The sequence below is a fragment of the Gossypium hirsutum genome, chromosome D05 (genome assembly GCF_007990345.1).
Source record: "Gossypium hirsutum isolate 1008001.06 chromosome D05, Gossypium_hirsutum_v2.1, whole genome shotgun sequence".
NCBI classification, from domain to species: Eukaryota; Viridiplantae; Streptophyta; class Magnoliopsida; order Malvales; family Malvaceae; genus Gossypium; species Gossypium hirsutum.
In genome coordinates, this window is record NC_053441.1 from 19,052,957 (window position 1) to 19,122,044 (window position 69,088).

Sequence of the window (69,088 nt, forward strand, 5' to 3'; positions counted from 1 at the left end):
TTCTAAGTGAAAATGGTAGATTTTTGGTAAAAGGACCAAATTATAAAGAAAAAAATTTCTTTCTTTCTTCTTCTTCTCACATTGAGAACATGGAAAGATGGAGAGAATTCTCCATCTTTCTTTCCTTATATACTAAATAAAATAATAATAAAAATATAATTAAAAGTCAAATCAAAATAATAATAAACTAATATTTATTTATTTAATTAATCTAAAATATCACCAATATCATCATTACTCTTCAAAATTATCTTCCTTGCTAAATGACCATTTTGGCCCTTATGATTCTTCAAAATTCCTCCATTGACTCATCACTTCTTTTAGTAAAATTGTGATTTAGCCACTCAGACTTTTTCCTCTTATTCAATTTGGCCCTAATTCATCCATTTTCCTTAGTTTCTAGATCATTCCACCCTTAAAATATTTATACTATTGGTCCTTCAACTTTTTCATTTTTACACTTTAACCTCTTAAATTTTGAGTATTTACTTTTGGGCCACAAATTTTTTTTCACTTTTTCGATTTAGTCCTTTCTTGAATTAATATATCATAATATACTTCCCAAACAAATTTTGTTGACATAACTCAAAATTTCCCTTTTTGTCACTTTATTTCCTTATTTTATTATATCAATGACAATATTTCACTTTTTTACTGTAGTAACTTTCGGGGGTATTACACGTGTGCCATACATGGGCATATGACACAACTGTATGATCTGTTTGATTTAGGTGATATTTGGGATACACAACCAAAATTAGTTACACGACCTGACAATATGATCGTGTGACTTAAGATTACATGGCATTAGCTTATCGCACAGCTTAACGATACGGTCGTGTGACTCTTATTTACTAAAATTTGTGTACTTTTTGTATAGTCTACAATTAAGTCCTTGCATGTTCTCAGGTTGGTTTGAAGGCATTCGCAAGTCTGTTTGAGACCCGAGTTAAGTATGAATGATATGAAACTTGGTTGTGATCTTCCATAATTCGTTGTGGAAAATTAAGTTTTTTTCAACACATAATGAACTTATATTTGAGTAATTTTGTAACACTCCTTACCCGTATCCAACACCGGAATAGGGTACGAGGCATTACCAAAACACATACACTTGTAAACGTATTTAACCGAGTTATAAAATTTCATCAAAATTAAAACTTTCAAAAATAATTAACATGTTTCTATAACTTTTCACAATATATCCTCAAAATATTATAATCATAATAATTAGGGCCTGCGAGACCCGATACATACTCATGCAATTTAATGCTTCATTTCCATTTCATTCAATTCGCAATTTCTCATGCTCATAATTTAAATCATATCACTAGAAATTTCCATTTAATTCACGTACAATTCAATGACATCAAATTCAAAACTAATACGTATTTACCATTTAACTCAATGTTTATTGATTATACCATTCAATAACACATTTATGAAATTCTCAATTTAGCAATGAAAATATCACTTTAGTTTGAATAACAACATCGTCCTGATATAAATACACTACCACTTATCCATTTACTTTAATTCTTTTGGGCCCATTTGTCACTTACCATCCTTAATCAAATTAGGGAACGGTCACGGAAAATTGAGTACTTCACTTTCACTTTGCCATAGTATAACTATGGTCTTACGTATGATCACTTATCACTTGTCCCTTGATCAGATAAGTGTAGCCACTTATCACTTTGTTTCTTGATCAGATAAGTGTAGCCACTTATCACTTTGTCTCTTGATCAGATAAGTGTAGCTAAAGCTATCACTTATCACTTTGTCTCTTGATCAGATAAGTATAGCCGAAGCTATCACTTATCACTTTTCACTTGTCACTTGATCAGATAAGTGTAGCCGAAGCTATCACTTATCACTTTCCACTTGTCACTTGATCAGATAAGTGTAGCTGAAGCTATCACTTATCACTTTGTCACTTGATCAGATAAGTATAGCCGAAGCTATAACTTATCACTTTATCACTTGATCAGATAAGTATAGCCGAAGCTATTACTTATCACTTTCCACTTGTCACTTGATCAGATAAGTGTAGCTAAAGCTACCACTTATCACTTTATCACTTGATCAGAAGTACTCAAATCCGGCGTTCCGCTCAATTTGATCATTTATTCATATATCATGCTTACCAACATGTGTTAATTCATAAACCATTCATGGTATTATTTCATGCCAAATCATATACTGAATATACCATACACACATACTATGAAACTTTATTTTCACACATGAGCTTAAACCATGACCAATAATGCACAAAAATAAGCATCATTCATATTTCATCGTTTATGAGTTATAATCAAACATATGACCATTTATACACGAATCATTCATATATTTCCCAATTTTCCTCCTCCTCCTCTCCATTCCACATCCTTAATGTGTATAACACACTTAAACAACATTAACCATAATTTCAATATTCACTAACATGTATATTCAAAGCTGTTTATCCGAGTCAGAGTCACTAAATTATTTTTATCCGGAGCTACAGAGCTCCAAATTAAGATCCGTTAATTTTCCCTGAAACTAGACTCACATATCTTCATACCATAAAATTTTCATAATTTTTGGTTCAGCCAAATAGTACAGTTTATTCTTTAAAGTTTCCCCTGTTTCGCTGTCTGACAGTTCCGACCACTCTTCACTAAAAATTAATTATCTCATTGTACAGAATTCGGATGATGTTTTAGCTTGTTTCTTCTAAAAATAGACTCATTAAGGATTCTAACCATATAAACTATAACTCATAATCATTTCTGTACAATTTTTAATGATTTTCCAAAGTCAGAACAGGGGAACCCGAATTCATTCTGACCTTTTCTCACAAAATCTATTATATCTCATGATTTACAATTCCATTGCTCACATCATTTCTTTTATAAGAAACTAGACTCAATAAGATTTAATTTCATATTTTATTCATCCTCTAATTCAATCTCTACAATTTTTGGTGATTTTTCAAAGTTACACTACTGCTGCTGTCCAAAACTGCTTTAGTGCAAAATGTTGATTTCCATTTTGCCCCAAATTTCACAGTTTATACAATTCGGTCCTTTCTCAATTAACCCCTCAATTAATCTAATTTTCTCAATTAGTACTTTACTAGACATTATAAGTTGTTACACAACTATTGAAATTCAGAATTGCCACATATAACTCTATCTTCAAACTCTTTTACTATTAGGTCCCAAACATTCACTTTCTATTCAATTCTTTCAATAAAATCAGCATATGAACAATTTAAAGCTCTAATTTCATGCTAAATCATCATATACTTCCAGCACATATTCATATCAACTTTCAACTTCTTTCATAAAATCAAAAACTAATGAATTTAACAAGTGGGCCTAGTTGTAAAAGTCATAAAAATACAAAAATTTCAAGGAATAGTCAAGAATTGAACTTACTTGTAATAAAAATATGAAGAACCAGCTTGAAGAAGCCCTTCCATGGTGTTTTAGCTGATGAGAATTCAGAAAAATGAAGAGAAATCTAGATAATTCCACTTGGGTCCTAACTTTATTAAGCAAATTTTGCAATTTTCCAATTTTGCCCTTAATTCTCCTTACTTTCTTGCTGATTTCATGCCTCTGCCGTCCAGCCCAAATAGACCTTGGGTCTATTTGCTTTTAAGCCCTCTTCCTTTTATCATTTAAGCTATTTAATCATTTCCTAAAATTTTGCATTTGTTACAATTTAGTCCTTTTTGTTCAATTAATTATCGGAACTTTAAAATTTCTTAACGAAACTTTAATACTAACTTTTTAACACTCCATAAATATTTATAAAAATATTTATGGCTCAGTATAAAATCCCCGAGGTCTTGATACCTCCTTTCGATTCTAATTATTTTAATATTTATTTCTAGTGCACTATTCACTATTTCAAAAATTTTCCTAACTTCATATTTAACTTATACTTGCTAAATTAATAATATTTTCTACCCATTTGTCGAATTTAGTGATCTCGAATCACCGTTCCGACACCTCTGAAAATTCAAGCCATTACATTTTTTTTTTCGTCGGATTTGTGGTCCCGAAACCACTGTTCCGACTAAGCCTAAAATCGGGCTATTACAAATTTTATATCTCTTTATTCACTTTGAAGATTTAATTAGTTTTGCATTTAAATTCAATAAAACGAGCTTTTAATGTGGTTTTATGACTTGTTAAACTAATTTGGGCCTAAGAAAGAAATAACGTGTTAGTTAAGTGTATAGGACAACATTTTAGGCCGATAAGTCAGTTGACTAGTCCAGATGTCGCAGCAACGAAGTTAACCTCAACACGTAGTAGAATTTCAAGCACAAATCCAAGAGGTGAGCTATGGTAATCGATGTTGCGACAACCATCAGGCAATGTCGTGACGTCCAACTTCGAACCAAGATGGGGAGCACATAGCTATCGATGTCACGACATCTACAAGCCAAAGTCGCGATATCCAACTTCGAGCCAATGGGGGGAGCTTACGATCATCAATGTCACAACATCCAGAAGCCCTTGTCGTGACATTCAACTTCGGACCTAAAAAGGGAATATATGGCCTTTAATTTCAGAAACCGGTCTGACGAGGCCCAATTGACAGCCAAGGGTATTTTTCATCCGCGTAGTCATAATTAACATGTTTAGTAGCTTGTAATTGACATGTTTTGGTCATTTAACAAGGACACTATAAATGTTAGCTCTCAGGACTTAACTAGGGGAGTTAGATCTTAGTTTATGATTTAAAATTTATTTTTTTGTTCTTAAATGGGGTTTAGTGTTAGATTTCAATTTCTCTTTTAGTTGTAAACATCATTTCAAGTTCAATATTAGTTTTAGTTTATTTTTGTTTCTAGTTCATTTTTGTTAATTGTTCTTTGTTGAAATCACAATCAACATATTCATTCAAGGGTTTCAAGATTCAAGCGCACATCATGATTTTCGGATTCTAAGCAGTTCTTCTCTACTCTCTTTATTTTACATCTTCTACATGTTTAATACATTGATAGGAAATCTTGCATTTAAAATGAGCCATAACTAAAACATTAGGAAAGGTTGATGAAATGAAGTGGGATTGATTAACTTGGGGATTAAGGTTTTGCATCTAGTTAGTTGGAGTAGACTAAATGAAATAAACCTTAAAATTGATGACTTTAGGAAGTTACTTAGGTAGATGAGGCCAAAAGGATAGTCTATTATGAATCAACCTAATCTAACCCAATTTAGTTTATCAGGTTGAAAGATAAGTAGACTAAATCGATCAGTTAATCTAGTTATAGGCCGAAAGGTATTAATTAGGTTAATTGTTAGCTAATTATTAAAATCGTAGACTCGGGTTGATCATGAACATAGAGGTGTTTCACCCTTCTGCTTGTTTAGTTGATTCTTGATTTTGGTATTTCTTTTCTGTTATTTTATTATTCAATCCAATTATTTTGATTTTTTCGTACTATGATTTTGATGTGAGTAATATTTAGACTTGTTTAGCGTGTAATTTGAGTTAGCAATTTAGTTTAAATAAACCTTTATTGGGTACGATCCTCAGAATACTTTCAAAGTATTTTGTAGTAAATAACAAACTATATTACAATTTGACTTGTATACTTGCAGACAACGTGCATACTTTACACATCTAATTGCAATTTTCTAATTCCCGAAGCGCGCATGCTGGGGCGCCATCATTATGTTATTTTTAAAATTTAATATGACAAATATATTATTATATGTGTAATGACATATGAGCTTGTTATTTTCATTTATTACTCACTAAAAATATAGTTAATGGATTAACAATTGTCATTTGCATCAAGATTGAAATTTCAAAATTTGAAAAGTATAAAGACTTAAAATGATACGGTTGGAGAATATAGACTAAATCTATAATTATATACATTATATACGACTAGTAATTGAATTTAACCAAACGTATTTAACTGCTACCATTTCGGTCAAGAGTAAAATTTTAAAATTCAAAAAGTACAGGGACTAAAATTAATCAAATTAAAGTAAAGAACTAAATTCATAACTTATGGACTAATAGTAGAATTTAACCTTTTTAAATGCTTAAGTTGCGTATAGAGCAGAGTAGCAGACATAAATACGCTAATTATGTTGCATAATGTTTGGATCTTACGGTTATGGCTTGATTCTTCTTGAGCACCGTGCAAGTGTGACCATCTGCAATTACATGCGCAAAAAAGTAGGTAGTTTGGATTACAAAAATGTCTTGAGGAAGGATTAAATCAGCCCATAAAGCTTGTCTTAAACGAATAATGATGATACCATGATGTAGCTAATTATTCTATGATTAATTTAAAACATGTCAAAGCCATTGGTAAACATAAAGTAATTGGAATTAAAACGAAGAAGAAAAAGGATTGGTGAAATCAGGTGAATACCTAATCCTAAGCAATGTTCAATTACACAATGAACATCTGTATTGTCTCCTTTTGTGAAATATGTTGCTTTAAATCCACATAAACTTTTTCTTTTCAGCAAATTAATTGTAAAAGACCGTATTGGAAATTTTTTAAATGGGAAATGCCAGTTGGAATCGCAGGTTGAGAGAAGGCTGCCATGTTCACAGTTCCCTACTGCCATTGTCAAACTTTGCTGTTCATTTATTTGAATTCAAAGTTGGTTATGCTTTTCCAACACCTGCCTCTGGGCCCCTAATTTAAAATCCCCAACTTAAATCTTACCCTTTCATTGTTTTTATTTTTTTCCTTTTTAGGTTCAACTTACTTTTATTTTATTTTTGGAATTAATAGTTTTCCTTTTTATCCATCTGAAGAAATAAAATTATAAAATTTTATATTTAAGAAGGTTTAAACTAAGTGGGGAATGTTGCATTTAATAAGGGGCCGAGCAGTACGAATCCAATCGACTAATTTTGGCAGCAATTATAAAGAGAAAGTATTGATATAAAATTAAGAAGAAATAATTTATAAAATCAGATGAAAAAAATGAAACCGAAAGAATCTGTGTGTTAAGCTCCCTAGCCATTTGGCTTGCATCCACTTCACACATGCAGAAAGAACTTTTATTTTTATTTTACAACAAATAGCATTTCTAAATCAGATCTATAAAACCAGTTCATTATTTCTTTTTGAAGTATTTGGTTTCAGTTGTCACCCACTTACCATATTTCTTCTTTTGAAGAAGAAGAGAAGTAGCTTTCACGGTGTAAGCGGCCTCTGCTGGTTTTTGGCAAGTCCAAAGCTCTGTCAACTTTTTTCCTTCTCTTTGAATACGCATTTCTGCTTTCTATAACTTACTCTTTGCTCCCCAGAGATTTTACCTCTTCTCTTCCTTTTTAATCAGTTTGTGGAATTCCATTTCTCTTTTATTAGATTGTAACTGTTCAGTAACTGATTTCCATTACGGTTTAAATGCTATTCCATCAGTTTGTTTGATCCAATTCATTTTCTCCAGGTGTTGGACATCCAAATTGTAGGCTGTTGTTTCGTTGGAGAAGATGTTGTGTGCTTGTTCAGGTGAACAGTTCAAGTTTGAAGATGCTCCACAGTCTCCGGAGTCTTTAGCAACCAGAGATTTCTCAGCCAGTGGGCTGTCGTCTCGGACCGGAGATTGGGAATCCAAGCTCGAGGATGTTCAAGTGGATGAAGTTGAATCCACTCTCAAAGAAGCTCTCTCCTTAAACTACGAGGTGGATAAAGGGCTTATTTCGGCCAAATCAAAATTGTTCTTCGTTCTATCCAATCATTTGCAAGCTCATTTGTTTTCTTTTTGGAATGAGTTTGCAGGAAGCAAGGGCACTGTTGGGGAGGCTAGAGTATCAAAGAGGGAATTTCGATGCTGCGCTTCAGGTTTTTCAGGGTATTGACATCAAAGGTTTGACACCAAGGATGACTACGGCTATTGTTGAGAGGACCCGGCTACGCAAATCACGGTCCAAAGCTGACATTATCCCTCATACTGTGATGTCGATGCACTCAGTGAGCTTACTTCTGGAAGCCATTTTCTTGAAAGCAAAATCGTTGGAGGAACTTGGGCATATTAAAGGTATTTCCGAATTCTCCTTGCTGGGAACTTACATAATTGGTTTGCTTCACAGTTGACAAGAAATGGTTTCATGGTTTTGCTTAGTTCTTAGAGGTACTGGCCTTATAATCTTATGATTCCCTGCGCATATGTCTGGACCGAGACGAACAATCCCTGTTTTGGATGGTTCAATTTGATCATCGAAGAAGATCAAGGATTTTATAAATTGCACTGCACTTGTTGAATAGTTTAGATGTATGCTATGAAATTGGTGTTAAGAACTTAGGAGTGTAAGGTTTAAATGGTTTTAATGCTTTGTTTCTTTCATTTATCAGAGGCTGCAAAGGAGTGCAACCTAATTTTAGATGTAGTTGAGGCGGCACTGCCTAATGGAATGCATGAGGGAATTGCTGAAGATTGCAAGTTACAAGAAATGTTTCACAGAGCATTAGAACTGCTCCCTAATCTATGGATTAAGATAGGCTATCTCAAGGAAGCTATAACTGCGTATCGTCGGGCTTTAGTCAAGCCATGGCATTTGGATTCCCAGAGGTTAGCAAGTGTACAAAAAAACTTAGCTGCCATACTACTTTATGGCGGTGTTGAAACCAGCCTCCCACCTCCTTTACGTGTATGGGGCTTAACTACCCCTAATTGTATTGAGGAAGCAATTCTTCTCCTTCTAGCACTAATGCAAAAAGTGGCATTTGGAGAAATAAAGTGGGATGCAGAAATTATGGATCATCTCACCTTTGCTCTCTCAGTTTCTGGGCACTTCGAGTTACTTGCAGCTCATGTGGAGCAGGTCTCTCCGGGCATATATGAAAGAGCTGAGAGGTGGTACTTTCTTGCTCTTTGTTATGCTGCTGCTGGTCAGAATGAAGTGGCATTGAACTTATTAAAGAAGGTTTCCAGTCAGTCTGAAGCAAAGCGCGAGCCTGATATCCTTGCTTTACAGCTTGGTGCTTATATATCTTCGCAAGATCCGAAGCATGCTCATGATGGAATAACATTTGCTCGTTATGTGATTGACTTGGAAGATGAAATGAATGGACATTTCAAGGCTCAAGCCCATAAGTTCCTTGGCATTTGCTATGGGAATGCTGCTAGAATTTCCATATCAGATTCTGAAAGAGCTCCTTTCCAGAAAGAATCTTTGACCTCTCTTAACTATGCTGCTTTCAACATGAAGGAAGATCCTGAAGTGATGTTTAACCTCAGTTTGGAAAATGCAGTTCAGAGGAATTTAGATTTGGCCTTTGACAATGCAATGAAGTACTCTAGCCTGGTGGCTGAAAACTCAGGAAGAGGTTGGAAGCTATTAGCATTAATACTTTCTGCAGACAGGCGGTTCAAAGATGCTGAAACCATACTTGAGTTCGCTTTAGATGAAGCCAGTGGATCAGATCAATTAGAACTTCTAAGACTGAAAGCTGTGCTTCAGATTGCTCAGGAACGGCCCAAGCAAGCAATTGAAACTTACAGCATCTTGCTATCTCTGATTCAAGCACAAAGAGAAGCTCAGTCTAATAACTCTGGTCATGCAAAGAGTTCCCATACAGAGGTAGTTTGACCTGAAACAGCTGCATGAAATACATTTCATGCATTTGCAAATTATGCTTGTAATTAACTTGAGTACTTGCTATGTGTTTTCACCTATGTTTTATCTTTTGCAGAATATAGCTGAAAGAAATATGGAAATGGCGGCCTGGCAGGATCTAGCTACTGTTTACACCAAGTTTGGTTCGTGGCCCGATGCAGAAATTTGTTTAAACAAAGCCAAGTCAATTGATTTTTATTCACCCAAAAGTTGGCATACAACAGGTAAAAATCCCATCCAATCACTGCATATTAGTTACTGATGTTCCCTTTTAATTTCCAAGTATTTTATTTTGCAGGTTTGTTATTTGAAGCCCAATCACTTTATAAAGAGGCCCTGGTATCATTCTCAGTCTCACTGTCTATAGAACCAGATTACGTGCCCAGCATTGTTTCAACTGCGGCGGTACTCATAAAACTGGATGGTCAATCACTCCCAGTTGCAAGAAGCTTTCTAATGAATGCTCTTCGGTTAGATCCTACAAATCATGATGCCTGGATGAACCTTGGATTGATTGCCAAAATGGAAGGCTCATTACAACTAGCAGCAGACTATTTTCAAGCAGCCTATGAGTTGAAGCTATCAGCACCTGTTGAAGCCTTCACATGACACTGGAATTTAATTAGTTAACACTTAGCGGGCAATTTCTATAACAAAGTTTGCTGGTTCTATACACTGCTATTCTGCAACGATGTCCTATTGAAATGTATAGCAACCTCCTAATTTTTAGCTTCGATTTTTTGCTGTTAATACCAACATTCTTATTCAGAAAACTAGAAGTTCTTATTCCTTGTTAATACCAAAACTCTTGAACTCAGAAAACTAGTTGTTCTTCCCTCCGGTACAAGGTTCTTTTAAATTATTTTAGTTGAATCCAGGCCGCACAAACCAGAAAACAAGGCATATAAAAAACTACATTGACAAAATATAAGAGAGGAGTTAAGTCTTTACAGGAAACCAAGAAATTTGATAAGTTCAGGTTGAGATTGTACAGAAAAAGCTCAACTTCATCTTGGATTTATCATACACATTACAACTGAAAATGGAGAAAAAAATTGACTGCTGGTGCACTTGTACCGTATCACTTGCTTAATGGCGAGGAATTCACAACTTGGAAACTATGTACATCAAAATTTATTTCTGCATGACAGAAAACAATTAAGTTTACAAAGTGGAAATTTAAGCGAAATTGTAATGGCCTCTAGCTAGAACTGGTATCTGATCCACCAGATACCTCCGATAGGCGTGAAAAAGATACCAGCGAAATTGTAAGATGGAAATGATCACAGAATAGAAAATTGTTCTGATAAGCTAAACTTCTTGTTGAGGATGTCTATAATTTTACCATTTACCAATGTGGAAATCATGATGCTCATGAGGGGAAAAAAAAGGAAAAAAATGCAGAAATACTTGATGGCAAATCTCTCGACCAATTAAATAACCACATAGAAAGTTTACCCATATCTACATTAGCAGTTTTGGCTGAAGAGAGACTAGGCAAATCTTCAACCCAGCTGCCACTGCAAATCACCAATCAACAAAAGGGTCAAATTTATATATTGTTGCTGAATGTAAGGAGTATAGAAACTGATCCTCAAAAGAAATTATTTATCAGAGCCAAAGGCAGCATGGCATGAGGTTGGAGGACAAGGGCATCATCATAGGAAAGACCATGCCACAATAAGATGAAGTGAAACTCCCAATATTCCCCTCCACCCACCACATTCCCCCTTTAACAAGCAGATTTTAATTCATAAAAACCATAAACCATTGTCATTCAAGCTGCATTAGGTAATAAAAACCTTCAAAACAGGTTCGCCTTTATTAGAATTTGCTGACTGCTTCGCAGCCGCTTGCACCTGGGCACGAGCAGCTCTTCCCGCGGCTGACTGTTCAAACTGCTCTTGCCTGCGATTTTGATCAATCATTTATAAGTTAAAAAACTAATATGCCATAAATAAACTGTTGCAAAGCATCACAATACTCTCTTATCATTCTTTACCCTTGTTGACATCAAACCAGAGGAATGTTCATCTTTCACAACTCCAAATAGCAAGAGTCTGAATATAATTACCTCACTGCTAGCAATTCATATAACAATATCAATGAGGAAATCAAATTGAATTATTTTCAAAAATTTCAATCTCCCATAACACAGTTGCAAGCCCTAATATTCAGCAGTGAATTTCCTCTCTCTTTTTTTCTCTGATCAAAACTCAATAACCCAAACAATTTTCGAAATCAAAAGAATCAGTCTTATAAATCGTGCAGCCCGGAACACAAAAATTTTGAGAATTAAACAAAAAACATATGAATGCAAATATTTGTCATATGCCAATAGTATGGCAGAAGCAACAGAATATGAGAGAAAAGACAGCGAATCGTAGAAGGGGAGACTAAGTGACCTTTTCTGAGCAGCCTCGGCGGCTTTGGCACGAGCTTCGGCAGAGGCCAATCTGTCTTGCTCCTTTCGCTGTTCTTTGTTTCCTCCGTCGAAGCAAGAGAAGAAACACCCCATTTTCTGTCCTTTTTTCTTTCCCTAGCCTTTGATCTTTGACTTACGTTGCCGTTGTTTTATAGATTGCGGTTACGTTTAATTATTTACCTCCTATTTGAACCAATAGAAAAGCGCCACGTCATAAATAAAAGGACATTTTTGTCTTTTCGGAGAGCTTAGCCGTCTGCTGGCGGAATTTCGTTGGTATCTTCTTAGACTTAACATCATATATGTTTCCTGTGTGAGTCGTAACAAAGCCATTTTCAACGGCTCGAAGATCTAAACGGCGGCGTTTCCTGGTTTTCCTTTGCCCCTTAAACTCTAACAACAAGCGTCTAAGGAGTCATAGGATACGATTTGAAATGCGACCCTTAGAGACACTGCCGCCAACGGAAACCCTAGAAATCGAGAACGGTTTGTTTCTCTTTCCGCGCGTGAAACTCAATCTCACAATCCACCCTTCTCTCCCCTCGGTTTCGAAACCCATCGACGAATGGCAGCTCAAGCGAGCCCTGATAGATTTCCTCAAGACCTCGCTCTCCGTCTCCGTTACCGTCCCCGAAGAAGACCTCCAGATCAAACGACTCAAAGACCTCAAGAAACGGAAGCGAGACGAGCCGGTCGCCCACGGTGCTCTATTCATTCGTGACATTAGGTTTTTGAGCAGTAAGAAGAAAATTGAAGAGGTTGATAACGAAGAAGAGGATGTGAAGGAATTGGAAAAGAAATTTTTGGAATGGAGAAGCTATGTAGCGGAGAAAATGGATGGGATTGAGCTCAATCTTGAAGGAGTTAAGTATAATCTTAGTGTTGAGATTCCAGCTTCGGATGATTTTGAAAGAATGAGGAAAGATTGGGGGGAGTCGTATGCATTTCGAAACCGAGGTCTGTATCCATTTTCGTTTTGAATTTGAACTTGAAGTTGCGTTTTATATTTTAAATGGATTTTTATTTGCAGGTTATTCGAGGGGAGGAAGACAGGAGCCTGATACAATTGTGTTGAGAGGGGTTCCATCGAGGTGGTTCGCGGAGCCAAGAGTTTCATCCAAGCCTTCGATGCTGGTTACGCATACCATTTTTTCTACATTTGGGAAGATAAGGTAATTCCTTTCTTTAATTTATTTCACCGTTACTGAATTTTAGTAAATTATGTCAAACCCTTGTTGTTGAATGTGTGGAAACTCTGTCATGATTTGTGCCTGTCAAAAGTGCGGTTTTATATTATCTATTGCGTATGAGAATATTAGGGATTTTTTGGTTAACCTTGTGTTCTTTTACTTTCTTTCACTGACCTGAGGCCTACTAGCACCTTAGTTAAGCACTAAGCTATATGACTCTAGGTTAGCAAGAATTGAATAGAAATGAGAACTCTAGCATGTGTAGCTTCTAGCTACACGAGTTTTAGGATTTAATTGCATTCTTTTCTTATGGTTATAATTTGTTTTCTTACATACTCTTAATATTTACAAATCATTGACTTTAGATGCTCATAGAACTTATCTTACCCATGGAGACTAATTACTACATATGAATTGGTGATTGATTGATTGATATCTTATATCTTCTCTAATACTCTTCATGTGGTTGCAGTATCATTCCTTGCACTTATTGCTACATGTCTAAAATAATGTGTCTTATTTTTAATGCTATGAAATGAAAATTATGCGATTGTACTCTTATTTTATTTTGCTCTTTCAACTTACATTTATCTTCATATTCTTTTTTTATCATTTAAGAGTAATTGGCATTAGATGCTCAAAGATTTTCTCTTACCTACAAAATTTATGAAAACATATGAATTTGTGATGGACCGGTATCATATATCTGTAGTCCTAATACTTCATATATTTTAGATTGCTTTCTTATGGTTAATGCTACTATATGAATTTTACACGATTGTATAATGTTCTTGTTGTTACTCCTTTTAACTTCTCTAAATAGGAATCTTAATGTTTCCGAGGACGAGGATCTTGCTAAGGGGATGGATGAGTATGAATTGGACATAGGCATTGTTTCAGGTCTTCATTGTAAGATCATTGTTCAATTTGAGAAATACCGGGATTTTTATAATGCACTCAAGGTTTTATGTGGTCGCTCGTTGCAAAAGGTATGGATATTTTTCTTTTTTTTCCTTTCTCTTCTAATTATAGCTGAGGAGCATTTTGCTTGAGCCTTGCACCATAGTTTGATTTTTTTTTTCCTGCCATGAAGTCAATGGCACATCACTAGGTTTTTTTCCCCTTAATTTGTCCATTCGGCAATTAAAAAAGCAAAGTTAACTATTTTGTCAACAAAAGGGGCAGAGTTTAATCTGATTTGCAGAAAATCATTATACACCAAAACTACCAAAAACTAAAGACAACATTTTAAGTCAAAAGAAAGGTTTGGCTTAGAGATCAAAAATCAAAATAAATATAACTGCCAAAAAAAGAAAACATTTTAAGTCAAAAAAAGCTTTGACTTAGAGATAAAAATCAAAATAAATATAACACTGAAGATAATAGTTACAGAGAGACAGATAGGGAGAGAGTTCTACGCACGTAGCCAAGCACTGCTGATGCAACCAAGAACATAAATCCTATAAGTGATATCTCATGAAACAAAAGCATAACCAAATAATACAGGTAATATATGCAAGAGGAGCTTTCTCTTGCTTTAGGCAAGTGTCTTAAGGGAGATGGTGGCCTTTTCTGGTGGTTAAAAATTGAAAGTGCAAGATAGTCTTCCTTGCTTTCTGCACTATGGCTTACTTGCGAGCCATTATCAATGCCAAAGTTTTAAGACTCCTTTTCAATGGGACACTTCGAAAGGAATGGGTAAAATCTATTGCATGGTTGATTGTGTTGAACATTATGGTGTTGTCAGATGTGATAAAAAAGATAACACTTCTGTTCAGTTATTTTGCGAGCATGGCTAATCTAAATGCTTGTTGGTCGGGACTATGTTTAAATTACATTTATAACATCATCCATCAACAGCTATAGTGTGAGTAGTTCTGCTGATATCCAATCTCATTTACTATTAATTAGCAAGGATCTCGATTGAGTGCTGATTATGAGGTTACATGGGACAAGGATGGGTTTTTCCGAAACTCAAGAAGTCAAAATCAAGACAAGAGCAGCAAGATGCAGGAACCTGCAGCAGTACGATACAGATCGGAAGCTCCCAGACGTGAACCTCATGTATCTGAGTTCACTTCGAATGATACCCGCAGAAAGAGATTCAAGGTCAGAATTCAGCTCAATGATGATGATGAATTAGGCTTCCTGTTATTTTTTCAATTGTTTTCTCTCATTAATATTGGTTGATATGTTGGTCGGATCTTTTATTGCGGGTTATAGTCTATGTTTTCAGCTAAATTGTGATCCTTTTTTCCTCTCTGAATGCAGGAATGAAAATATAGGTGCACATTTAGAAGATTTATGTAAGAGTAGACTGAATGAGGTTAGGCTTTCGGTTAAATGATGAATGAATATTTCCATTTCCATCTGATTGGTTTATTATTTCGGAAATGATGCTAAAGTTCTAACTTCACCCGTTTTCAGTTTTCATATGCTAAATGCTTTCTGGACAACATGCTATTAATTAATCAATTTTACCGAGTTTTCTTTTATTTGATAGAATAAACATATAATATTGAAATTACTATTTACTAGTAGTAATTTACTAATTGAAAACATTTAAAAGGTTATCTTTAAATATTATCTTTTAAGGTTAAATTATTAAAATATATATTTTATTATACAAAATGTTCGTCATTTAATCTTCAAAAATTCAATCTTAAGTTTTAATTAACTAATAAAATTGTTTTATGAGATAATGGAAGACTTAAAATAATTTAGCTTAAAACTCAATCATTAATTACATGTTTAATAAAAATTAAAAATATATTATTAGAAAGCTAAATCTTTTATACTAAAACATAAAATATTAATATAAATTTGAAGTCTTGAACAATACATAAATTCATTAAATAGTTTAGCAAAAAAGCTAAAAAAAATTATGCTAAACTTTGTAAACCTATATTTTTAGTAATAATATTTTCGTCTTCTACAATTTTTTATGCGATCTTCTATTTCTTTTGAGGGAAGGAAATAAGGATAGTTTGATCTTTTACTTAATCAAATAGAGTTGGTTTATTCTTTTAATTAAATAAGGATAAATATTATATCTTAATGTAATTAATTCATTTTAAATATTATTTTCTGTACTTATTAACCATGTTTGTTGATTGTCTTTTATCTTCTACTTTTTTTTTAAGTTACCTGTTATTCTTTTGAAGTAAATTTTTAGATTTTCTTTAGAAAGTTCAATTTAGAGGTGCTCGTGGGCTGGATTGGGTCGAGTTTAGACATGATATTAACATATTTTATGCTTGTCCAGGCCCGACCTGAAATATTGGCTTAAAATTTTGTCTAAATCCGTTCATATTTACAAAAGACTAACTTAAACCTATTTTAGGTCCACTTGTTATTTTTTAATTTAAAAAAATATATTTATATTATATTATTTTAATGTTTAATAATTTTATACATTTTTTATTTGTTGAAAATTTTTATATAATCATCGTAACGTTATTTTAATGTTTCTTATATATTTAGTATAAGTTTATTTTAAACTTAAAAATGGATTGGGCCGGGTTGAATTTGAGCCTTAAATGTTTAAGCTCGAGCTTGACCCATATTTTAAATGGGCTTAATATTTTTTGTCTAGTTCATTTTTTGAGCTTAACATTTTTACCCAAACCTTTCTAAATTTTAGGCGAGCCTTCAGACTTGGGCGGGTAGCCCGATCCTTGAACATGTCTAGTTTAATTTTTTTAATTAATTTAGATAAAATATTATGTTTTAATTTAATTAATTCATTTTAAATGTTAATTTTTAGTATTGTTAATTATTTTTATTCTCTTTTAAAGTACAATGTTTTTAATTTTTATAATTTTCATAATCTTCAACTTTTGGTAAAAGTATCAGGGAAGGCTTTGTACTTAGGGGTAAATTGCATTTTGGCCCCTCTATTGACGTGAAAAATGTTGAAAATTATTTTTTATGGGTAAAATATAAAAATGGTCACTCAACTATGCCTTTCATTTTATTTTGGTCACCCAATTATTAATCATTTTTATTTAATTATTAAATTTTTTAAAATTAAATATTTTTGTTAGTGTGAGTTGATGTGGGTTTTTTATCGGTCTAGTAATAAAATTAGCCCTCTAATACTTATTCATTCTATTAATTTAATCTTAAATATAAAAAATTTAACAAATTTAGTCTTTAATATTTACAAAATTTATCATTTTAGTTCTAATATTAAAAAAATTAATAAATTTGGCTAGCAACATTTATAAAATTTACTAATTTAGTTATAACTCTAAAAATTTTAAAATATATATTTTAAAAAATTCATTTTCAATCTTTTATAATCTATTAGTTAACCCATTTGAGGTATTAAAATAAAAAAAAACAATATCCTCTTTTAAGTTATTTGCAACAATTTTTTTTTCTATAATTTAGGCTTCACACCGGAGCAAGCTAATCGATTTGTAACCTATTTGGAATAGTTGGTTGCATTACTACTTGAATAGATAACGTTTTTAATGTCTTTATTTTCTTTTGGATATTAAATTTTTGTGTTTTATCTCAAATTTTTTAGAGTTATTTTGCAAGTAACTTAAAATAGGGTAATTTTTTTATTATAATATCTCACATGGTTAGTCATATGGATGGCAAAAAAACTTAAATATGACCTGACAGGATTTGGGTTTTTTATTGAAATTGGGGGTTTGAGCGGGGTAGGCTAATTTTAAAAAATAGTCATGTCGGATCGGGTTTAGAATGAAAGCCCCCACCCTACCTCGAGATATTTATAAAATTATCCTTTAGATGTATTTAATATTAATTAAATTAAAAATCTCTAATCTTTACCACTATTAGTCATATTTTACCACTTCAGTACTAGTTCCCTTTCACCCCTTTTAAGATTATTTCTCTCATTTTCTATCTACTTAATTTAATAATTTATTAAAGGAATTCTTGTTCCTTTTTTCTTCTGTATTGTAATCACAGTATAAGTGTAAATATACATTAGTACACAACTTCATAGATAAATTATTAAGCAAATCTGGTAAAACTTTTTGTTTTAAAAAATAATTAATCACAATTTTACAAAAAAAAAAAAACTCAGGTGGAATCGAAGTGAGTTAAAATTTTTAAAGTCAAGGTCAGAGCATTAGGTCAGGGCAGGCAAAAAATGGTTTTGAGGGCAAAAATTTCAATCAAAGCTAAAAAGTACAATATCATGATCATGTCTTGAATTGTCTCAAAACATAAATCCCTGTGTCTCAAGATAGAATAACTTTGAAGTTAAAATTCTATATTAATATGAGACTGTCTCAAAACATTAATAAAAGTAATAAAACTTTAATAAAAATTTAAATTATAAATATTTGATATAGAAGAGAATGTTACGTGCTAAATGTAACCTTTATTACTCAGGTGTTACAAAAATGTAATCAGACATGTCCTTTTTTTTTTTACCATAATTTTGTTTCCCTCTATAACAATTTATGATGGCTTTTATTTGTTTAGTCTCTCAGCTTTTAGCTATTACTCATCGTCGTATTAATGTAACAATTTGATAAAAAATATATATGTTGTACCAATTATTCTTTCTATTATTTCATTTAACTTTCCTAGTTTAAAAAGGTTTTATATCGAAATAATAAAAACTTATATTGTCGATGGTCGTCACCTGGTAAGGATGTTCATGCAGTGTCATTTTAGTACGATTCGACGAGACGCGAACCATGTTGCAAATGGGTTTTCAAATTTGAACACAAATGTATAACTTTCTTCTTGTCTAGGTTCAGGTTTTAAATAGAAGATTGAGCAACTCGTTTCTCTCAAACATTACAATCTTCTTTCTATTTTCAATACAAATTCAGTTTACTTTTTATCTCGAAGTAATCAGAAATCATATATTTGTGTAAAATATTAAACAAAATGCAGCTTTTCTTTTGCATTTTGTCTTGTGTAAAGAAATAGTGGTTCCTTACCTTTTTTTCTGGTACCCCTATAGTTTTACCATTCATGTGCATGTTTCATCAGCCACTCTCATTGAACGTTCTGATGATCTTCTCCCTTAAGTAATTAGGAAAATTACCACAAAGATTACTTACTGACGCCCATACTGGAAAAAGGAAAGAGAGAAAGAGGATTTATGATAAAAACTAAGAAAAAGATAAGATTGGTCTGAATTTGGTACTGTTATTATCGACTGCAAAGAGTTGCTTAACACCAGGAATGACATTAGTGTTTGCTGGACGAGAAGAACGAACAACTTTGAAGCTAATCAGCTTGCTAAGTTTTCTGTTTCCTTTGATAGTCTTGATACTCTACCAAGCTGTATTGCAGCTTAAGTAAAAAAAAATGAAGCTTTCGATCGAAAAAGAAAAGAAAAGAACAAGATAGCGATCTACTCGTCTCCGTTTTTAATTGAAGAAACACCCATCTATTTAGTTTAATTAATGAAACAGTAATAAAGACATGGTGAGTGGAGAGGTAGGTGTAAAGAAGAGGGTGGTTGAACGGGCGTGGAGGAAAATTTATGAAGCTGCGGTTTCTTCGATCAAAAATATTTGGTTTATGTTTTATTGTCTTGCGCTTGGGAAATCGTGTAGTCTGATTGGCCATTAGACGCTTGCATGGTAACATAAATTGAATCCCCTTTCTAATTATCTCAGCTACACGTGTTTAGATATACACAGTCTCATTAATGGGAAATTATCTCAAGCACAAAAAATGGATGAAGAATTTGGGATTTCAATGGCCAAACGGCTCAAAGATGTAATTATTTTACAAAAAGTAATGTGAAGTGCCAGCCCTAGCATGACACCAAGTTAGAAATCAATCAGTATATGAACTATCATTGCAACAAATTCACTGAATCAAGAAGACGACCTTCTTGGATGATATGTTTCAGGTCTACAATAAAATGATCACGAAGAAAACCAAATCCAAATGTTCCATTCATGTACTGCCATATCCTTCCTTCTCCATGCTGGAGACCAGCAGATCCTATCAAGGATGGAAGCATTAAATTGCAACTTGAGTTGATATGCAGAATGTGGGAAACCTTCTCGATGCCTGTCATGGCTGGTTGACTATGAATTTGATCCTCAGCTGCAATTGGCTGAAAATGTATGCGATCATCATAGATACGTTCTTCCTCTAGAGAAAATGGTGACTGCATGGACATAGGTTCTGATGTCCAGAACACAAGAGTATAGGAGGATGAGAAGTCCCCAATCCTTTGGCAGATTATGCCCCCAATTTCATCATATTTAACAAGATAGAAATTCAAGTTCATGTCACCAGAAATTCCCTGCAATTATAAGCTGGAAGAGATTCAAATCTGAGCTGTAATAAAAAAAAACCTATTTCATTCATCATTGACATGATGGGAAACATTTATCAAGCACCTCAGTAGAAAAAAAGAGTTTGTTATCCTGGAAAACAGTGGCCTACAAGGGACCCAAGGTATGCCAGTCAAATGCATTTGTAAATCATATTAACCAAGTGTAATTGCAAGCCAAATTGGACCAAACTAACACAGTTAAAGCCCCAAGGGCAGTACCTCCCATTTACATTCTGAAATTAAAAATCAGATGATGTGCACAAAAAGGATGTTTATCAAACAACACAAAGGCACCTACTGCTTGTCTACACCCTGAACAAACCAGCTTCCCCTGACATTCTTTCTCATGTTTGTACTTTGCATAGCCTTGTCAATATGTCATATAAATTCAAAAACATCAACCAAAAACATGCCACAGTTGTTCAAAGATGTAAGGGAAAATAAGGATTAATCAGTGCTAAAATGACAGCATGAACTGAAAACTTTAATTAACTAAAATGCAACCATCAAATCTAAGGTAAACCTCCCCCCCCCCCCCCACCCACAAAAAAAAAAAACTTAGAAAGGCAGCTTTACAAGCATTCTTATTTTCCTACTAATCCAATAAGTCAACAACAATATATTTACAAACAGAAGTTCTTAAACTCTGGATACAAAACAAAATTTGGAAAACGAGGAGTTTTCACAACACCTTCCAAAGACCCTGCAAGGGCTTATCCGGAGTAGGCGAGCAATCGATAACTTTAAGGAAATGCTCAGGCTCCCATTTCCTCCTCCCTTGCCTTTCCTTCTCCTTCTTTCTTTGCCTCCTCCACGCTCTATCCCCACCACCACCAGGGCTCGTTCTATTCGCGAAATGCGTATACATTTCCGATACAAATCGGTCCGGTAAGCTCCCAGCGATTCTGCTCTCAATAACTTCATCACTATCTCCTATCAAATTCTTTGAACTTGAAATCCTTCTTAACACATCTTTACTTTTACTACTATGCCAAAAGTTCGAATTTTCTTCAACTACAAAATGATCCTTACCCATGAAATTAACATTGGCTGGCACCAGATTTTGGTCCATGCAGACAAATTCCAGCCAGCTACCGAAATCCCCGGATGGAATTTCAGTTTGGCCTTCTAGATCGAGAAAGTACACGATTTGCCCATCTGGGGATATCCCCATCCACAAAAACGGTGATTTGGTAACATGGTAAGTGCCGTTTTTGGACGGGCAAACCCTAGAACCGAAAACAAAAGATGGGCCCCACTCGAAAATGATCAACCGAGGACATTGACCTGAGAGGCCGGCACGACCGCAATGGCGCCAGAAGCCGATGAGATTCTCCCACTGGGTGAGGGTCTTGTAAAGGAGCTTGTAGGTGATTTGACCGCCACCCCATTTATTGATCTGGGTCTTGGGGCCCCACCGGCGTTGGCAAAGGGCGAACCAGAGCTTGGTGTCGTTGCAACATAGCGAAACGGAGCGTTTAGAGGTGCAAGCGAAATTCGCGATATCGGGTAGGGACAGGAAGGAGAGGATGCAAAGCTGGACGTCTTCAGGGAAGTCGGAGAAGGAAAATGACCACTCCTTTGGGTCTTTGGGATTAGCCATAGTAGCTTTCTCTTTTTCTTTTTCTTTTTCAGTTGAGGGACAAACTTTGTATTTATCTGGAAAAAAAATTAATGGTTAATGGTTGGGTTTGAGATGAGAGTTTGGGTAGATTCTTGGAGATGAGGGAATGATTCCAATAACAATTCCCCACCAAAACGTTGTCTTGTCTGCAATTAAGGCAAGGAAATGAAACATGCCACAAACAAATGCGCACACTTCGGTTGGGAACTTAGGAAAGAAAATGCGTGCACTGCAATATTACCTTTTGGGTTAGGCTTTCAGAAGTTTGGGCCTTTTAAAAGTCAAGACTGAAATGGTAAAATAAGACTTAAATCAGGATTTATATACATATATAGCCCGTTTAAGGCAGGACTTTTCGTCTATAGGAATACAAGGACTTTTCCTTATTTTATCATTGCAAGTAAGTTTTTTTTTAATCATTGCAAATTTGAGAGAAGAATGAGTTACACACAGCTTAAGCTGTAATCTAATGTCAACTTATAACATCACAAGGATCAAGTAGTAAAGAAGCTTTGCAATTGGAAATTGTCTTCCTTTTTTCAATTTCATGTCTTAATAATCATTTTGTACATATTCCACAAAATCCAGTGTATCATTGCATCACTGAATAATACGTGTTATGAAAAACGTAGCAATCTTAATTAGCATTCATTCAACAGAAGAAAAAAAATCTCATAAACAAAACCGTAAGAATGTAATAAGAATTCACTGATTCATGCATCAATGGATTTTGATCTGGATCGTCTGAAATTCTTAAGCTCTCCCTCCACGGAAACCGAGTTCCTCCCTGGAACAGTGTCCTTGGAGTCTCGGCGCTTCGGCTTCCCATTGCTGGTTCGATCGGTTCCATTGAAAACCTGGCCCACCAATCCTTTCAATGATTCAGGACTGACGTAAGATTCGCCAGACAACAACTTTGAGTGTGCATTCAAGAATTCACTGTAAACAGGAACCACCAGTTTCACCGTTGCTTCTCGTAATTGTTCCCTTAAATCAGCGTCAGGAATGCTATAACCCCTTGCGTGTCTCTGCGAGATTTCATCAAAGCGATTGAAAAATGCTTCCAGTTTACCTCTCACAAAAGCTGCTGTTGCTTTGGTGCCATTTTCTTGCTCCTCCGACTCTTCCTTCTCTAACAATCTTACTAATGGTCTCCATGCTCGCCATTGATACATGTAAGCAGACTCCTCTGCAGCACTCTTGTATTTCTGTTTCATGTATTGCTCTCCGATAAGCTTCCCAAGCTCTGTATTCCTGCTCCTCATGTAAATGTACCAATAGGTGTTCATCACAAATATGTGGAGCAAGATTTTGTCTTTGTAACTCGAACTCTTCGATTCAATGTTTCTCTGAAGAGCTTCCATGATGTTAGATATGGCATCTTTGAGTAAATTCTCATCTGTTTCTGGCTTCGATAAGATACCGGCTTTCCACATTTGTTCTGTTCGGAAAACTTTAGCCATGGGTGCGCTGTATGTCTCTGTGGTAAGGTACTTAAGGTAATTGACTGCATACCTCACAAGTTTCGGGACTGAACCATCTTGTTGTGGTGCGAAAAAATCGGAAGTGCCTTCAATTTGTAGGCCAAACTCCCAAAACACTTTGCTTGAAGCATGCACGAGTAGCTTTTCAAGTTCCCTGAAACGTATGCAAATATCAGCTCCCGATTCACCTTCGAAAATCTCGGTAAATTCAAGCTTCAGCTTTTCTAAGGAGTCAAACATTTCCAAGAGCTTGAACAGCTTCTGAGGCTCTCTGTTGCTCCTTGCAACACCTTCTCCAAAGCGGAAAAATACCGCCATGATTTTATCAGCAATCTTGACAAAACACTCTAGCCAAATGAGCACTTCAGGAAGTCCTCCCAGAACTTGCTTGCAGAGTTTCTTTTCTGATACAAAGACTGTTTTAACCGCGAGCTCGAAATGCTGGATCCAAAGAGAAATTGCTGTCTCTAGACTCTCCCACTTCATTTCATCTATTTCTTCAGGAGTGTATGTTCTCAAGTAATCAGGGTTTAGTCGCATTAGTGCTTTAGCTGCTCTTCTGTATCTCACCTGTTAATCAACCAAAAGTGTAACAAATTTATAGGATTTGAGAAGTAAAAAACAAAACCATGTGTCTTCAAATATCAAATCGAACTGTTTGTCTAGACTTCCAGTTCCTTACTGTTAAAAAGTATAAATTGACCTAATCAAGGTTCTTGATACTAGCAACCTGTTTAATATAATGTATGGTAATCCAGTAGCACTAGTGCTTGTACCTCTCTGTTAGAAGCATTTTCATTTATATATTTGACGCAACTCAGAAAGGCATGTATTATTAAGATAGTAATTATCAATTTATCATTGATTCTATAACTTCTAATCAATTCACTCAAAATCCGAAGGTCTAATGGGACATTTGGGTTGCTGTTTGTGTATAATACTACATCCATATGTATATATGTTTATATACATATATAATGTACATATATCAATCTAAAGGCCTCGAAATATGGCCAATTGAGGAAACCTTAAAAGGAAGATATTTAGCTTACCTTAACGAAGATATCAATACATATATCCAAACAATCACTGGCAGAAAGGGTTTCTGCAATTCGACTAAGGACTTGGACCTCCATTTCAGTGCCAAGGTCAGAAACCAACGTCTGATCAGCTTCTTCATCCGCTTGTTGCTCCCCAATGTTTTGGTGCTTCATTTGCTGTAACATAATCTCAAATTCGTCCTGCAGATTTAGTAAGGCCTCATCAAGCAACCCGTCAAACCTCATAGCATCAACCTCAGATTCATATAGAGCCTTAAGTGTGATCAAAGTCTCCTTCAATCTTTGGGTTCGATATTGATCCGTAGCTTTTGTTCTGCTCAAGAATTCCACCACCTCTTGAAGCTTTTGAATCACCGGCTCTCCATCTCGACTTATTAAGTTAATAACTTCGTTAAGCTGATCAACGCATTGGACGTATTTGAGCAGCTTTTTAAGCCTCTTCCTTGGGTTTTTCTCAATAGATAGTTTATCGGAGAGTTCAATGAGCTTCTTCTGAAAAGATTCAGAGAGCTTGAAACTATGAAGGAGCCCGAGAGCCGGGGAAACAGCTCTATTAATTCTGGTCTCGAGAGCCTTGGCAGCCATAGCCAGGGACTGCAAAGGAGCTACTCTTTTAGCAGCTGTTGAGAGCTTTTCATCAATAGAATCAAACTTCTTCTCCATCTCTTCCAGGTCTTTTTCCAACTTAGCCGATGATTGTAGCAACGTTCTCAAATCTGAACACGCCAGTTCTAGCTTGACAAGCGCTGAATCCTCTTCGTTGGCTGCCATTGATCTTGTCGTTGACGAACTAGCAGGCTAGAAACAATGCAGGGACAAAGAAGAACAAAGAGAGCAAATTGCAAGATTGGAATTTCTTGCAAGCTTTCCTAAACGCTAATAAAACTAATGACGATAACAAAGTACTGGTGTTGGCAAAACAGGACGAGAAAAGGGTAAATCACGAAGACTTCCATCTCGATACGTACCAAGAACAAATGGCATTCGCGTATTCGAAGCGGACAAATGCCCAAGAGAAAAACTAAGCATGTTCGGCCGGTGTGCTTGGAATCGGTCTACAGTTCAAATTCCAAATCAATAGCACATTTTTATAATCAAAACATCAAAGCACGTTTTGGGTTATTTCTTTTTAATTGAATCGCATAATGGGTTCAAGCCCAATAAATCAACAAACAGAGTAGTCCAACAACCCGAACCCAAAGCAGAAAGCGTGAAACTTCTGGTTGATTCTCATAGTCATGTCAGCTGTTTAACGAATTCATTAACCTCTCGGAGTCTGTGATCAAACAAAGGATAGAATCAAGGAAATAAGAAACAAAAAACATGGCTGGTTTTGTGCAAAGGGTTGGTCAGAGTCTAGTTAGAGCTCATCGTCCACCTCAAGTTTCATGGAAAAGATGCTGCTCTTCGGATGCTTTGATGGAACTGGAGACAAAGCCTGGTGAGGTTGGCATGGTCTCCGGAATCCCCGAACAACAACTTAAACGAAGGGTACAGCTCTTTTTGGTTTTAAACTTTTAATTTTTGAATGCGGAATGCGTGCATCTTACTGCGTAATTTAGGATTCCCTGCCTCGGTTTTTTAAAGTATGTTGTTTGCCTTTTAAGGTTATAATTTACTCGCCTGCTCGAACTGCATCACAGCAGGGCTCGGGGAAAGTTGGGAAATGGAAGATCAATTTTCTCTCAACACACAAGTAAGTCATGTTTCCCTTTTTCATATGGTTATTGAGAATCAAAGTCTTGAAAATATTAGCAAATTATCTCAACACTCAATTACCATCTGCATTTTTGTTTCCTTTGTTACATGTTGCTATGGTTGATTTAATTGGATTTTTTGCCACTTGTAAATTATTATCATGAAAATTCTTCTTTCATTTCGTGAAGAAGGTAATAAAGGGTCAGCCTTTAAAAGGTGTATAACATGAATCATATTTGAAATTCAGCTGGAGCAATAGAAACATTGGCGTTATTTCATTTCCTTCATTGACATTTTTGTTTAGGTGGGATAATCCGTTAATGGGTTGGACATCAACAGGAGATCCGTATGCCAATGTTGGTGAGGCTGGACTTGAATTTGACAGTGAAGAAGCTGCAAAAGCATTTGCTGAGAAATATGGCTGGGAATACCAGGTATGCATATGTGCCTTAGCGGGTGCTTTTATTGTGCTGTGCAGTGCAGACATCACTGATGAAATCTAAGAATATTAGGGTCATGTTCCATCTTAGTCTTCCCCACAGTTCACGCATCACCAAACAACTTTAACATTTACGCTGCTTATAACAATTGGTGATCTCGAAGTTTTAACCACATGCAATGTATAATTTGATTGAATCATGCATTATATCGGAGAGCAGTTAGTTCATGCCAGCAATTCCAGAGCATGGAAATGAAGTGCCTTTAAAAGGGATTAACTGAGAGGAGGAAGATTCGTAAAAGGCTAACTCCATAACCATTTTCCTGAAATTGCTCTAGAGAACTAATTCTAAACTTAGAATGTTGTAATTATGAAGATAATGTATAGTGGTGTCAATTCCCTGATTCAGTTTCAAATGTTTACTATGACCAAATCCTAAAGTAATAATATTTCTCCAAAACAGGCAAGTCTATCATACTTGGAACTGTAGTGATTTTAAATGCTCTTAATTAAGTTCTGATTGCATTCTTTTTCTGCAGGTCAAGAAGCGACATACACCTCTTCTAAAGGTTTTACTCTCTACTTTCCTTCACAAGTTATTTGACGTTGAAACCTATATATTTCGTTTGAGTATGGTTGACTGAAGACTCTTTTGTTCCTTTCATATTTCAAGGAATTATTAGTAATTGCTTTTTCCTATATAATTCCAGCCCAAGTCATATGCAGACAATTTCAAATGGAAGGGGCCACCTAATGCTGAAGAGTGAAAGATGTTATTTTAACACTTCGATTTATCTGAGTATATAATTTCCAGAGTTCATGTTACAACATCATTATTGTACTTCGCTTCTGGCTTATATATTACGTAGAAAATAGCAAATGAGAGAAGCTTTTGTTTACACGTATTTACAACGACACTTGTAAGGTTTTTGTGTTTAATATCTATACAACTATAAATAAAAAGCAAGGTACCAATCATCTTTTTGGTTCTTTTATATTATAAAATAATAGTTAAATTCCAGTTTTTAATTTTATATCATTTTGAAATTTGTAATTAGTTAATATGAATAGTTAATCTTTTAATTTCCTCAATTTCTTTATAAAAATATCATTCCAACCAAATTAATGTCATGATGAGTTTGTGTAGGTGTTTTTTTAAATCATAATCAGTATTTTTAATATCAAATAACTATTAAGTAAATATATATATTTTATAATTTTAAAATGTCAGACTAATAAATTTAATAAAAATAATTTTAACATAAAAAAATTAATTTTTTAAAAATAAAAATAAATTACTAAATTTCAAATCAACAAAACATTTCTTATACTATATTATATAAATTAATTGCCGAATTAAGTTGTATGCCAAGATAATCAGCTTCATTCATATATTTTGGTGATTGTTAAAATAAGCTACAAACAAAGTTGAAACAATGGAGTAAATGTTGGAATATTTTCAAATATTTATAGTATCCCAATAACTATAAATGAATGGGTGTAATTAATCAAAAGATAAAACTTTTGGTCATTGGTCAAAAGATAAAACTTTTGGTATATCATTTGATTTTTTAAAAAAGAATTATAACTATTCAAAAAATATTATTTGAATAGTTACAAAATTAAATGAATAATTATTATTATTTATTTATTCATAAAGACACCTATTGAAAGATGTCTCTATGAAGAGACATGAAAATTCCTATAAATAGGAATGGGATTTCATTTGGAAATCATATCAACAAATTCTAATATTATTTCTTCTCTTCCTTCATTTTCTAATATTATTAGATTATTCTATAAAGTATTGCTGCAGAAATCCTTTGTAGAAATTGAGTTTTTGTTATACATTACTCAGTGCATAGTGGACTATTCTCGTCAGTGCAAAACGCAAATAGTCATTGGCTTCATTGTATCCTCGAGGTTAATTTGCTTGGAACTCGTTTGCACACTGAAGATAAGTGGGGGCGAATATAACCTTAAAGATAGTGGCTTGATACACGCCTCGGAGCCTGTCCTATTTCTTCTTTTTCTTTTCGAGTTCCGATCGTGTGTTCGAGTTTTTTCCTTACCGGAGTTTTATACTAACAATTTTAAGGTTATATTTCATGATGACTACCACAACACATGAAAGTGGAACACTAAGGGAGTTGGCTTCCAACTTTGTTAAACTTGATCGTTTTGATGGTGGCAATTTTCGACGATGGCAGAAAAAGATGCACTTTTTGTTATCAACTTTGAAGATTGCTTATGTTTTGGATACTCCAAGACCTGAAGAGAATGAAAATGAATCTGTTGCTGCAACCCGAGAAAGACAAAAATGGGACAATGCTAATTACATGTGCATGGGCCACATATTGAATGGTTTATCTGATGGTTTGTTCGACACCTACCAAAACGACGTCACCGCTAAAGAATTATGGGACAAATTAGAGGCAAGATACATGACCGAATATGTTACAAGTAAGAAATTTCTTGTCAGTCGTTTCAATAATTATCAAATGGTTGATGGTCGTTCTGTTATAGAACAATTTCGTGATATTGAAAAGATGCTGAATCAATTTAAGCAATATGATATGAAAATGGATGAAATGATTGTGGTATCCTCCATAATAGACAAACTTCCTCCATCTTGGAAAGACTTTAAAAGAAGTCTAAAACATAAGAAAGAGGAAATATCTCTTGAGGCTTTGGCAAATCATCTTCGTATTGAAGAAGAGTATCGAAAACAAGATCAGAACCTAAATTCTGAAAATGCCAAAGTACATGTTACGGAGGAAGTACAGACTACTAAACCATTCAAGAGAAAGTTCAATCAGACTGATAGAGCACCTAAGTTCAAAAAGAAACAAAAGGGCTCATGCTATCATTGTGGAAAGCTGGGACATTTCAAGAATGAATGTCGATTTTTAAAGAAGAAATCATCTTCTAAGGCTGATAATAACGAAAAGTTCGTTGCAATGATATCTGAAATTAATATGGCACAAGATGATAATACATGGTGGATTGATACCGGAGCAACCAAACATGTGTGCAAAGACAAAAGCATGTTCACAAAGTTCACACAATGTGAAAATGACAATGTCTTGTACATGGGAAATTCTTCCACCGCAACAATTAAAGGCAAAGGGTCTGTTGAACTACAATTCACTTCTGGAAATGTTTTAACCTTAAATGATGTATATTATGTACCAGAAGTTAGGAAAAATTTAGTGTCTGGAAGTCTGTTGAATAAGTTTGGTTTCAAACTTGTTTTTGAGGCAGATAAGTTTATTTTGTCTAAGGGAGGAATTTTTGTGGGAAAAGGGTATATGTATGAAAGCATGTTCAAACTTAATATTATTAATAAGAATAAAAATACTATTTCTGCTTATATGGTTGAATCATTTTGTTTGTGGCATTATAGATTAGGTCATTTGAATTATAGAAAATTGACTGACATGTATAAATTAGTTTTAATTCCTGTTTTTAATAATAATATTGAAAAATGCAATACCTGTATGTTGACTAAAATTACAAGAAATCCTTTCCCAAAGGTTAAAAGGAAAACAAAATTGCTTGATATGATACATAGTGATTTATGTGACTTGCATAATACTCCTACATTAGGTGGAAAGAAATATTTTGTTACTTTTATTGATGATTGTTCTAGATATTGTTATGTATATTTATTGCATTCAAAAGATGAAGCGCTTGATAAATTTAAAGTTTATAAATCTGAAGTTGAACTTCAGTGTGAATCATTTATCAAGTGCTTAAGATCGGATAGAGGTGGAAAATACTATAATCCAAGTTATTTTGAACTCACTGGAATTGTCCATCAAGTTTCAGCCCCTTACACACCACAACAAAATGGTGTAGCTGAAAGGAAAAATAGAGTCTTGATTGAAATGGTAAATTCAATGTTATCATATTCAGGTCTTGGACAGGGTTTTTGGGGAGAAGCTGTTCTAACAGCTTGTCATATATTGAATAGAGTTCCTAATAAGGAAACTAAAATAACCCCCTATGAACAATGGAAGAAAAGGAAACCAAACTTTAATTATTTAAAGGTTTGGGGTCGTAGAGCTATTGTAAAAGTTCCAACACCTAAACGTAAAAAGTTAGGTGAAAGAGGAATTGAATGCATATTTATAGGTTATGCACATAATAGCAAGGCATATAGGTTCATAGTAATTGAACCAAATGATTCAATTTCAATTAATACGGTTACTGAATCAAGAGATGCTATTTTTGATGAAAATAGATTTAATTCTATATCAAGACAATTACAACCACAACAATTGATTCATTCTTCAAATGAGAATGAGATTCCATTGAAACAAATTGATAATAATGATGAATCTTGTCAAGAATTAAGAAGAAGTAAGAGGATTAAAAAGGTCAAAGATTTTGGACCAGATTTCATTATGTTTCTTGTAGAAGGAAAAGGTGAAAGTATATGCAATAAGATACCTTATTGTTATAATACCGAATCTGATCCTATTACATTTGAAGAAGCAGTGAAATCTCAAGACTCTGTTTTTTGGAAAGAAGCAATAAATGATGAAATGGATTCAATAATGGGAAATCAAACTTGGATCTTAGTTGATCTTCCACCAGGTTCCAAACCAATAGGTTGTAAATGGATCTTCAAAAAGAAAATGAAGGTCGATGGAACCATTGATAAATTTAAAGCAAGGTTGGTAGCAAAAGGTTTTACACAAAGACAAGGTATTGATTACTTTGATACCTATGCTCCAGTAGCAAGAATTGCTACAATTAGACTATTAATATCACTTACCTCTATATATAATTTGGTTGTTCACCAAATGGATGTTAAAACTGCATTTTTAAATGGTGAATTGGAAGAGGAAGTGTACATGGAGCAACCGGAAGGATTTGTTGTTCCAGGACAAGAGCATAAGGTATGTAAGCTTGTTAAATCTTTATATGGGCTTAAACAAGCACCAAAACAATGGCACCAAAAGTTTGACAAGGTTATTTTAGCTAATGGCTATAAAATAAATGAATCCGATAAGTACATATATAGTAAATTTGATAATGGAAAGGGTGTTATAATTTGCTTATATGTAGATGACATGCTCATTTTGGCACGGATTTGGAACAAATAGAAAACACAAAGAAATTCTTGTCAAACAACTTTGCTATGAAGGATATGGGTGTAGCAGATGTTATTATTGGGATTAAAATAACCCGAGATGAAAGCACTATAGCTTTATCACAATCACATTACATTGAAAATGTGCTTAAAAAGTTTGATCTTTTCAACTGTATACCAGCATCTACACCCATGGATCCTCAATTAAAATTAGTATCTAATGCTGGTAGGAAAATTGATCAATTGAAATATGCAAGTCTAATTGGTTGTCTTATGTACATAATGACTTGTACAAGACCAGATATTGCATATGCTATTGGAAAATTGAGTAGATACACAAGTAATCCAAGTAGTTTGCATTGGCAAGCTTTAAATAGAGTACTTAGGTACTTAAAGAAAACTATTAACTATGGATTGTGTTATAATGGATATCCTCCAGTTTTAGAAGGGTATTCGGATGCTAGTTGGATTACAAGTTTGGAAGATCATGCATCTACTAGTAGGTGGATCTTCATTCTTGGTGGAGGAGTCATTTCTTGGGGTTCCAAGAAACAAACATGTATTACTGATTCCACCATGGCAGCAGAATTTATTGCATTAGCCGCTGCATCTAAAGAAGCAGAATGGTTAAGAAAATTGCTTTATGATGTACCTTTATGGCTTAAGCCAATTTCACCTATTTCTATCCGTTGTGATATTGAGGCTACTCTAGCAAAGGCATATAGCCAAGTATATAATGGAAAGTCTAGACACATTGGATTAAGACATAGTTATGTCCGACAATAAATCTCTGATGGAGTGATCACTATTAATTATGTGAGGTCAAGTGAAAATTTGGCAGATCCTTTGACAAAAAGTCTTGCTAGAGATGCAGTAAAAAGGACCTCAAAAGGGATGGGACTCAAGCCTATTAATTAGAGTCACCCATGATGGAAACTCGACTCAACGCTTGGTATAACGTCAAGTCTTGAGTTCAATGAGACAAAGTACATCATTAGTATGTGACTGTTAGCACTATAAATAAATCCATCCTAAGATTAAAGTGCTAGGTACCCGTAATGATAAGGGAAGGATGAGTAATGTACTCTTAATGGACCCATAACATAAATATGTTAGAGTGTTATAATTACGAGAACACTTTTGATGGGATCTACCTATGTGAGTGGAAGTGTGGCCGCTTCTAGGAGCTTAAGGGCTTGGCTCTGACAGCACTCATGAAAAGAGGACATAGACACATGGCTATAATAGTGTCCCTAGATACTATGCATTGACTGATGTTGAAATCATTGTGTGAGATGTGTTCAGTTAATCAAAAGGAATAGTTGGTTCAAAGCTTAGTCTACCATACAATTTCGATTAACTTTAACATGTTTTCACTAAGTGAAGGTTCAATCGTAAGACACCTTTATTTATGCAAATTGATTTCCAAGAATATCAAAATCTAAATATTTTGAAAATGGGGGGAGATTGTTGGAATATTTTCAAATATTTATAGTATCCCAATAACTATAAATGAATGGGTGTAATTAATCAAAAGATAAAACTTTTGGTCATTGGTCAAAAGTTATATCATTTGATTTTTTAAAAAAGAATTATAACTATTCAAAAATATTATTTGAATAGTTACAAAATTAAATGAATAATTATTATTATTTATTTATTCATAAAGACACCTATTGAAAGATGTCTCTATGAAGAGACATGAAAATTCCTATAAATAGGAATGGGATTTCATTTGGAAATCATATCAACAAATTCTAATATTATTTCTTCTCTTCCTTCATTTTCTAATATTATTAGATTATTCTATAAAGTATTGCTGCAGAAATCCTTTGTAGAAATTGAGTTTTTGTTATACATTACTCAGTGCATAGTGGACTATTCTCGTCAGTGCAAAACGCAAATAGTCATTGGCTTCATTGTATCCTCGAGGTTAATTTGCTTGGAACTCGTTTGCACACTGAAGATAAGTGGGGGCGAATATAACCTTAAAGATAGTGGCTTGATACACGCCTTGGAACCTGTCCTATTTCTTCTTTTTCTTTTCGAGTTCCGATCGTGTATTCGAGTTTTTTCCTTACCGGAGTTTTGTACTAACAGTAAAAACTTGGCATATATAGACGCACAAAAGATACCGACAAAAATTACTACTATACATTGAGAACACTAGTTAGCTAGCTAAGGTGCATTTTTGCAGTAAAACAGCTGTATACCATTCAAATTGCAAAGACTGGAGTGCCTAAAATGTGATTCTTCCTTCTTCTTGTTGATATGGTTGGAACCTCCATGTGAAGAGATAGTCCTTTGACCGACATGATAATTTGATGACCTCACAGAACGCTTTGACTGATCTCTTCTTCCCTTCACTTCCCCACTCAATCCTCACCCAACATGAAAAACCCTTTGATTTAACTGTCAACCTCGAATCAGATTCTGATAAATGGAGTACTACTTCCCCACAGATTCTCTTGCATGAGTTGCCTAGGGCTCTTCCTTCACCTGTCACCACAGAGTCCAACCATGGACATTCTGGTTGACCCACCATCTCTTTGTAAGCAGAATTTGCCAATCTAACTTTGTTGTTTGAGTCGGAAATCACTGCCGGTAAGGCATCGGACTCAACCAATTCTTCAACCTCCTCTCGTTTCTTCAGGACTTGCATTTGTGGGGTTAGGATTGGATTCTCTTTGATGCACCCAACATAGATAATGGAGCCCACTGGTCGAATCGGTTGAGGTACTACAACGTTGCTCGCTGGAGGACCTTGGAGCTGCTTCAATAGATCTTTCTCTTCAGGAATTTCAACAATTGTGTTCAAATCTATTAACTTTTCTCCTCCACAAGGTTCCATGCAATTCAATTCAAGTATTGTCGCATAGTTGGCAACGACAGGTACTGAGGGAGGGCATGGAAGGAGGGGAAGCTGCATCAAACTTGCTGGTGGTGTCGAAGAACTATCCAAGCTTCCACCAAAGTTAGGAATAGAAAGGTGAGGAATACCGTGTGAAAACCTTGCAAAGAGAGGTTTTTTGCGGGGGATGTTATGAGACTCGGTGAAGAGAGCGCTAGGACTTGAGTCCTTGCTCTCTTGAGTGGTGTTGTTGATGATAAAGCGACTCTACCTCTCTTTCTAGCCCTAGTAGGCCTAGCCTGCAGATGACACCACAGACTCCTGAGATAAGGAGATTGCATCATCTTTTGAGACATACCTGAGCTCTCATTCATGGAGTTTGCTGGTACATCAGGTTTCGGAGCTATAGGCCTATACCTTAACATGATTTCAGCTGTTGTAGCTGTGGTGGAGTAAGGACCCAACGTCTTAATCATGGTGCCTTCTTCCTTTCAGATTTCACACGCAAAATTCAACCAATTGTTGAAGCAAAAGATCTTAGGCAAAGAGTATATATAGTCAACAGACAGGAGGAAGAAGGGGGGATTTATAAATTATGAAACTGAAGATTGATAGCCTTTCGTGAATAGGTTGTTTTAGAAAGCAGAAATCAACTAATGAGTGCAAGGCAACATGAAACAATGAGGCAGGATACACTGACATTTGGATATTGAATGATCGGTACGTGTTTTAGGTACTTGAAAGAAGATATAGACATGTGGGATTTGCAATAACAAGTGGATCCATGCATGCTAACACATAATCATGCTTTCATCTGAAAACTCTACATCTACTACATACAAACAAAGCAATAGGAAAGCAAAATTTATTATTTAGTATTTTTTTAAACAAGCGAAGCGAGGCATATAATTCGATCCCGCACTCGAACTTACACCAATAGAAAACACCCTCTGGTTACAACGCGTGTGGCTTTGGCGGCCATGCGTGGCTACACCTATCAGGATTGCTTGGGTGTTGTATTTATGTCCTCAGCACTTCCACTTTTAGCTTTGGAGGTTCCATCAGTCGGTTAAGTTTGGCGGTCGTCCATGTGTTAGTTGGTCGTCTCCTATTGCATGCAACGAATGAGTATGAATCTGATTTAGAGGGGCGAAGGCCCCTTGGGAAGTTAAACTTTCACCAAAGAGTCCAGACTCCAGATGGCTTATTGTTCAAAGAGTTTTCACAAACGTGGTCTTTGCCTTGTAAAGATATCTTGCACCCAATTCTTCAATAGACAGACGATCAGAAAAAAAACGAGGGTAGAACCATGGGGTGAATTCAGTAAATTGCCTAGAGGACCAAAAATAAATAAATAAATTTTAAAGTAAAATATAATTTTACTATTATTCTAACTTTTGATTTTCTAAAAACTAAGAGAATTATATAATCAATTTTTCATTTTGGGCCTAGACAACGTATATATGTACATACATATAAGCACAATCACGGGTCATCACATCAGCATATCAAAACCCAGTCTGGTGACAATGTGTTAAGGTGTCATTAGGCAATTCCTCGGCCTGGGCTGATCTATAGTCACTTTGTTTGTGAGCCTTGGAATAGTAACGCCGATTGAAAGCAGCAAGCAAGATTTTCAGTCCCCAAAACATGGTGAGTTGTACCCGCTTGCCCGCTTCATTTTTCACCACAACTTGCAACCTTCTTCCACTTGTGGAAATGGTTTATGCACTGATTCTGAGGGCTCACATCTCTGTTATTCTAGATCCTTGCACTCTGCTAATAATGTTAAGTGAAGTTTTCAAACACTCAACAGTAGCTAAATGTTTTCTTTTTTGCCTTCTTCTCAATTTCCTTTTTTTTTCTTTTTTTTGGAATTAATCAGTGCATGCATCACTAAATCCATAGGGGTATCCTGTATGATTAGTTATTAAATTATGGGTAAATTTTTGTTTTCATTACTTAATAAAAAAATTACAATTTGGTCACTAAAGTTTTCGAAATTATTTCTTTTTTTGCCACCAACTTTTAGTAACACTTTTTAGTTTATATAATAACAATTTTAATCATTAATTTTTACATTTTATCAATTTGGACTTGATTGTATTTAAAATGATAAAAAAAATTGAAACTTTTTTTAAGAATATTAAAAAAATTCTAAAAATTAAAATTTAAATAAAAATAGATAAAAATTTCAAATATAGATAAAGTTAGAGAAAATGAGGAAAAATGTTTTTAAACCCTCCAAATTTTCGTTGTATTATCTGTATAGAAATTTTCAAAATTCATTCTTTAAAAAGATAGAAAAAAATAAAAACATGAAGCAAAATTATTCTGTTTTTTACCTATTTTGTTTCTTTACATAGATTTTTTGTTATAAGAGCATAAAAAAATTCAAAATATAATTTGTTACAATTTGAGTTTTGAAAAATAATTTAAATGAATTGAAATTTTGAATTAAGTCTAAAAATTTTTATTTTTATTTTTTGACTAGAAAATGGCATCATAGTAAATTTCACAAGCCTCTGTGTAGAAGCCCAAATTTGCTGGCCTAATAAAAATAATAACCCAATCACAAATGGGCCCAAAAATTAAAAACCTAGCCCAAACAACATTAACATTTTCAGCAGAAATGAGTAAAAGAAACCCTAGGAGCCGCATGCCTCGGGTGGCCTCCTCGTCTGCCACCCCCAGCCACCAGGCACCTTCAGCGCACGCCTCTGACACTGCCGCCGTTGGCCCTCCACGCGTGTCAGACCACCTGCAGAGAGAAATGAAGGCAAAGAAATAAAGAGCAATCAATAATAATAATAAAAAAACAGTTTGTAATGGCCTATAAAAAACAAGAAGAGTCATTTTTAGAGCTTCTTGGATTTTCTTTGTAAAAAAACCCACATCAGAAATCAAAAGTTGAATAGAAATTTTAAAGGGTTAAATCCTTGTTATTTACTCTTCGTTTTTTCTTTTTTTCTTTTTATTTATTTGTTTGTTTTATTCTTTTTTTTCCTTTCTTTTGCAAATCTATTTTAAATAACTATAAAATCAAAAGCAAAAAAAATAAGGGGAAGAGAAACTCACCGGAGTTGGCCGTGACCGTGCCGCCGGGGGGTCTCTCCTTCATCGTCGGCCGTTGATCTTTGTGGCTGTGGCGGTGGCGCTCCAGGTGTTAAGAAACCCAAGAGTTGGGTGTTTGAAAGAAAGGGGTTTAAAAAAAAGGAGAGACTCTCTCAGTTTTCGTTCTAGCAAATCTGAAAAGTAAAAAAAAAGAAACATTTTGGGTTTTATTAACCATTAATGCGCCGTTTGGTGGGGGGATATTGTGCATGCTTTGCCCTAATGGGTAATTTATGCATTTAGTCCCTCCATCTTGCGTGGAGGTGCAATATAACTCTTTATTTCTTTTAGATTTGGGCTGCAAATATGGCGTCTGTTTCAATCTGGTCCTTGGACCATGCGCAGACTCTCACTGCGTTTTGGGATGGGGAATATCTCCCTAAAGGTCCCTTATGTCATCAGCGCATCTTATTTCAGTCCCCTTTGCGAACTGTTTATAATTTTGCAATTAAAGCCTCGATTTTTAATTCCATTTCAACCTCATCCTTGGTTTATTTAATTTATTTATTTGTAGAAAATGTTCTTTTATCGTTACTTATTTTAAGTTTTTATATTTATTATTTATTTGAAGTTGTTCTACATTAAATTTATTTATATGTATCTATATTATTTCTTATAAACTCATGTATGAACATCTTTCAAAAATTTTTTATGTACGTATACATATATTATTATTTATTTTAAAATTTCTCATATATAATACTTTTAAACTGTTTCGCATGTGGTTGTTTTTTTATTTTTATTTTTTATTATTTGTTCAAGATTCATTTATTATTAGTTTAAATTTGCTCTACATTTTATTTATTCTAATTTGCTCTATACCACTCATTTTGAAATTGTTATATATGTTATTTAATTTATTCATCCCTTTTTTGATTAATAATGATGTTTAAATAATGTGTGTTGAGTGATTATTTTCATTGTGTGTGCCATTGGTATAATTTTATTCATGTATCATTACTCTATGTTTATTATTGTATTGATTAGTTCACGTCCTTGTATTGTAAATTAAACTCCGACATAGTTATCCAATTTAGATTGTTTTATTTTATTCTAAGTGAGATAAATGCATACCTTCAAATAGATTACCCGCTATTATTCAAAATGAATTTTGCTAAATAAGACAATATTTTGCATTTTGGAAATTTGAGAAATTGTACCCTAACTTACTGGGTCTCGATTTTCTCATTAAACCCAAATAACAAAATATCCTTTTAAATTTCAAACACATAAAATTTCAAAAAATAAAGACAATATTCTATATTTAGAAAATTCGATAAATCGTGCCCTAACTTACTAAGCTTCGATTTTTCTTGTGTTGATTCTAAATAACCGAATATCCTTCTAAAATCGAAATGAATGAGGTTTAAATAAAAAAATAAAAGGCAAGCTTACTCTCAAAAATACGAGGTGTCGTGTCCTAACTTACTGAATATGACATCTTGTTAATTCGAGATAAGGAGGCATTTTTCATTTTGATTTATTCGAGTAAGTTTTTTAGATAACACAATATAAAGAAGGATCGTATTTCTAAATTCTTTTCGAGTTTTTTTAATTTTCGACATCAAGACATTAAGTAATCAACTAGGTACCAATTTTGGGCGTATCGAGGGTGCTAATCCTTCCTCGTGCGTAACCGACTCCCGAACCCGTTTTCTGAATTTCGTAAACCAAAATCGTTGTTTTAATAAAAATTAAATCGTTTATTAAAAGCAACTACTTTTCGAGGTGACCCGATCACACCTCATCAAAAAAGGATTGGTGGCGACTCCCATTTTCGTTTTTATTTTTTTTCAAAACCCAAGTCGACCCCGTTTTTTATCAAAAAAATGGTGTCAACACTCTGTAATATCCTTTCTAAATGTTCTTCAATAGCATTGAACTCAACTTGAAGGTATTATTAGTTTGGTTTTGAGAAACACTGATTGTCTAACCTTTTTTTCTTTATTCTATTTTTAATTTGTTAGTAGATTCTTTATTTCTCATACATATTAATTCTTCAACAACAGCATTTTCAAGATTTTATTTTCTAGAATTCTTATATAGAATTTTTTATTTTAAAATAATTTTGAGTTTTTTTTATATTTTTATATAGAATGAGATAGAAAATATAAAATTTAATAATTAAATTTATTATTATAGCAACTAAAAAAGTGACACATAGGGTGACAAAAAAAACAATTTTAAAAGCGTTAGTAATCAATTTGTAATTTTTTTAGGAAAGTGACCAAAAAAATTTTACCCATAATTTAATAACTAATGATAAAGTTTACCCTTTAATCTATTATTTTACTATAATGTTATTATTTTAATTACATGATTTGCATTATTACGATTACAATGATTTTTATTATTTTTGTCTCTAGTTCATTCAATCGAATGGCAGATGTTGTCATTTGATTTTGGAAGAGTTATTTAAAAGATTAAATATATATATTTTTTCAGAAAAAAAAAAGGTAAGTTACAAAAATGTCATTTAATTATGTCATAGATTTTATTTTGATGATCCATTTAAAACGATAAATTTTGTAATTATTGAGAGATAAATATGTTGAAGTCTTTATATTTATGATCAAATGATAGAGAATATGCAAATATTAGAGGTCTAATTTTATTATTAAACCAATAAAAATAATTTCAAAAAGTTTAGTGATTAAATCGAAAAAATACATAGGTGGATGATAAAATAGATTGAAAGACATAACTGAGTGACCATTTTTATAATTTACCCAATCATAAACCAACCCATCAAGAACTTAAAGCTGTGAAGTTAGGGATGAAAATAAAATTAAAAAAAATCAAGCTACAAATAGGGATGATAAAAAAAATGATACTTGTTAATGCTCTTGTTCAATCAAGTCTTATAGAGAAAACAACATAATTAGTTTAAATCCACATGATATTTTTCTCAATAAAAAACTTTATTATAGAAAAGGAAAGGACAATATGGCAAACTATCAACTAAAAAAGCAATGGCAAGAGTACAAGATAAGTCACTACAGTAGTACAAAGCTAACTGATAGAAAACACCTATTAGCTTAGGTTTAATATAATATAGCAATGTATTTGTTAATAATGTGGTGTAATATAATTATTCCTCCTATAAATAAGGATACAAAAGATAACTTCTCGTACAAGTTCCCTCCCACCTGTAGCTATTGCTTGCACAAGAAATAGCCCCAAACTTATTGGAAAATTAAAACTTCCATTAACTTTTTCTTGATAGATGGTAATACCCTATTCTCGATTAAAAATATATTATTCATGCTTGGATGCTTTTTTTATAAAATAAAAATAAAAATACTTAAAACAGTCCTTTATTAAACAATTAAATCATATATTTACTCACCAAAGAAACAACAAGCTCCGCATAACCTATAATTTCTTTTTGTAATTTTAAATTTAAATTTATTATATAATATATATGTACTTTTATAAAATACATAGAAAGTTGAAGTGAGAAAAACATTCTCTGTGTTTTTTACAAGGTAAACTACTATTAAGGTCACTAAATTAATTATAAGTTTACGTTTTGGTCACTTAATTTTAAAAAATTATAAAATAGTTAGTGAACTATTCAAAAGTTTTCATTTAAGCCATTAGGCTATTAAAATCGTTGTTGTATGACTTTATCTGTTTTCACCACCTGCATCAATTGAAAGCTCTTCTTCCCTTCTCTTCTACAGTTCGATTTTTTCATGAAACAACTTTGAACGTCACAAATCTACGAACCAAAATTCAAATAACTTTCTTCTTTAATCTTCGACATTAACTGTCAAATCAACTTGGATATGAGGTATGTTTTTCTACTCATCGATAGATATTGATCCATCATACCGGTCGTCGAATCGTCATTTGGAGCTCGCTAGTCGGATTTTTTTAAAAAAAAACTGAATAGTCCAATGACTTAAATAAATCTGTTGAATAGTTCACTAACCATTTTGTAACTTTTTTAAAATTGAGTGGCTAAAACATAAATTTATTAATAATTTAGTAACTTTGGGTGTAATTTTTTTTAATTGGTGCAACAATGTCAATATTATCTAGGGATGATTATTGTGCGGCCAAAATAAAATAAAAACCTTTTGTGGAGGTAATTAGACATCCAAAAAAGCTGTTAGACTATTTAATTTATGGATTAGATTTTTTTGTATAATTCAACTTGAGATGAGTTTTTAGAAAAAGGAAAATACACAAATTGCATTAAGTTGAATCGGACTCACGAAAACATCTACTATTATAATAAGCCTTTTTGAAGAATTAGGTTGAGTTTGAACATAATTTCTGAAATTGAAGATATCTTCAGACAATCAGAAAAAAGCGAGGGTAGAACCATAGAACAAAGTATATATGTACATACATATAAGCACAATCAAGGTGATCACGTCAGCATATCAAAACCTACTGTGGTGAAAATGGATTATGGTGTCATTTAGGCAATGGGTCGTTCTGGGCTGATCTATAGCTACTTTGTTTGTGAGCTTTAGAATAGTATCAGTACCGACTGAAAGCAGTAAGATTTTCAATCCCCAAAACATGGCGAGTTGTACCCGCTTGCCCACTTCATTTTTCACCACAACTAGTAACCTCTTCCACTTGTGGAAATGGTTCATGCACTGATTCTGAGGGTTCACACATCTGCTATTCTAGATCTTTGTACTCTGCTATACTGTAGTAATGTAAGTGAAGTTTGCAAACACTTAATAGTGAGTAAATGTTTTTTCCGCCTTCTCAATTTCCTCGTTCTTTCTTTTTTTTAATTAATTTATGCATGCATTGCTCGACTATGCCTTTTAATCTATTATTCTACTATAAAGTTAATTATTTTAACTACATGATTTGTATTATTTCGATTAAGATGATTTTTATAATTTAAGTATGAGCACTAGTTGCTTCACTCAATATTCTTCTACTCCTGTTGATGATCCAAAACTTTTCTGATTCCTTTGACTCACTACCCATGGTCAAACAAACATTATTTGCGCTCATACGTGCATCGGACACAACAACCCCAACACATTTATAAAAATGCTTGCTCCTAGTCTAAGTTTTCTATTAGCTGAACAAGTCATGTGGAACCTAGATTTCTTATTTTAATTTAAAATTTAAAATTTATTTAAATTAATTCTTTTCGTCTAGGAGTTTTGATGATAGTTTTTCTATAAATAGGTGCTCATTCTAGGAATAAATCACAATTTACTTTCATCTTTTTTATAAACTCCTTTACTTGAACCATAACCTAAAATTCAAATGTCCTAACCATGATTAACCCAATAGATTCAAATGTCCTAACCAACAAACTTAAATAACATAGGGATCCAAGACAAAAAGGAGTTCTTACTCCAATGAGCTCCTCTCACCATTACAAGCTTCAATACAAGTTTGACCCTATTGATACCATAGAACTATTGGAAAACTCCTTGATCTTTCCTTTACAAGACCTAATATTTTGTTTGCTCTAAACAAAATTTCTTAGTTTATGCATGCTACATCATCCATACATTGACAAGCAATGAAACGCATTCTTCGACACTTGAAACAAACCTCCAGCTATAGTCTTTAATTCACTCATCATTTGGATCCAATTTTTATATGTACTTAGACGTTGACTAGGCAGGTGATCACATTGATCGTGATTCGACAATTGGTTTTATTCTTTATTTTAGTCAAAATCTAATAAGGTAGTTCTCAAATAAATAACCTACAATTGTTCGCTTCTCTATTGAAGCTAAATATCGAGCAATCACAATTGCTACCTTTGAAACTCTTTGGGTTATGAATTTGGTAAAAGAGCTCAAAGTTCCACTATCTTATCCTCCGAAAAGCTTTTGTGACAATTAAGGTGCAACACCTCACAACTAGCATCCAGTTTGCGTAGCAAAATGAAGCATTTTGAGGTGGATTTACATTTCGTTCATGATCATGTTCAAAGAAAAAAATTGGACTAGCTTGTAAAGTTCTAGAAAAAATTTAGACTTGAATTTTGAGCTTGATTTTTTAGAAAGTATAAGGTCCCTAATGAGAATATATGAAATCGAAATCGAATTTTTATCCAGAGCTAGGAATCGAAAGTTATGTTTATCTTGAACTCAAGGACTAAATTAAATAAAATGTAAAATATTTGAGAAATTGTAAAATGAATTTATATAGGTTCATGCATATCATAACATTGTATGAAGATGATTGATATTGATTTGTATATAAAATAATTGTATAGATCAAGATTTGGATCAAAGTGGAGCTAATAGAGAAAAAACAAAAATTATGGATTAGTCCCTAAAGTATGCAAACTGTTCATATTTTGAATAGGTAAGTTCATGTGGAACTTACTATCTTATTTTATGTTATGTGAAATTTTGTGTTTGATTTTATATATATATTTGGATATAATTAGAACACTAGTGAAATTGGCATGTATGGTTAGTAATGGACTAAATTGAAATGTCATGTGATTGCCGGTTATTATGTAATAGTACATGGTACAAATGCGAAGTTGGTTGATTACAGGGATTGTTAATGATATATATACGAAAATTATGCTCGTGTAAACTTAGTAAAATGTTAGGATATGATTTGACATGCCAATAGTTTTATAAGTGTGCTTAATCAGAGGTTTTACATGTTATAACAAGATCTAGCATTTGTTACAGATTCTCAGGTTATATGTAACATAGGTTTAGCCCATACGGGTAATCTGATTTAATTTCAGCTTATGTGAACAATCCTGATGTAATTTCAGCTTGTATGAGCAACTCAGTTTACCTGTGTATCTGAGTCTATTTTACTATAGTTCCATCGGGCAATATTAATTTTAATTAAAATGGAAAAGCTTGAAAATGTATTGATATGAAATGATATATCTTTATAATTTTTTATGTGACAATAAATTGCTTTGGTATTAAGTGATGTTATTCATGATATGCAAGTATATATATCTAACTTATTTCAATGTTAATGTTGACAAGTGACTGGTTAAGGCATTATGTGCCAAAGATAGCCAAATTGTATGCCAATGTGATTGTTAGTTGTTATTCTTATAAGTGATCAAGGTAAGTATAGTATTTCCATTTGAACTTACTAAGCATTCTTAATGCTTACTCTAGTTGTTTCTTTTTCTTGTAGATTGTAACTTTACGAAACTTGCCAAGTCGGATCAACGTGAAGCACTCACTATCAACGAGACGTTAGATATATGTTCATTTTGAGTCTAGATATTGTGGCATGTACATGAGGACCTTTGTTGTACAAATGGCCAATTTGGATTTAATGGTTATGTAGTAATGTGATAATGGTTGAACTTGTGTATTAAGTTTGGTATGTGATCTAATTGATGCAAGGTTTGGTCTTGTGTGATGCTAGTGTGTGTAATGATCTTAATTGGTATGTTTTGGCATGTTAAATATTGCAAGTAAAATAGTTGGAATAGCCAAATTGATAAATGGCTTGAGAAATGGCATATTTGAATGTTAAGTATGAGATGAAATTAAATGCATAATTTGTGTGATTTATGTTGGAGCCTTTTAAGTGCTAAGCTTCTAAGTTGTACAAATATGCCATGTTTGAGTTGGTAAATGATGTGTTTTGGAATTAGATAGTTGTAATGGATTTGAACATGTCTTATAGTTGAATGATTGAATTGTATAAAGTTGAATGGTTGGTTTAGATGATTACATTCTTGTATTGGTTTAGGTTGTCATGTTTAATAACATTATTCTTGAAAAATATTGAATAAAATCATATTGATATACTGGTTTGAAAGTAAGTGAATAGGTACCAAATGTGCATTTTGCCAAAAATAGGGACAACGTAGGGACCTTAAGCCTCAACGTCACGACATATGGTTAATAGTCTGACGTCAATATACCTGAAGTTGTAACATGATTCATTAAGTTGGTGATGTCGCGATGTGAAAACCATGAAGTCGCAATGTCGACTTGAAATTTTAAAAATTTTATCATTTGGTCCTAATTCACACTTTGATTTAATAAAAGAGCTTTTGTATGCTCGTGTAGGAACCGAAAATGATTAGGTAACATATTATATATGTGAATGATACTTTTTTATATGTTTGAATGATCAAATGGTGTATAACCGTATGTAGTTGCTCATTCAACAACGAATGTAGCATCTTGTAGCTCGGACCAAGCGATCAGGTCAGGCAAGGGGTTACATTTAGTGGTATCAAAGCTATGGTTTAATTGATTCTATGTCATACCCCAAATCTAGCTTATCCGAATTTAAGGCACATAGATGCGAAGTTGTCTATTTTGGCGCGCTCTAGTAGTTAGTTAGCCAAATTGTAAGCTTTTGGAGAATAAATGTTTTGGTGAATTGAGTATTCGCCCATGGATGTATATGATAAGTTATAAAAGTAACATATTTTAATCTCATTCTTAAAGCATTTTTGGATGATTAATTATGCAAATTAGTGAATTTGATGCTCTTAATCCTTTAAATTCATGTTTCTATACTTAGGAGAGCATTTGGGAGCGAAATGAGTGGAAAAACCAGCCAAAATCAGACAAATAGAGTTGTTTTCAAGAGCCACACGGCCTGGGCATTTCCACATGGGCTAGACACATGCCCGTGTGAGCCACATAGGCTGGACACACGCTCATGTGCCAACCCATATTGATTTCGCACCTTGCTTCCCAAATATGTGGAAAAACTCAATTTTTAGGCTTTCTGAGCATTCTAAATTCTATAAAAACCAATTAAAAGAAGACATAATGGAGGAATCAAAGAAGATCAAAGAAAACACTCGAAGAACACCATCAGAATCAACTCAGAAGCGGATGTCCATCAAGATTAAATATCAAAGATCTTCTTTTAATTTCTTTCAAAGTTTTATTGAGTTTCTTTATGTCTTGTGGTTATTCTTACTTTGAGATGTTTTCATTCAGGATTATGAACTAATTCCCTAGATACCTAAGGAGGATGAAACCTATGATGAATCCTTTTATTTAATGTCTATTTTTACGCGATAAATACTTAATTCTTGTTCTCAATTATGTATGTTTATTTCTTATTTTAATATTTCTGAAATATTAATTCATGTTTAATGTGTTTATTTTAGTGGAGGAAAAGTTTCTGTTTAAAAGTAGATCTAGCATAATTGAATGGAGTTGCATGCAATCCTAGAAATAGGGCGACATAAATCTACCAGATTGGAGTCAAATCTAATATGGGAATTCATAGATCGAGTTAATGCTACAATAGGGGTTTTAATTAGAAAGAGATTTCAATTAGTCAACCTAGAATCAGTTGTTCTTACTCTCAAAAGAGATATTAAAATAATTTAGGGATTTCTACAGATCAAGAGACAAGTGAATAAATCATTTAATTCAGATTCGTAATAATAGGTGAAGTCTAGGTGGATTCTTTCCTAGGTATTATCTATCTCATTAGTTAATATTCGATTATTTCCTTAATTTATTCTTTGTTGTGTTCTTAGTTAAATTAGTTTAGTAAATTTAGATTAAAACACATCACTCTAAATTATCGGCTAAATAATAGAAAAATGGTAATTATTAATATTTTTAATCCTCGTGGATACGATATTCTCTACTCACCATAGCTATACTATTGTTCGATAGGTGCGCTTACCTTTGTCGTATTTATAATTAGTTTAGTTACCATCAGTATACCAGGATATGGTTCTGATATTTGTAGTCCATCCTCCGATTAAAAAACTCCGCAAATGTGAGCCGAAAAAGTTTAAAGGCAAGAAAGATGATGACCTAGAAAAAAACCAAGTGTTGGTTAGAAAATACTCAGAGAGTCCTCAACGATCTGATGTGTTCCCAAGAGGATAGTGTGCGATATGTCATATCTCTGTTTAAAGGAAAAGTGTGCCAATGGTGGATGACTTTGACACCCATAATCCCGAGAGATCGGGTAAATTGAGAATTTTTCCAAGCTAGGTTTAAAAGGAAATACATCATTCTGTTGTATTTAGAGAAAAAGAAAAGAGAATTTATAGAGCTGAAACAAAACAGATATGACTGTAGCAGAATACGAACGGGAATTCGCCTGTGTAAGTACGTATACTCAGGACTCGTGTCTACTGAAGCAACTGTGTACCCGTTTTGAGTGGGGTCTGAACAAAGATATTCGTGTGCTGGTGGGAGCTCTGGAGTTGAAGGAGTTTGTTGTGTTATCTGAACGAGCTCAAAAAATGGAAAGAAGACATGCAGAATGAGAAAAAGCAAGCTAAAGCCAAAATTCGAGAATCCAACAAACGTAATATGGCCAGATCATTCCTGACACCTTCGACAAACGTAGTAAGACTTATATCATATTTTAACCTACATTATAATATAAAGGTAAAGGTTAAATTCTATTATTAGTCCATGTACTTTACGAAAGTTGTTAATTTAATCTATGTGCTTTAATTTAGCTATTTTTGTCCCTATACTTATTTTAAATTTTATAGTTTTAGACCTATCAAATGATAACTATTAAATTCATGAAGTTAAGTTCAGCTAATCCCAAAATATTATGTGCCAAACATATTATCATATGTGTAATGTTATGTTAGCTTATTATTTCCACATACTACACATTAAAAATTTAGTAAATGGATTAACGATTCTTATTTGCGTCGACATTGAAATTTCAAGATTTAAAAAGTAAATAGACTTAGAATGATCTAATTAGAAAATATGGGCTAAATCTACAATTGTATGCATAATACAAGACTAGTAATTTAATTTAACCAAACAAACTTAACTGCTATTGATTGAGTCAGAATTAAAATTGACCAATTTGAAAAGTACAAGACTAGAATTGAGCAAATTAAAGTATAGGACTAAATCTATAACTTTAAAAAGGTACAGGAATTAATAGCAGAATTTAACCTAAGATAAATCATGTCAGTTGGAAACCGACTAAGCTGTATGGGGAGCTTAAGCTTCTCTAATCTTTAGGGTATGGACGGTCGTCAGTCTGAGAATGACATTTACGTCTTATAATTTCTTTTTGGTCCACTCCAATGTTCTTTTTCTTTTCCTTTATTTATTTTTATTTATAGCTTTCATTATTGTGACCACCAAGAGTTTGAAGCGAGCTTGATGAGATTTCTTTTTCTTGTTTCAGTGACAGGGTCCACGAATAGAAACATCTTGGTTTTAATTCTGTAAATCTATATTTTTAAAACTTTTTATATGAAAATTTTATATTAGAATATATATATACTTTTGAAAACAAAAAAGATGTTAAGAAATGGCTTAAAATTGGTAGTGGATTGTTGTTGTTGGTAGTGGGTTGTTGGTGGTAGTGGATTAGTGGATGGTTGTTGGTGTCCATTTTCAACCACAAATCTTTGCCAAAGTTTTGGACAATTATGTCCTTGAACTCTCTTATAAATAGAGAGGTTCATTAGCCATATTCATCATCCCAAACCAAGAGAGAGCAAAGCTTGTTCTTTGAAAGCTAGGATTTTAGCTTTCGGGTTTTCTATAGGGGTTGAGAGTTGTGAGGTTCTCGGGTTGTGTCTTGAGTGTAAAACACTTGTAATCTTCATCTTGTTATAGTGAAATTTCTTTTCGCCTCTGCCCGTGGACGTAGGCATTAAAGCCGAACCACGTAAATCCTTGTGTTCACTTTATTTTTCGTTCCGGTCAATTTACTTGTAGTCATATCGGAGTTCACGAATCGATCCTTTCCGCAACAAATTGGTATCAGAGCGTAGTTGAAGGAGTGATAATATTTTCTGAATTGCCCTGTGACTGCAGCTTTGTCTGATCTTTCACATCAGGAAGAAAATATTATCATTCATTCAAAGGTTCCAAATTATGGCTACAAGTGTTTCATCGACTAAGTATGATGTCGAGAAATTTACCGGGAAAAATAGTTTCAGTTTATGGCGCATCAAGATGCGGGCAGTGCTGGTTCAACAAGGATTGCTAAAAGCATTGTCTGGTAAAGATAAATTACCAAGCACGCTTTCGGAAGAGCAAAAGGATGACATGCTAGAAAGAGCACATAGTGCTATTCTGCTATGTCTAGGAGATGAAGTGCTACGAGAAGTAGCGGATGAGAAAACCGCGTCCGGTTTGTGGCTCCGGTTAGAGAGCAAGTACATGACGAAGTCATTGACGAACCGGCTCTACCTCAAGCAAAGACTCTATGCCCTGAAGATGGAGGAAGGTACACCTGTTTCCCAGCACCTGGATAAATTCAATTCCATTATCATGGATTTGAATAATATCGATAACAAAATCGATGATGAGGACCAAGCAATAATTGTTTTGTGTTCTTTGCCTCCCTCGTATGAGAATTTTGTTGATACAATGATGTACGGTCGTGATGACCTGACTCTAGAGGAGGTGAAAAATGCCTTAAGTTCCAGTGAGTTGAGGAAGAAAATCACTGGTAAGGTGGTCGAAAACAATGAAGGCGAAGGCTTGGTTGCTCGAGGAAGATCCAAGGCAAAGGGTGGAAGTTCAAGTAAAAGCCATCCTAGATCGCAGTCCAAGAAGAGAATACAGTGCTACTACTGTAAGAAGTACGGGCACATGAAGGTAGATTGTCCGAAAAGGAAGGAGAAATCAGAATCACAGGAGCAACAAAATGATCGTGCGAATGTAGCTGATGCAGATTCTTCAAGTGATGCCGAGATCGTTCTTGCAGTATCCGACTCTTACGCTGGTGGGAGATGGATTCTTGATACGGGAGCTACATTTCATATAAGTACTTCGAAAGATGCATTCTCAACATACGAGAAGCATTCTGGTTCAGTACTAATGGGAAATGACCACGCATGTCAAGTCATGGGGATTGGCACAGTTCGTATAAAGATGTTTGACGGTATTGTTAGAACTCTAACTGATGTTCGGCACATTCCAGAAATGAAGAAAAATTTGATCTCTTTGAGTACGTTGGACAAGAAAGGCTTTCGGTACTCTGCTGAAGGTGGAGTTCTCAAGGTATTCTCGGGTGCTTTGACTGTGATACGTGGTAATTTGGAGCGGGGCCTTTACTTCCTCGATGGTTCCTCGGTTACAGGTGTTGCGGGAGTGTCATCATCAGATGATCTAGATTCTGACACCACGAAGTTATGGCATATGCGGCTCAGGCATATGAGCGAGAGAGGCTTATCGGTGCTAAGCAAACGAGGATTATTGTCTGGGCAGTGTACAGGAAAGTTGAATTTCTGTGAGCACTGCGTCTTCGGTAAGCAGACTCGGGTAAAGTTCAGCACTGGGATTCACAAGACAAAAGGCACAGTGGATTACTTCCATTCTGACCTTTGGGGGCCTTCTCCGACAATTTCTAAAGGTGGTTACAGATATCTGCTTACCTTTATCGATGATTACTCGAGAAAGGTTTGGGTGTATTTTCTGAAGAGCAAGTATGAGGTTCTCATCAACTTCAAGCAATTTAAAGCTTTGATCGAAAATCAAACAGGAAAGAAGATCAAGCGATTCCGGACGGATAATGGCTTGGAGTTTTGCTCAGGTGAATTCAATGAGTTCTGCAAAAATGAAGGAATAGTGAGACACCGCACTGTTCGTCGAACACCACAACAAAATGGAGTTGCAGAACGCATGAATAGAACTCTCTTGGAGCGAGCTCGTTGCATGCGATCAAATGCTGGGCTCGGTGAAGAATTTTGGGCTGAAGCTGTTAATACTGCTTGTTATTTGGTTAACAGATCTCCGTCAACAGCTATTGAGCTGAAGACTCCTGAGGAAGTATGGTCTGGTTCTCCTGCTGATTACTCTGGTTTAAGAGTGTTTGGCTGCCCTGCGTATGCTCATGTAAATGAGGGAAAACTCAAACCGAGGGCGAAGAAATGCATATTTCTTGGATACGGCCAAGGGGTGAAAGGATACAGGTTGTGGTGTCCTGATCCGGTTTCGTCCAAGTTCATCATCAGCAGAGATGTGACTTTTGATGAGTCATCCATGCTTCGATCCACCACAAATTCCCGGGAAAATGAGGAGTCAGATAGAATGGGAGATCACGGTGTTGAGAAGCAGGTGGAGTGTCAGGTGGACGCTCCAATTCCTACGGAAGGTACTTCAGTCCAGGATGATCAAGTTGAGGTGCAAGATTCCGATGAAGATGAGTCACCTCAAGAAAAACCATATAGCATTGCCACTGGAAGAACGAAGAGACAAATCAAACCAAATCCGCGTTACGCTAATCTGGTGTCTTTCGCGCTCAGTGTGGCGGAGTCCATTGGTATAGAACCTTCCAGTTATAATGAGGCTGTCACGTGTGATGAGTCGGCACAGTGGGCAATTGCTATGAGTGAGGAGATAGAATCTCTTCACAAGAACCATACTTGGGAGTTGGTTAAGCCGCCAAGTAACCAGAAGATAGTTGGTTGCAAATGGGTCTTCAAGAAAAAGGAAGGCATCCTAGGGGTTGAAGCAACTAGATTCAAGGCACGATTGGTTGCTAAAGGCTTCACTCAGAAAGAGGGGATTGACTACAATGAAGTTTTCTCCCCAGTCGTAAAGCATTCTTCCATTCGTGTATTACTTGCCATGGTGGCCAAGTCTGATCTAGAACTTGAGCAGCTTGACGTAAAAACGGCGTTCTTGCATGGTGAGCTCGAGGAAACAATCTACATGCGTCAACCAGAGGGTTTTACAGTTCCTGGTAAAGAAGACCATGTCTGTCTATTAAAGAAGTCTTTATATGGATTGAAACAATCCCCAAGGCAGTGGTACAAGCGGTTTGATAGCTTCATGATTCAGCATGGTTACACAAGATGTGACTATGATGCTTGTGTCTATCATCGGAAGCTCTCAGATGGTTCGCACATTTATTTGTTGCTGTATGTTGATGACATGTTAATTGCTTCCAAAAACATGTCGGAAATCAACAAGTTAAAGTCGCAGTTGAGTGGTGAGTTCGAGATGAAGGATCTGGGTGCTGCCAAGAAAATTTTGGGCATGGATATTCACAGAGATCGCAAGGCGGGCAAGCTTCGTGTGTCGCAGAAGAACTACATTGAAAAGGTTCTTCAACGCTTCGGCATGGATAAAGCGAAAACTGTGAGTACTCCGTTGGCACCACATTTCAAACTCTCTGCAGAGTTGTCACCACAATCTGATGAAGAAAAGCAGCAAATGTCTCACATTCCATACTCGAGTGCAGTTGGAAGCGTGATGTATGCAATGGTTTGCACTCGTCCAGACATTTCACATGCAGTTAGTGTGGTCAGCAGATACATGAGTTGTCCTGGCAAGGAACACTGGCAGGCCGTGAAATGGATTCTCAGGTACTTGAGAGGTTCTGCAGATTTATGCTTGGTATATGATCAGAGTGACTGCACTAGCAGTGTCACGGGCTATGTGGACTCTGATTATGCTGGAGATCTGGACAAAAGAAGATCTCTGACGGGTTATGTTTTCACTTATTCTGGAGGAGCCATTAGTTGGAAAGCTGTGTTACAGTCTACCGTAGCCTTATCTACGACTGAGGCGGAATATATGGCGTTAGCAGAAGCAGTGAAAGAAGCATTGTGGATGAAAGGTCTAGTAAGCAGTTTGGGTTTACAACAGGATTTCACTGTTGTATTTTGCGATAGCCAGAGTGCCATACATCTGACTAAAAATCAGATGTTTCATGAACGGACCAAACACATTGATGTCAGATATCATTTTGTTCGGGAACATGTTACGCAAGGTGACATTGTTATCAGCAAGGTTGCTACCGAGAAGAATCCTGCAGATATGTTAACTAAGGTGATCCCTGCATATAAGTTCAAGCATTGCTTGGACTTGATAGGTATTCGGGATTGATTAGCGCCAGAGAGGCGTTTGGAAGAGGTGATCCAGTTCGAGGAATTCACTATGATGTTCAGCTTGGTAAATTTCAAGCCAAGGTGGAGATTTGTTAAGAAATGGCTTAAAATTGGTAGTGGATTGTTGTTGTTGGTAGTGGGTTGTTGGTGGTAGTGGATTAGTGGATGGTTGTTGGTGTCCATTTTCAACCACAAATCTTTGCCAAAGTTTTGGACAATTATGTCCTTGAACTCTCTTATAAATAGAGAGGTTCATTAGCCATATTCATCATCCCAAACCAAGAGAGAGCAAAGCTTGTTCTTTGAAAGCTAGGATTTTAGCTTTCGGGTTTTCTATAGGGGTTGAGAGTTGTGAGGTTCTCGGGTTGTGTCTTGAGTGTAAAACACTTGTAATCTTCATCTTGTTATAGTGAAATTTCTTTTCGCCTCTGCCCGTGGACGTAGGCATTAAAGCCGAACCACGTAAATCCTTGTGTTCACTTTATTTTTCGTTCCGGTCAATTTACTTGTAGTCATATCGGAGTTCACGAATCGATCCTTTCCGCAACAAAAGAATATCTTGAAAATATACCTTAAATAACAAAAAAAGAAAATATCTGCATCGACATCCCATTATGTCAACGAAAACAGTGTGGAGGCATTACTTAGGCGGTTAAATCTTTGTACCTTTAGCCATGCAGCTCCTAAGACATTGAAGATCTTGTCACAGTTTTCGTTTTCAACTATGAACAGTATATAGCTTTGTAGGCATTCGCATCAAAGATTTCAACATGTCAGTACAAAAATTAGTTTGGCAATGATCATACAGATTTTACAAATAAAATATGGCCTCATCCATTTCACAATCATTCGTGCAAACCAAATTAAATATTGAAATAGACGTATGCTTTTAATGGGATTCATGAGAGCTTTTGTATTTTATATGTAAAAAAAAAAAACTATTTTCTTCATTTTTCTTTGGAAGACAGAAGACAATGGGGGGAGATTTGACTTTGGGTTTTTGTTTGATGGGGACTCCTCCCACTTTGTTTGCTTTAGCAAATTAAAACCTGGGTTTTTGTTAACGAGTGCCTGTATAATATATCTTAAGATAACTTTAATGCTCGAAAAGCATCAATTATTGCATCTAACATAAAAAGTATTACCATAAATAATCATTTAGAGAAAGAGAGAGAAATTAAAATCTTGGGGGTAAGGAGGGTTTGATATTTTTTGAGAGAAAAGAGAGGGAGGGTGGTGTTTGGCTGTAATCATTGAACAGCAACTGGCAATTTTTGCTTTGACTCTTCCACTGTAGGGGACCCTGTTGGAAAATTCCAAGCTGTCTTCAAAGCCCATACTGCTATACCCTTCAACAACCGGATTGTAGCCATTGGCCAAAGTCTTTGCATATTCTAGTTCTCGGCGGAATATAATCGAGGTAAAGGACTAAAAGGTGGGTTATAATTCAACGCTCGCAATGTTTACAGCTTTGTTCAAACTATTTGCATACAAATCTTATGAGTTTAAAACTATTACATTAGATGAAACTTCAATCGTTTTGAGCCAAGCAGGAGGGGAAGAACATAAATATTTAAAAAAAAAAAAGTACTGAATCAGAGCATGCAATAACAGCAGGAAACCAAATGCGAAACTGATTATTTGTTTTACGCATAGAGATTACGAGTCATGGACTGGCAAAGGGCCACAAACTACCAAAGGCCATGTGCACATGAGTTTAATGTCTGGGACCATTTTGATCCAGAAGAAGATCCTACAGCGGCCCCAAGATCTTGTTTCCATGGCAATTTATAATCATTGTTTTCTTAAACCAAGCATCGAACTTTGGCCTAATTTAAGGGCCAATGATTTCTGTCATTTGTTTTCATAATCCGAGATTCTGAGGAGTTCAAATTTAAACAAATATTTTCAGTTTCCCCTTTAAAAAAGCTGAATCCCAGTTTCTGGTTTAACGTATACAGTTTTTTTGTGGAGGGCAGACTGGCTACATGGTTTGCTTTAAACCAATGCACGAATGGTATAGAAGGGAAATCTAGGCTAGCTTTAACAATGTAATGAGATCTGCAGGAAATTATTGTGTCTGATATAAAAAATAACAGTGGGATAAGAACTATAAACGAAGTCGTACGTGGGTTTAACAGTATGATATCAGTGTATCGTTTTGCAATTGCATCAGTGGTCACCATGAGGATTCAACATTATTAGTAGGGCCCAAGAACAGCTATTTTGAATGTACTAGGGTGGATTTTCTACCTTAAAAACGGAGAAGATATTGTTCTTAAATAAAATATATCTGAATAATATTCAGTCCATCATCACTAACATGCTTGGGTCAGATTATATTACATCATTGTAGGTTTCTCCCACTCCTACCAGAAACTGGTTCATTTATCGTGCCGATGATTAAGCAAAATATTGAACAAGCTTTCGATGTGACGGCCGGGGCACTCAACTCGAATCGTTAAGAAAGTTTACTAGTTGAGGAATCCCGGATTCAATCTATTAACAGACTTAAAATCATTGTCAATCACCCAAGTTTCAAAATGTTGAACACCAAAGAAGACTTACAGGTCTTTTCAATCTTAAGGACCGAGTCTCACAAGTGAGTGGTGTTTCAGAGTTTTTCAGTACGAATAGTCAATGACTTTCAGGAAAAAATGAGTGATTAAAAGCCCCCCATGTGAATTAGAACAGGGTGAACAAGGAAAAGTCGAGTTTATAGTGTGCACTCATCAAATATCAAAGCATCAATAGTTCTTGACTTTCTTCTTTTCTTTTTTTCATCTCCCAATCATCTTTGAAGGTGTAAGTCTCTCTCAATTGGAAGTGTAAAAAGTACAGCTAGCCATTTGCTTAAATCATAGTCTCTACAGTTTCCTCAAACCAAAGGAGGCTTTTCTGCATTTGCATATACTTCTAGAAGAAATTTACCTTCCGCAATACATATTCTTCAGATGCCGGATACATTGCAATGATCTAGCATTTATGGGGTTCGCTCAAGACCCCACCATTTTAATGCATTCCAACTTCTAACTTTAGATTTCAATGGTAGCACAGGAAAAATATATAGATAAAATAATCAGTTGTGAAGAGAAAATGGAAAATTAATCAGTTTACAGTAATGTATAGGTTACTACAAAAATGAGTCTACTACAACTCAGCAAGGGGACATGCATGTCTGCCCGTTTCACGTTTGGTGTACTTGGTTTAAACAAATTAGAGTGTAGGATCATCTTTACATTATGAATAAAAACCCCAACAAAAATCTCATCCCAAACTCTAAATGATGGTTCATTTAAGAATCTAGTTAGTGAAGAAGATGAAAAGATTTGTTTTTCTTAACAAGAAAAAAAGGGTCCCATTTAGAGAATCTTGACAGTAAATAGAGTATTAAAGACATAAGAGAGTTTTGTCTTGACAATGCAATACCCTGTTTAATAATTCACTAATCTCTTTTAAATGGAACTGTTTCCATTATTGTCTATTTAAGTGTCCAGCTTGTAACATTCTTTTCAAGTGATATTACCCTGTTTGAAGCCAATCTATCACTTCCAACCTAACCAAAGGCATGCAGGAAAACGAAGGCATAATGGGGCTATTAAAGGAGCAGTAAAATACCTCCACCTTTTCCACTTCTTATTGAAAGGACAGCTCCATCGTTTGTACAGGCTGCTGTATTACTACATTTATACATGAATTGGTAACCGCTTCCCTTATCATCATTGTTACCAATTGCTTTCATCCCCCCCCCCCTCTCTCTCTCTCTCTCTCTCGCTAAGCCAACTGGCAAATTTGATTGATTTACATAAGAAAAAAACAAGAGGGAGAGAGGGTCGAAGAAAGGACAAAAAGGAGTCTAGGATTTGAGTGCGATTCGTTTGGTTTTATCCCGCTGTACCCTCTTTTTCCATTCTGTTTATAAACACAACAGCTTCAAGAGTTTGCATGAATGTGGAAATCCAAGAGAGAAAAAAAGAGAGAGGGTTTTCTTTTTCTTTTTTTTTTCATTGTTCCTATAACGAATTCATTTCCTTTATTCATCTTTTTTCTCAAACACGAGGGGTTGCAGTTTCATTTGAGAAACGAGCGTGGGTAAAAAATGAATATGTCAGCTTCACAATGTGGTAGTGGTTGTGAATCGGGTTGGACTTTATACTTAGATCAATCCTCATATTCTCAAAAAAGGTGTCAAAAGTTTAGTAGAAGCTTCCGGGTTGAAGATGAGGAGCAGGACTTATCCATGGTGTCGGATGCATCTTCTGGCCCAAGACATTATTGCCAAGATTACGAGGAATGCCTTGATGAAAATGGGAGCTTCTGTTCTGCTCCTGCACCCCCTGAACCAGCTAAGAAAAGCAGCAAAAATAAAAAGAAAATCAAAGAACATGGTAGCAATCAACAGCATTCTTATCTTGATGACACTGCCAGTTCCCCTGTAGTAAGCTTTTCCAAGGCAAGTTCCACATCCTGAGTACAATGTTCTTACTGTATTGAGTAATTATGGTATTTTTATTTATTTTGTTTTGTGTATGACCAGAAGAACTGCAGGAAAGAAGCTTCAATAGATTTGTTGGACTTTTCACAAGGCTTCTCGGGTACACATATAAAGGTACCATCTCCTTTTGTTTAAACCTTTTTGTGTCTAATCTTCCGTTTATATGTATATATGGTATCCTGAATTGAAGCTTAGGTATGCCACCATTTTTTCAGGGGAAATCAGCATTCCACAAAAAAATTGGTTTCTTGAAATCTGGGAAAACAAGTTCAAAAGATTCAGGTGAATCCTTACTCTCTCACTTTCTCGCGAAATTTTGGCATTTAGAACATAATGCAATCCACGGTGTAAAACAAGGAGGAAATTTGATGTTATATATGCCTAAGTTGTGTTGTATTAATCTCTTGGAAACAGGTGGTTTCCAGGAAGGAAACTGGGAATGACAAAAAGGGTAAACTGTAACAGCTTTTGTCTCTACTACTGCATGCAGCTGCTCTGGAGAGAAAAGACTGGGAGGAATTTGTTAAAACAAAAAAAGAAAAAGAAAAAAAGCATTAGATCTCAAAGGGATCCTGTACCTTCCTTTTATTATTGTTTTTCTTTTCATCTTTAATTCTACTCTCTTTTTTTTTTTATTTGTTCCTGTCAATGCAGTGGGAAACATCCTGAAAAACATTAAAATAAATTAAAATTCCTCAGTCATTGGTGTATATATTTATTTTATTTTTCAGTGATGTTTTTCTCCAGTTTCTTTCCCTGACATCATCATGTAAGTTCTTGAGGTTTATCCACTGTAGATTTTAGTATTTCATACTAGTAATATATACTGCCCACCATAGTTTTCCACTTGATCCTCAACAAATTTTCAATGCTGAGCGGAGAAATTGCTGTTCAAACTTCAACATTTCTTTTGACCGTTTTGGCTGAATAATGTAAAGGTTTTATATACATAATACATGGAAACGACGAAAACAATAATTAGTTTTGGGAACTTAAAATTTAACAAAATTAATATAAAAATAGCAGTGGTCCTTGGATGGACAGAGTGTCTATGCATTTAAACATTTTCCATTAATCAGAGGCCAATTCCAATACAAGGCCATTACAAAAGCATATCGTATTAAATTGGTAGTATCTCATTTGAGTTAAAATGAAAGATTCTTCTATAATACATGTGATGGAGCTGTTTAAAGATCATTTGTAACCTTATATTCTGATTTTAAGTTACAGTAATTTGAAACAAATGATAGAAAAGAAGAAAAGACCCACCATTTTCCACATCTGTGATTGCCAGCCTTGCTTAAAAGGTAGGGTTGGTAAAATTGGTAACCTATGCTTATTCCAGATTCAAAAATGGCAAATATATTTTTCAGATGGAAATTAGCAAAAGACAAGCTTCATTTTCCACCAAAAACAAGAAAGGGTCCCAAAAAGCACCATCCCCACCACCCCCATCCCTGACAGCTACCTACCAAGAATGTGATCCATACATACTACTGGGGTTGAAGAAATTTATTGACAAATTTGTTTTGTTTTTCTTTTTGGTGGATACCCCTTCCAAAATCTTTTAAGTGAAGGTGTTTCCCAGGGCCATCCTCAGAATTTGTAGCCATATCTTGGCGAGGAACTTGGATCTTAGGAAAACGACAACACTTCCCTTCTTTGTCTTGTCAATCCCTTCTCTCTTTGTCCTTTTTCTTTCTTTCTTTACTTCCATAAAATAGCATCATAGATATATTATAGCACATTCACTTTTAATTTTAAGTCCACTGTTAAACAACAGCTACTTGTGTTGTCCTCAAACAGTCAGATTATGTCCACAATTCTGCACATTAATATCCCACTTAGCTGCTCTAAAACTCGAATATATGTTCCGAGATTTAAAATTAAACATAAGATATCTTGTCAGTAGCTTTCAGAAATTAAGACAGGAACTGCTAGAGGAGGCATGGGAAAGAGGGTTTCTGCCGTTCCAAAACTTGGGTTGAAATTCAGAATATATATATCCATTCAAAGTAGCCCACAAACATCTTCTGCAAATTGGCAGAGAGAAAGTCCAACCGGCTTTTAAGAAAAAAAAATGGAATTTTCTTTCCTAAATGAATGATATGGACAGCCGGCAAGTTAAGAAAAATAACAGGCATTAACGATTTCGCAAAACGCCAGAAGAGGATCAATGTAGTGTGACAGTCAGTAATAGTCTTTTTTTTCTTTCTTTCTTTGTCCTTTTATAAAAAAAAAAAGTTCAATTTTGAAAAAGCCAAAGAAACAAGGAACAGTTGAATCTTACATCAAGGAGGTTTCACTTGCAATACAATAAAAACACCCGTAATGAATATGAGATGTTAACAGTATGTCATAAACCAGTCCTTTTAACCTCTGAGAAAACTAGCAACATAAAAAGTATTACAGTAATTTTAACGATCACATCTTTCTTAACCCTATAGGCAAATACAATGACTGATATAATGAGGTTATTGAAAATGAAGGGATAAACCACAAAATTATATTTAACTTTGATTTAATATATAATTTGATAAGTAAATTTTGATTTGGTGCATAAAACTTTGATGGTTATTCAAATTTATACATAAAATTTTGATTTTTATTCAATTATACGCATTTAATAAAACAAATGCATCAATTTATTTTTATATTTGATAATTATAATTATTTATGCACGCAATATATAAATGTAAAATGATTATATATCGATAGTTATGTTACTAATTTATGAAAACTGAATCAAAACAAATTTTCATATATAAAATTGTACAAAATCAAAGTTCACGTATAACATGAATTCATTTTTAGGTATTTTTCATTTTTTATTTTTCATTTTCAATTTCATTTTGGAGAAAATCATATTCATTTCCAAATAATTCCATTTCTCCATTTTCATTTTGGAGAAACCAATAATGATTTTCAAATGTTACCCATTTCTTCATTTTCACCATTTCTATTCATTTCTACTCATTTGATTCAACATGCAATGCATTTTTTGTTTCAATGAGCTAGCGAAGCGACCAAAATTGGACATATGCAATTGAAGTTCAAATGATTTATAATTAAGTTTCAACTTTTCGCCTATTAATTATAAACTCATTTAGTCACGAAGTCATTCTAATATAGTATCGTGACTGAGCTCTCCCCAACAGCATACCCTTACGAAAGTCACTCGATCAGTGCTCGTCCAATGACATTATCATAAGTGTGCTACCCTAATATGATATCCTTAATCTCTTTAGAATAATATTTGTTCTCTCATTATGATCCTATTTTATCTCATGGTATGCCTTCATAAAAAGTCAATTGCTATCAAATAGTAATCAAGTCGTTCATTACAAAGACGAATGACCCGTGGCCACATTTACTTTTCATCAACTATGTAATCCTAATGAGAAGATATCATTTACCCATGTCTTGAGCTATGAATTTAACTGTTGTGAATGACGCTACATATTGCAGAAGTCGTATACCCAAAGCATCAACTTTCGGTTCCTTATGTATTTTAACTCAGACTTTTATTTACATCAAAGATATGAGTCACACGTACATAGTCTGTCATTCACTCAAGATTTAGGTATGTCAAACTATGAACGTCACAAGTTATCAAATCCATAAACAGATTTAGGATCTATATTTTTATCTTCTAAGAATCATTTTCTCTAATGCCAAGATAAAGCATCTCCCCAATTGGACTTGGTAGGCGACATATTTGTCTTTCGATCAGTTTGCTTATTTCCGATTAGACTAATGACATGTTTAGGTTCGTCTACTAATACAAGTTGTATTTCCGTATTACTGCTTAGTATCAATTAAACATTAGATAACTAGTGAGTAACATTTACTTCTATTTTACTTTGCATGCAAAAATCACACGAGGACAATTATACAAAGTATATTAATGTAATCCATGAATTATTTTATTAACCAATTTATTTGAAAAAATTACAAATGTACATAGACGAAAATACAACAATTAGGGCGCTGAATCCAACATTAAGTAGACCTCCTAGAAATGCTAGAGGTGTTGCAAACCAATATGAAACTTATTGAGTCATCATTGGGGCTACCATATATAAGAGAGGTGGTTGTGCATCAGACTTTGTGGGAAAATTAATGATGCAAGTTGGGCAGTTGGATCGAGTAAATACTACTAGTAAGGTACATCTCAGACACTTATCTAGTGTTTTACCTTATGACTTACAGTTGACTTGGCAAAGACATAGGGGCCTTTTTAGAGTTTTGGAGCGAGTAAGCCGAGGGGCTTACAAACTAGAGTCAACGACAATACTCAAGGTTTTTGTGTGGATCAAGAAGATCTCGATCGAGGTAAGTCACAATAGGGGGCAAGTAATTAGAGTGATAGCCTCTTATGATCAAGATGTACAATAGAGAAATTCATTTCGATTTAGGCGACAACGAATATATAAACTGAGGCAAATTTTTCGAGGAGTGGAACTACCTGACAGAGAGACTAGTTGGGAATCAGCTAAGGCATCAAAATCGTTTCGAGATGAGTCAAACTAGTGTCATTCTAAGACGCGACGAGGGCATCCCGAGAATGGATAGAGGAGAATGTCACAAGTAGTGGATCAAAGCCCGTGGCCATTGCGCACAAAACGTCCAATGAAGGTCAACTAATTAAATGGGGCTCATGTGACCCGTTTGGATTGGCCCGACTCGTGGAACATATGATGAAGTCCATCTATTTGAAGCCTTGGCGGTCGAGTGAAACACTCCAGTAAAACTAGAGTTACCAAGGTAATTAATGTAATTCCTTAGGGATAAAGATGTATAGAGTTTAAATCCTTTAGGGTTCTTCTATTTTTTCGTTACTCTTTCGTTTTAAGTTACTTTCGTCTCATTTTTTATGTCTTGGAGAATTTCTAATGAGAACTCTAACTTTTGCGAGAGTTAAGTTGATTTAGGCAATTTTGAAACTCAAAAATCGCCTAAGATTACACAAATTGCAAGACTAAATTTTTATCCCATAACACTAGTAGCTAAGGTTATGCACCCAATGATAGGGCCTCATCTAGCCTCCTTGGTCCCTACTCTAAAAGAAGAGGAAAAAAAAAGCAAGGGAAGAGGAAAAGGGTTCCTAACGCTTTGGTGGTTGAGGACAAGAGGTCCGATGAGGCCACTGTCATCGAGGCTCACCCTTTTTCATGCTTTCATGCATGCAAACGAGAATTAGAAAAGAAAATGGTAAAAAGGGAGGCCAAAGGTCTACCTTTGGCGGCCAATCAAAAGGGCTCTCTGTTTTTCTTAGTTTTTTCTCTTTTTTTATTGACAGTGAGTAACTTCTTTCTTTGTTTTTTTTTTTCAGGTTTTGTATTGATTCTTAATCCCTTATTAACATTTAATATATTTTTGCTTACTCATGTGTTATTTGTTGTTTTGATTTGTTTTTACCATAAATTTCTTTTCAAAACTGTTTTTCTCAATTTTAATCCATTGTGCTGCATTTGGTACTGACTGTATTGCTTGAATTCGATAGTATGAGGGGCCTGGCCATTGCCCTCATGTTCACACCATGCTGTGTTAAAAAATTAGGGTTTCTAACCATAACCATTCCTTAAAATCTTTTTAAGTTTTTGGGCTCTGATAAAAAAACTAGAAATAGGCCGAGAATAACTGGAAAATGGGAATGGCCTGAACTTTGGGCTTAATATTGCATTTGGGCTTTTGACTCAAATACCTTGGGCTTGATTGGATTTTAAAAACAAAGTTGACTCCAAATTAGAAATAAGTCAGGCTTTAACACAAATTGGGCTGCAAGTTGTTTGGGCTCAAAATTGCTACCACTTTAGGACTGTTTTGGGCGTTACAAATTAGTAAAAATATTTGGTTTGGTAAAACTGACTTCTACTTTAAAAATTAATTTGGCTCTTTAAAAAAATAATTTGGATTTTTAATTTATCAAATAGTTTTTAAAATAAAATAAAAATTTCCAAAAAATATTTATTTTTATTAAATTTTTTAAAGACCCAGGATACCTAAATATCCACCCACTTTATGCCCAAATTTTAAGAAATTAATTAAATTAAATTAGAAACAATTTGATATTGTTCTTAACTTAATCAAAACCAAAATTATTTTAGAAATAAATTAAATTTGACCTTAATTTAATTAAAACAAAAATCAAATCGAAATCCAACTTAATTTGTTTTAAAACCTTTAAAATTTAGGAAGAAATAAATTTTGTTTTAATTCTAAAGTACCGGTTAACTACTAAATTTTAGATCCAACTAATCATGTCGGAAATAGAAATTTATAGCCCATGAGTTATTTTGAAGCAAGTTCAAATTGTAGGTACTAGTCTAAATTAGGTGTTTACAATGGAATAACATATTGGTAAAAGTAGTTATTTCCGTTGAACACTTAACTAATCGCTTCAAACTTTATTTCAATAAATATGTTTGTTAAGAATTAATACGATTCATTAATATTAAAAGAGGGATTTTTGACTCATTCAAAAAAAGTTTACAAAATGTTATTTGTTTGAAGTTGACGGATCCCTCTACAAGTTCAGTGTTGTTTGGTTGAGGGTTTTATCTTCCATCTCTATTGAGAGCTTGAGTGTTTGAAGAGGCAACGTGTTCACAAAATAAAGAACATTATAAGATGTTTGAGAAAGTAAACCATGCGCAAACTCCCGGAAGAGTCACTCCTACTTGAACTTTTAACAAAATCAAGAGATAAAACTCTACTTAAAATAATATCAAACATATTGAGAGCCTAACACAATATATGATATTCAACGAAAATTCATTTAAAACAAATTTTAATGATACAATGTTATTAAAAAAAAACTTCAAAGTTTATAGTTTTCATATTTAAAATGAATATAAAAATCTAAATAATTTCATTTTCACTTTTATTTTCAAAGGGTTCAACAACCAAACACGCTCCAAATCTAATAAAATTCTCTTGGAAAGTCTAAATCAACGTCATATGGATGCAAATTCAATGCTTCCATGTTCGCGAGTGGAAAAATATATTTAATAATATTATAAATTTCTATATTAAACATAAATAAGAATTTGGTTGAATTAAAAGAGATTTTTTTAAATTAAGTTGATGATTATATCATACATATCATAGATTTATATAAAATATAAGACTCTTAAAATTATATTTATATTTAAAAAAACTTTTAATTTTAAAATTGAATTATTATGTAATTAATTTGTAACATAAACTTAATCATCCTTAGTATATAATTATACGCATGGCAGGCCCAACTTAATGTAACTATGCGCAAATTAAAAGTCGGTGACCCGAATCGAAACCGAACCCGCGAAATCAGATAATAATCCCAATGCTAATTAATTAGATTAATACTAGGCAGTAGGAGAGTTATTGATTTTGGCTATTAGGAGAGGTTTACTTGTATTCTACTACAACGGAGAGCAGAAAAAAGCGTAAATCTCGAGCGCCCGAGCGGAAGCGAAGCAGTTGTTTTTTCAATTTCTATAGAGCGAAGAAAAGAAACGGACGAGCCCAATCGCAAAAAACACCGGCAAACCTTTCATCTCCGATCCTCAATGGAGGACGCCTACGCTAGATCTGTTTCCGAGGTACTTCACATTTCCATTTCTCAAAAATTTTCATTCAAATAAAATTTCTTCTACTTACTATAAGAATTTGAATTAACTTGTTTCTTTGTGGTTAGGTTTTGGATTTCTTCGGAGTAGACTCGTCGAAAGGTCTGACTGATTTTCAGGTAAGTTTTTATTCTTTTTTCCTGATCGGACTTGGAGTTCAATTTTAGTTCATTTATATTATAAGTTATTATATTTAAATACTAACTGCATTGGCCAATTTTTGCTATAATCGGATTTCGTTTTTGCAATTCCAGGTTTCACAACATGCAAGGCTTTATGGTAAAAACGGTAAGTTATTTTATAAATAAAACTTTTACTTATTTTTCATGTGGAATTGTCAATATGTAAATGTAGGCATTATTTGAGGCTCTGTCATGATCCATGATGGACGTTTCCTTATAGCTATTCATCTTCCTTAAGCTTGCAGTATTTTAATCCACCGATTTGATTATGATTATGGTTCTTTAATATTGTGAAATTTGATCTTCATTCTCTTCCCTCTTGTAATATTGTTTTTTTTTCCTTTATTCGCATGCTCGTTTTATCATCTCCAGTGCTTCCTGAAGAAGAAAGTAAGTACCTTCAGAACACCGTCTCGTTTTCTGTTTTATTTTTTCAAATTGCTCTCACAAATACCTTGTTGTGTTTGTATTCGGTTGTTGTTATAACATTTATTTGAACTATAACATGTGGATAATGTTAATCAGCTCCTCTGTATTTTTGTGGACTTTTTGGTTGGTTATAGTTGATGCAATGCATTTACTTTAACTGTAACAGTTTAGTTAGTCTAATGAGCTTCTTTATATATCAGTCAACTTTTTCTTCGTCAAGCATCGATTTTGAGGTCTGCCTATTTTTAATTGAATTTAACTCAAACTTAAGAAAATTATGTTTTATTGAAAGCCATTTGACATATATGTGGGGTTTTGGGAAGGCTTTTTCCCTTTCAGAATTAGCTTAAAAATATGATTGTCTTGTGAAATCATGATGATCTTCTCATTGGTTGTTGCTTGGAGAAAAAATGAGGCTTGCTGTGGGCCTGTGGCTAAAAAATCTGTTTGCTGGAGGTTGAGCCTATTACTAGGGCTATATTTTGTGTGTTTTTGCTTCAATAATTTATTTCTAGCAATTTTGCATTTTGCTCCTTAGTGAATCATAAGAGCAGTTAGTCTTTAGTAAAAGTAGAATTGTCGAGAGGATGCCTGGGGTCTGGGATTTGCCAAGCCCATGAATTATTTCTCTTGCTGCCAGTTAGTGATCAAAGTATTCAAAATTGAATTTCTTGTTGAATGGTGGATGTTAAGTGATGCTCTCTCAATTCCTTTTGTGCTCCTGAACTATCTCAGCATACATCATGTTAAAGTTTGCTAATTATTATTATTTCACATTACTGAACACAGGGACTCCCTTTTGGAAATTGGTTTTCAAGCAATTTGATGATTTGCTTGTTAAGATATTGATTGCTGCAGCGCTCGTTTCATTTCTTTTGGCTCTGATTAACGGAGAGACTGGTTTAATTGCATTCTTGGAGCCTTCTGTAAGATGACCATGCTTGGATTTGACAAGCTTATTTCTTTGAATAATTTTCCAAAATAATTCATATGCATTTTTTAAAATAATTTTTAAGTTGTTGAACAGAAAAAATGATGAGTCTTTGTCAAGAGATTGTTAAGCGGAGCATTCTGTCTAGTGGTCAAGTTTGACTAAAGCATATTTTCTAAGGTGGCAATAAGATTGATGCTCAAAGCATGGTTTCATTTGGACCAACATACAAATTGGCTTACAGAATGTTTAATGTATATTTATTTAGTGGAAGCACTGATTGCGAGATTTCTTAGCTTTTGGGGAAAGAGGGGAAAATTCTATGACTTGCAGTAAATTCATTTGAATATGGACTCATGAAGTTAGGTATATAACCTGTAAATTAATAAAATGTGTCTAGTTTAGCTATGCAATCTGTTAAATGGAAAATATGGTTAGGTGGCTTTGAGATTGGCAACTCTGATTATACTGTTCTAGTTTGTTATATGAAGTCTCTCCCTTGTCCAAGGAAATATGAACCTTAAACCTTCCATATTTGGTGCCTAACTTATTTATTGGTGCTTGTATTGATTTCCAACTTTCTTACTCTTTTGCTGCCTGCTAATAGCGGAATCTGTTTTGTATTGTAGATCTGGAGGCATCTTCATGCTTGGTCTACATTTATCGCTTTAAATAATATGTTTGTTTGTTTAACCCACAGGTTATCCTCATGATATTAGCTGCCAATGCTGCAGTAGGAGTAATTACAGAAACAAATGCTGAAAAGGCACTTGAGGTATGTTTGGATCTCAATCCGAGTCCAGTACATAAATTTGTTCTATATAAACGAAGCCTGCAAAAGCTGGGGCAATGAACCTATGGTCAGTACATGAGAGCTGGAGAAAGAGAGTGAAAGTATGACCTCATAAAGGCAATAGAAGTCTCTCTCTGACCTGGGATATCGCTGGATCTTTCCAATATATTGATCACCACGAAACATGTAGCTAGTATCCACCATCTTAGGATGATATTAAAGGAGATAATTCATTGGTCCCTTGGTCTTTTCACACACAACTAAGACTCATTTAATATTTTGTATTCCTCTTTTGTTTATTTATTTTTATTGTAGGAGTTACGTGCCTACCAAGCTGATATTGCAACCGTGCTGCGCAATGGTAAATCAAATAATGATATAATCACATCATTTACGTTATGGTTTTTAATGTGGTGGTATGATGAGGCAGTGTTTAGTTTGTTGTTGAATGATATTTTTATATTACAATAGTTAATGCAGATAAATTGTTTGGTTTTTTATTTTTCGGTTTGCTTGTATTGTTTTTTTCCAAAATTTTTCTTGTATGTTTTGATAATGATTTTCATAACCGATTGTGTTTCTGGATTCAAATAGACTTGACTGAAATGTTAGTTGGATTCATTTTGACATTCTAAGTGGCTATTGCAGGTTGTTTCTCAATACTTCCTGCAACAGAGTTAGTTCCAGGAGACATAGTAGAAGTTAGTGGTAAGATTGTTAGTTATTCTTAATTTTAAAATCAGTTGTCACTAAATGTTTTTGAACTAACAGAGCTGTTGTTTTTCTTGCCTTCTACAAATTGAATAGTGGGATGCAAAATTCCTGCTGATATGAGAATGATTGAGATGTTAAGTGGTCAGTTACGTGTTGATCAAGCAATTCTTACAGGTACAAACCATTATTCTGTATTGTTGTATCATGGCTTCTAGTTTACCAAGTGAGGTGGCCCTTCTGGACTATCTAATGAATTGAGAGAATATTGGAATTTG

General features: G+C 34.3%; 8 protein-coding genes, 1 long non-coding RNA gene and 1 pseudogene across 21 annotated transcripts in view; 5 read left to right on the forward strand and 5 right to left on the reverse strand.

The window, feature by feature from the left end:
• Window positions 1–6,847: 6,847 nt before the first annotated feature.
• On the forward strand, window positions 6,848–10,467 carry LOC107957908 (protein NPGR1). Of its 3 annotated transcripts, none has more exons than XM_016893531.2 (6): window positions 6,848–7,211; window positions 7,437–7,671; window positions 7,769–8,027; window positions 8,342–9,570; window positions 9,683–9,830; window positions 9,905–10,467. In XM_016893531.2, the coding sequence occupies exons 2-6, from the start codon at window positions 7,480–7,482 to the stop codon at window positions 10,213–10,215; spliced, it is 2,139 nt and encodes a 712-aa protein (XP_016749020.2). In that variant the 5' UTR covers window positions 6,848–7,211; window positions 7,437–7,479; the 3' UTR covers window positions 10,216–10,467. The 3 variants fall into 3 exon arrangements, with proteins under 3 accessions (XP_016749020.2, XP_016749021.2, XP_040950109.1); XM_016893532.2 differs by lacking the exon at window positions 6,848–7,211 and adding an exon at window positions 7,219–7,324; XM_041094175.1 differs by lacking the exon at window positions 6,848–7,211 and having other exon boundaries at window positions 7,336–7,671.
• A 44-nt stretch (window positions 10,468–10,511) lies between these two features.
• Window positions 10,512–12,163, reverse strand: LOC107957910 (uncharacterized). Its single transcript, XM_016893534.2, has 4 exons — window positions 12,012–12,163; window positions 11,409–11,514; window positions 11,065–11,126; window positions 10,512–10,746 (listed from the first exon to the last, which is right to left on the reverse strand). Exons 1-3 carry the CDS (start codon window positions 12,122–12,124, stop codon window positions 11,112–11,114), a joined length of 234 nt encoding a protein of 77 aa, XP_016749023.2. The 5' UTR covers window positions 12,125–12,163; the 3' UTR covers window positions 10,512–10,746; window positions 11,065–11,111.
• A 229-nt stretch (window positions 12,164–12,392) lies between these two features.
• On the forward strand, window positions 12,393–15,716 carry LOC107957909 (A-kinase anchor protein 17A). 2 transcript variants are annotated; one of them, XM_016893533.2, is made up of 5 exons: window positions 12,393–12,988; window positions 13,062–13,203; window positions 14,045–14,210; window positions 15,133–15,330; window positions 15,493–15,716. In XM_016893533.2, the coding sequence occupies exons 1-5, from the start codon at window positions 12,466–12,468 to the stop codon at window positions 15,496–15,498; spliced, it is 1,035 nt and encodes a 344-aa protein (XP_016749022.1). In that variant the 5' UTR covers window positions 12,393–12,465; the 3' UTR covers window positions 15,499–15,716. The 2 variants fall into 2 exon arrangements, with proteins under 2 accessions (XP_016749022.1, XP_040950110.1); XM_041094176.1 differs by lacking the exon at window positions 15,493–15,716 and having other exon boundaries at window positions 15,137–15,331.
• A 4,187-nt stretch (window positions 15,717–19,903) lies between these two features.
• LOC107957907 (F-box protein At3g12350) lies at window positions 19,904–22,420 on the reverse strand. 3 transcript variants are annotated; one of them, XM_016893530.2, is made up of 2 exons: window positions 21,210–22,420; window positions 19,904–20,485 (listed from the first exon to the last, which is right to left on the reverse strand). In XM_016893530.2, the coding sequence occupies exons 1-2, from the start codon at window positions 22,119–22,121 to the stop codon at window positions 20,027–20,029; spliced, it is 1,371 nt and encodes a 456-aa protein (XP_016749019.2). In that variant the 5' UTR covers window positions 22,122–22,420; the 3' UTR covers window positions 19,904–20,026. The 3 variants fall into 3 exon arrangements, with proteins under 3 accessions (XP_016749019.2, XP_040950112.1, XP_040950111.1); XM_041094178.1 differs by having other exon boundaries at window positions 19,904–20,498; XM_041094177.1 differs by having other exon boundaries at window positions 19,904–20,520.
• A 98-nt stretch (window positions 22,421–22,518) lies between these two features.
• On the reverse strand, window positions 22,519–25,855 carry LOC107957905 (exocyst complex component EXO70I). The gene is made up of 2 exons (XM_016893528.2): window positions 24,679–25,855; window positions 22,519–24,196 (listed from the first exon to the last, which is right to left on the reverse strand). Exons 1-2 carry the CDS (start codon window positions 25,456–25,458, stop codon window positions 22,856–22,858), a joined length of 2,121 nt encoding a protein of 706 aa, XP_016749017.2. The 5' UTR covers window positions 25,459–25,855; the 3' UTR covers window positions 22,519–22,855.
• A 67-nt stretch (window positions 25,856–25,922) lies between these two features.
• LOC107957906 (NADH dehydrogenase [ubiquinone] iron-sulfur protein 4, mitochondrial) lies at window positions 25,923–27,802 on the forward strand. Its single transcript, XM_016893529.2, has 5 exons — window positions 25,923–26,178; window positions 26,295–26,383; window positions 26,690–26,819; window positions 27,364–27,393; window positions 27,535–27,802. Exons 1-5 carry the CDS (start codon window positions 26,011–26,013, stop codon window positions 27,589–27,591), a joined length of 474 nt encoding a protein of 157 aa, XP_016749018.2. The 5' UTR covers window positions 25,923–26,010; the 3' UTR covers window positions 27,592–27,802.
• Window positions 27,803–34,019: 6,217 nt separating this feature from the next.
• Window positions 34,020–35,678, reverse strand: LOC107906156 (uncharacterized; annotated as a pseudogene).
• Window positions 35,679–37,233: 1,555 nt separating this feature from the next.
• LOC121217814 (uncharacterized) lies at window positions 37,234–38,245 on the reverse strand. Its single transcript, XR_005914018.1, has 2 exons — window positions 37,855–38,245; window positions 37,234–37,537 (listed from the first exon to the last, which is right to left on the reverse strand). It is a non-coding gene; the product is annotated as an uncharacterized lncRNA (long non-coding RNA).
• Window positions 38,246–57,373: 19,128 nt separating this feature from the next.
• On the forward strand, window positions 57,374–58,846 carry LOC107957903 (protein SOB FIVE-LIKE 5). Of its 4 annotated transcripts, none has more exons than XM_016893524.2 (4): window positions 57,374–58,106; window positions 58,191–58,262; window positions 58,364–58,430; window positions 58,563–58,846. In XM_016893524.2, the coding sequence occupies exons 1-4, from the start codon at window positions 57,753–57,755 to the stop codon at window positions 58,589–58,591; spliced, it is 522 nt and encodes a 173-aa protein (XP_016749013.1). In that variant the 5' UTR covers window positions 57,374–57,752; the 3' UTR covers window positions 58,592–58,846. The 4 variants fall into 4 exon arrangements, with proteins under 4 accessions (XP_016749013.1, XP_040950115.1, XP_040950113.1 ...); XM_041094181.1 differs by having other exon boundaries at window positions 58,202–58,262; window positions 58,344–58,430; XM_041094179.1 differs by having other exon boundaries at window positions 58,202–58,262.
• Window positions 58,847–65,501: 6,655 nt separating this feature from the next.
• LOC107957902 (calcium-transporting ATPase 3, endoplasmic reticulum-type) overlaps window positions 65,502–69,088 on the forward strand; it is a 15,482-nt gene continuing 11,895 nt past the window's right edge. For 3 of the 5 annotated variants that reach the window (XR_005914019.1, XM_041094182.1, XM_041094183.1), the window contains exons 1-9: window positions 65,508–65,737; window positions 65,833–65,883; window positions 66,019–66,052; window positions 66,319–66,336; window positions 67,165–67,301; window positions 68,007–68,081; window positions 68,415–68,460; window positions 68,748–68,807; window positions 68,907–68,987. Coding sequence is in view for 4 of the 5 variants with exons in the window: in XM_041094182.1 (XP_040950116.1) it covers window positions 65,705–65,737; window positions 65,833–65,883; window positions 66,019–66,052; window positions 66,319–66,336; window positions 67,165–67,301; window positions 68,007–68,081; window positions 68,415–68,460; window positions 68,748–68,807; window positions 68,907–68,987 (535 nt within the window). In the remaining variant the exon portion in view is untranslated. Of the gene's footprint in view, window positions 65,738–65,832; window positions 65,884–66,018; window positions 66,053–66,318; window positions 66,337–67,164; window positions 67,302–68,006; window positions 68,082–68,414; window positions 68,461–68,747; window positions 68,808–68,906; window positions 68,988–69,088 lie in introns of all 5 variants that reach the window. The other 2 variants (XM_041094185.1, XM_041094184.1) reach the window with 2 other exon arrangements.

What these genes read in the sequence shown, in the direction of transcription:
- LOC107957908 (XM_016893531.2), top strand. Translation starts at nt 7,480, where the DNA reads ATGTTGTGTGCTTGTTCAGGTGAACAGTTCAAGTTTGAAGATGCTCCA. An exon ending in CTCTCTCCTTAAACTACGAG is followed by an intron (nt 7,672 to 7,768) that starts GTGGATAAAGGG and finishes ATGAGTTTGCAG; the next exon opens with GAAGCAAGGGCACTGTTGGG. An exon ending in CAAAGAGTTCCCATACAGAG is followed by an intron (nt 9,571 to 9,682) that starts GTAGTTTGACCT and finishes TATCTTTTGCAG; the next exon opens with AATATAGCTGAAAGAAATAT.
- LOC107957910 (XM_016893534.2), bottom strand. Translation starts at nt 12,124, where the DNA reads ATGGGGTGTTTCTTCTCTTGCTTCGACGGAGGAAACAAAGAACAGCGA. An exon ending in GCCGAGGCTGCTCAGAAAAG is followed by an intron (nt 11,515 to 12,011) that starts GTCACTTAGTCT and finishes TCAAAATCGCAG; the next exon opens with GCAAGAGCAGTTTGAACAGT.
- LOC107957909 (XM_016893533.2), top strand. Translation starts at nt 12,466, where the DNA reads ATGCGACCCTTAGAGACACTGCCGCCAACGGAAACCCTAGAAATCGAG. An exon ending in GTATGCATTTCGAAACCGAG is followed by an intron (nt 12,989 to 13,061) that starts GTCTGTATCCAT and finishes TTTTATTTGCAG; the next exon opens with GTTATTCGAGGGGAGGAAGA. An exon ending in TCTACATTTGGGAAGATAAG is followed by an intron (nt 13,204 to 14,044) that starts GTAATTCCTTTC and finishes TTCTCTAAATAG; the next exon opens with GAATCTTAATGTTTCCGAGG.
- LOC107957907 (XM_016893530.2), bottom strand. Translation starts at nt 22,121, where the DNA reads ATGGCTAATCCCAAAGACCCAAAGGAGTGGTCATTTTCCTTCTCCGAC. An exon ending in CCTTGCAGGGTCTTTGGAAG is followed by an intron (nt 20,486 to 21,209) that starts GTGTTGTGAAAA and finishes TTATAATTGCAG; the next exon opens with GGAATTTCTGGTGACATGAA.
- LOC107957905 (XM_016893528.2), bottom strand. Translation starts at nt 25,458, where the DNA reads ATGGCAGCCAACGAAGAGGATTCAGCGCTTGTCAAGCTAGAACTGGCG. An exon ending in GTATTGATATCTTCGTTAAG is followed by an intron (nt 24,197 to 24,678) that starts GTAAGCTAAATA and finishes GTTGATTAACAG; the next exon opens with GTGAGATACAGAAGAGCAGC.
- LOC107957906 (XM_016893529.2), top strand. Translation starts at nt 26,011, where the DNA reads ATGGCTGGTTTTGTGCAAAGGGTTGGTCAGAGTCTAGTTAGAGCTCAT. An exon ending in AACAACAACTTAAACGAAGG is followed by an intron (nt 26,179 to 26,294) that starts GTACAGCTCTTT and finishes TTGCCTTTTAAG; the next exon opens with GTTATAATTTACTCGCCTGC. An exon ending in GACATACACCTCTTCTAAAG is followed by an intron (nt 27,394 to 27,534) that starts GTTTTACTCTCT and finishes ATATAATTCCAG; the next exon opens with CCCAAGTCATATGCAGACAA.
- LOC107957903 (XM_041094179.1), top strand. Translation starts at nt 57,753, where the DNA reads ATGAATATGTCAGCTTCACAATGTGGTAGTGGTTGTGAATCGGGTTGG. An exon ending in CTGTAGTAAGCTTTTCCAAG is followed by an intron (nt 58,107 to 58,201) that starts GCAAGTTCCACA and finishes GAAGAACTGCAG; the next exon opens with GAAAGAAGCTTCAATAGATT. An exon ending in TCTCGGGTACACATATAAAG is followed by an intron (nt 58,263 to 58,363) that starts GTACCATCTCCT and finishes CCATTTTTTCAG; the next exon opens with GGGAAATCAGCATTCCACAA.